At 37.8% G+C, this 72,089-nt stretch overlaps 3 protein-coding genes and 1 pseudogene across 3 annotated transcripts; 1 reads left to right on the top strand and 3 right to left on the bottom strand.

Moving 5' to 3' along the window:
* The first annotated feature begins 19,006 nt into the window (after positions 1 to 19,006).
* Positions 19,007 to 19,932, top strand: LOC144293276 (olfactory receptor 4C6-like; annotated as a pseudogene).
* A 7,138-nt stretch (positions 19,933 to 27,070) lies between these two features.
* LOC144293275 (olfactory receptor 4C11-like) lies at positions 27,071 to 28,057 on the bottom strand. Its single transcript, XM_077864362.1, has one exon. The coding sequence runs from the start codon at positions 28,055 to 28,057 to the stop codon at positions 27,143 to 27,145; it is 915 nt and encodes a 304-aa protein (XP_077720488.1). The 3' UTR covers positions 27,071 to 27,142.
* A 19,159-nt stretch (positions 28,058 to 47,216) lies between these two features.
* On the bottom strand, positions 47,217 to 48,131 carry LOC144293274 (olfactory receptor 4C11-like). Its single transcript, XM_077864361.1, has one exon. The coding sequence runs from the start codon at positions 48,129 to 48,131 to the stop codon at positions 47,217 to 47,219; it is 915 nt and encodes a 304-aa protein (XP_077720487.1).
* Positions 48,132 to 65,471: 17,340 nt separating this feature from the next.
* Positions 65,472 to 66,398, bottom strand: LOC144293273 (olfactory receptor 4P4-like). Its single transcript, XM_077864360.1, has one exon. The coding sequence runs from the start codon at positions 66,396 to 66,398 to the stop codon at positions 65,472 to 65,474; it is 927 nt and encodes a 308-aa protein (XP_077720486.1).
* Positions 66,399 to 72,089: the final 5,691 nt, after the last annotated feature.

Raw genomic sequence — 72,089 nt, 5'->3', positions numbered from 1 at the left:
GGGCACGATCCTGGAGACCCGGGATCGAATCCCACGTCGGGCTCCCGGTGCATGGAGCCTGCTTCTCCCTCTGCCTGTGTCTCTGCCTCTCTCTCCCTCTCTCTGTGTGACTATCATAAATAAATAAAAATTTATAAAAAAAATAATAATTAGAGTACTAAAGTCTTTCCCAAAATGTGAGCACACTCATGAGAGCCACAGCTGCAACTGATAGCAAATCATTTCAGGAACAGGCACAAATAGAATCACAAAGCAAATTAAATTACACAAGTTCTTTTTCCATTTTTTTAACCTAAATCCTCATTGATAAAGGAATTATATATTTTATTCTTGCTTCAAATTTATTAGCAAAATTATCTAATAGGGCTAGCACAGTCTGGTAATATTTAAATAATAAAACTCAATAATGAAATGTTTAAGTCTCTTAAAGAATGAAATTTATCTTTTAAAAATATTTTTACTTTTTTGCTTGGCTTGGATATTTGTAGAGAATGATGACCATTGAAAAGGGTCTTGATGAATTTTGATAGGGATTGCATTAAATGTGTAAATTGCCCTGGGTAACATTGACATTTTCACAATATTAATTCTGCCAATCCATGAGCATGGAATATTTTTCCATCTCTTTGTGTCTTCCTTAAATTCTTTCAGAAGTGTTCTATAGTTTTTAGGGTATAGATCTTTTACTTCTTTGGTTAGGTTTATTCCTAGGTATCTTATGCTTTTGGATGCAATTGTAAATGGGATTGACTCCTTAATTTCTCTTTCTTCAGTCTCATTGTTAGTGTATAGAAATGCCACTGCTTCTGGGCATTGATTTTGTATCCTGCCACACTACCAAATTGCTGTACGAGTTCTAGCAATCTTGGGGTGGAGGCTTTTGGGTTTTCTATGTAGAGTATCATGTCATCGGCGAAGAGGGAGAGTTTGACTTCTTCTTTGCCAATTCAAATGCCTTTAATGTCTTTTTGTTGTCTGATTGAAGAGGCTAGGACTTCCAGTACTATGTTGAGTTTTTTGTCTCTTATTTTTAATAAGCCTGGCTAATAGTTTATCTATTTTATGAATTCTTTCAAGGAACCAACTCCTGGTTTTGTTGATCTGTTCCACAGTTCTGGTCTCGATTTCGCTGAGTTCTACTCAAATCTTTATTAACTCTCTTCTTCTGCTGGGTGTAGGCTCTATTTGCTGTGTTTTCTCTAGCTTCTTTATGTGTAAGGTTAGCTTTTGTATTTGAGTTCTTTCCAGTTTTTGAATGGATGCTTGTATTGCGATGTATTTCCCCCTTAAGACTGCTTTTGCAGCATCCCAAAGATTTTGAACGGTTGTATCTTCATTCTCATTAGTTTCCATGAATCTTTTTAATTCTTCCTTAATTTCCTGGTTGACCCTGTCATCTTTTAGCAGGATGGTCCTTAACCTCCACGTGTTTGAGGTCCTTCCAAACTTCTTGTTGTGATTTAGTTCTAATTTCAAGGCATTTTGGTCTGAGAATATGCAGGGGATGATCCCAATCTTTTAGTATCGGTTCAGACCTGATTTGTGACCCAGTATGTGGTGTATTCTGGAGAAAGTTCCATGTGCACTTGAGAAGAATGTGTATTCAGTTGAGTTTGGATGTAAAGTTCTGTAGATATCTGTGAAATCCATCTGGTCCAGTGTATCATTTAAAGCTCTCGTTTCTTTGGAGATGTTGTGCTTAGAAGACCTATCGAGTATAGAAAGAGCTAGATTGAAGTCACCAAGTATAAGTGTATTATTATCTAAGTATTTCTTCACTTTGGTTATTAATTGATTGATATATTTGGCAGCTCCCACATTCGGGGCATATATATTGAGGATTGTTAAGTCCTCTTGTTGGATAGATCCTTTAAATATGAGGTAGTGTCCCTCTTCATCTCTCACTACAGTCTTCGGGGTAAATTTTAGTTTATCTGATATAAGGATGGCTACCCCTGCTTTCTTTTGAGGACCATTTGAATGGTAAATGGTTCTCCAACCTTTTATTTTCAGGTTGTAGGTGTCCTTCTGTCTAAAATGAGTCTCTTGTAGACAGTAAATAGACGGGTCCTGCTTTTTTATCCAGTCTGAAACCCTGTGCCTTTTGATGGGGTCATTAAGCCCGTTCACGTTCAGAGTTACTATTGAAAGATATGAGTTTAGTGTCACCATGATGTCTATTCATTCCTTGTTTTTGTGGATTGTTCCACTGGACTTCTTAAAGGGGAATTTTAGGAGTCCCCCTTAAAATTTCTTGCAGAGCTGGTTTGGAGGTCACATATTCTTTCAGTTCCTGCCTGTCTTGGAAGCTCTTTATCTCTCCTTCCATTCTGAATGAGAGCCTTGCTGGATAAAGTATTCTTGGTTGCATGTTCTTCTCATTTAAGACCCTGAATATATCCTGCCAGCCCTTTCTGGCCTGCCAGGTCTCTGTGGAGATGTCTGCTGTTACCCTAATACTCCTCCCCATAAAAGTCAGGGATTTCTTGTGTCTTGCTGCTTTAAGGATTTTCTCCTTATCTTTGGATTTTGCAAGCTTCACTATTAAATGTCGAGGTGTTGAACGGTTTTTTATTGATTGGGGGCGGGGGCGGGGAATTTCTCTATTTCCTGGATCTGAATGCCTGTTTCCCTTCCCAGATTAGGAAAGTTTTCAGCTATGATTTGTTCAAATACATATTCTGGACCTCTGTCCTTTTTGTGCCCTCGGGAACCCCAATTAAACTAGGTTTTTCTTCCTCAGGCTGTCGTTTATTTCCCTTTATCTATCTTCATGGTCTTTTAATCGTTTGTCTCTTTTTTCCTCAGTTTCCCCCTTTGCCATCAACTTGTCTTCTATGTCACTCACTTGTTCTTCCACCTCATTAACCCTGTCGTTAGGACTTCTAGTTTGGATTGCATCTCATTCAATTGATTTTTAATTTCTGCCAGATTAGATCTAAATTCTGCAGTCATGAAGTCTCTTGAGTCCTTTATGCTTTTTTCTAGAGCCACCAGTAGCTGTATAATAGTGCTTCTGAATTGGCTTTCTGACATTGAATTGTAATCCAGATTTTGTAACTCTGTGGGAGAGAGGACTGTTTCTGATTCTTTCTTTTGAGGTGAGGTTTTCCTTCTAGTCATTTTCCTCAGTGCAGAGTGGCCAAAAACAAGTTGTATTGGGAAAAGGAGAAAAAGAGAGGAGAGGAAAGAAGGAAAGAAAAGAGAAAAAGAAAAAAGAAAAAAAGGAGAAGAAAAAGAAAGAAAGGGGAAAAAAGGGTGGGGGAAACAAACAGAAATCAAAAAGCAAAAAAATAAAAATAAAAAATAAATAAATAAACACGGGGTAATATCTTCTGATTCTGTTTACTAAGTCCCTTGGTTTCCCCTGGAACTTGTCCTTCTAGCTGGTCTTCTGGGGGAGGGGCCTGTTGTGCTGATTTTCAGGTGTTAGCACTTGGGGGAGCTGCTCTGGCCCCTGCCTGGTGCAGGGCTCAGTGGGGGTTGTTTACTCCGTGAGGCCCCAGGAGGAACAACCCCAGTGGCGGGTCCAGCTCTGGAGCCATGGATCAGCCCCCGCAGTAACTCCGGAGCTCTCCATCTGCAGGGCCTGGAGGCTCCGGGGCGGGGCCGCTGATCTGCTCAGCTCGGGGCAGGAGCGTCCTTGCTGTCCTGGGCCCTCCCGGCCTCTGCCTGTCCCGGGGGAGGCCGGATCCTGGGCTGTGTCCCGGCGCCCTGTGCTCGGGGGCCTGCGCTGGTGGATTCGCGCTCCCGGGCCACAGCCCCCTCCGCGGAGCCGCCCCCGAGCCCCTCCGAGCTGCTCCCGCCCCGCAGCCCCCTCCGCGGAGCCGCCCCCGAGCCCCTCCGAGCTGCTCCGGGTCCCGCCGTGCGCGCTGCAGCCCTTAGGGAGCTCGGCGCACTCTCCTGGGGCGCAGGTGTCTGTTACTGTCCCAGGGAGCCCGAGGGCATCCCCGCCCTCCTGGGTCCTGCTCCAACTCCCTGCGAGCCCCTTTCCGCCCGGGAAGGTTGGTGCAGCTCCTGCGTCTCCGGGACGGGGCTCTCCTGTCCTGGGGACACTCGCCCCGGCCTCAGCCCGGCTCCTCGCGGGGCCCCTCCCCCTTGGAGGCCTTTTGTTTCTTTATTTCTTTTTTCCCCGACTTCCTACCTTGATAGAAGCACGAACTCTTCTCACTGTAGCATTCCACCTGTTCTCTCTTTAAATCTCAGGCCGAATTTGTAGATTTTAGGATGATTTGATGTTTATCTAGGTAATTTGGTGGGGACAGGTGATTTGGGGACTCTACTCTTCTGCCACTTTGTCCCTCCTCCGCTTCTATTTAAATTTTTAACTATTTTTATTTTCCATGCCATAAAGAATATTTTTCCAGATAGCTACACACACTTGTCTTAGAAATCTTTTTAATCTCTTATTTGTTCCCAGTATTTAAATATCACATTAACCTTATTCCAAAGCTTATGCCTATTATGTTCTATTTCAAAGATCATGTTCAGCTTCAGTAATTAGTCTATTGCAATGTTCTTACCACACATTTGTAATTATTTGTAGCTGGGTGCTATATTTTATTTGAGAGACTTTTCCCCCAATTTTTTGTTCAAATTACCCACCTGTGTTTTGCATATTTATTTTTCAAGAGGAACCAGTTTGTCTAGTTAAAAATATATATGATTAGTGGTTTTACTGGAAAGCTCTTTAATGTGTAGGTTAACTCGTGGAGAGTTGAGATCTTTAGGATGTTGTGCATCTTTAGGACATTAGGCAGAATTAGAGAAAGCAATCTCTGGCACACACACAGGACCTGAAATAGTTTGGGTTTCCCAACCATTAAATTAGAAAACTTCATAATTCATAGAGCACCAGATAAAGTATTCAAAAGTTCATTGCCTCGATAGGGAAGAAACATTCATCATGAACTAAACACTGTTCTAGTCTTATTTAACAAAGTTCAAAAACAGTCATAGAAATGCAAAATATCCAGCAACGAAGGTTAAAGTCATAATGTCTAAGATGCAATAAAAAATTACGAAGCACAAAGAGGCAGGAATACATCATCCATAATATGAGGGGAAAAACGATCCAACTCTCCCACACAGAAACACACAGACACACATACACACACACACACAAAATGACAATGATTATAGAATTAATAAATGAGTACATTAAAATTATTATTATCACTGCATTAAATATTTTCAAGAAAATAGAGAAAAGATTGCATATGGTAAGTAGAGACATGGAAAACACAAAAAAGACCTAAGTTAAAATTCCAGTGATTAAAATATAATAACTGATATGAGAATAACAGATTAACAGATCGGACACTGCAGCAAAAAAGGTTAGTAAACTTGAAGACATAACCATAGAAACTATTAAATAGAAACTATCAAAGTGAAAACAAACGAAAAAGGGACTGAAAAACAAATACACAGAGCATCCATGAGCTAAAAAAGAACTTCAAATAGCCTAATGTATGGATAATCGGAATCTTCAAACAGCAGGATGGGAGAAAGAACAGAAAACAGAAATGATGGCCAAATTAATCCAAATTTAATGAAAACTATAAATTCACAGATCCAAGTATCATACAAGGCACAAATCATGAAGTATACCACACTAAGATTTACATCATTAGAAATTGGTCAAAAACACTGATAAAGTGAAAATGCTAAAAAGTAGCCACAAGAAAAGACACTCTCTGTACAGCAGAATAAAGATAAAAATCACAGCAAACTTCTCACCAGAAACATGGTAAATCAGTGGAGCAGAAGAGAATAGAGCAACATCATTAAAATACTCAAACAAAAATTGTCCACCTAGAATCCAATCCTCACTAAAAACATCTTTAACAACAAAGCTGAAGTAAAGACTTTCAAGATGCACAAAATTCAAGAAATTCATCAGCACTTAGCCATCGCTACAAGGAGAATTAAGGAAATTCTAGTGGGCAGTTAAATCCGACCAACTGGGAATCCAGATTTGAAAAATGTGAAGACCAACAGAAGTGGTAAATGTACATGCAAATACAAATAATAAGATATCTGTATCAGCAAAAGCCCACACAACTAATTTTTTCACTCTAGAATGTGAGTTTTGTCACAAATAAGAAAATCTCCATTTTCTTGGAATGAAGTTTATACTTTCTCATCCAGGTACCACATGTTAAAAACCTAAATTTAATTAATTTGTTTATGTATTTATGATAGTCACAGAGAGAGAGAGAGAGAGGCAGAGACACAGGCAGAGGGAGAAGCAGGCTCCATGCACTGGGAGCCCAATATGGGATTTGATCCCGGGTCGCCAGGATCGCGCCCTGGGCCAAAGGCGGGCCCCAAACCGCTGCGCAACCCAGGGATCCCAAAAACCTAAATTTAAATGTCCTCTTGATATAGCCACAACTTGCTTTCTAAATCCTCTGAACGTTTAGAGGCTTCCCATAAAACGGCCCCAAATCAGGCTAAAAAGCTGAATGTGATACAATTATTAAACTCTTGTGGGGCTGTGAGAAATGTCAGAAATGTATCAAAAATGTTCTCAACTTCAAAAAAGAACCAGGAGATTTTAAAGATGGTTCTATATTGTAATAATTCTGCTTTGTCGGGTATCTATGAACTTAGATAACCTCCTGCCCTGAGATTGGAAAAAGTCATCCAAAGAGCAGAAGCATAATGAGCCAGCCCTTTAGTCCTGGAATTGTATGCTTTAGTGGGAAATGAAACAGTATAAGTGACTTTAATAGTATATCCCATAAAAACTGATTTGGACAACATTTATAAAAATAGATATGATGGGGATCCCTGGGTGGCGCAGCGGTTTGGCGCCTGCCTTTGGCCCAGGGCACGATCCTGGAGACCCGGGATCGAATCCCACGTCGGGCTCCCGGTGCATGGAGCCTGCTTCTCCCTCTGCCTGTGTCTCTGCCTCTCTCTCTCTCTCTGTGACTATCATAAAATAAATTTAAAAAAAAAATAGATATGATGAAGTGGAAGGCTCTTGCTGATTATAGGAAGTTAGCTACACATATCTGGGATAAAATCGGCAATTGATGACACTCTCCAGATTGCAGCTGGGTAGGAATACCAGAGTTTACATCTGGCTTGCTGCCAGCTTTGAGGTGTTTTAAAATCTGTCTGAAGAAGAGGCCAAATAGACCATTTACAGGACTAAATGATCTTAACTAGTTAGCTCTTAACTAAAGCACATCAGTGTTCATATCTTTCAGGGAAAAATAGACAAGATTCTAAACCTTGAGGAAAAAGGAAAGGCTAATTACTCAAAAAAATTGACATTTTTTTAAGGGGGAGAACTTGTCCCACCCGTGGACAGATAAGCTAAGCCAATGTTATGATAAGTCCCAGATAAAGAACTGCTTTCCAGGACAATTTCCTAAACAGATAAAGGAAAAAGCTACATACCACCCTGTTCAGATGAGGGCAACCTGGTTTGACGGTAATTTCTGTGGCTTCTACAACCCTTTGGTTAATTTGACTCTTACGCAAGAGTTCCACAAGGTGGCGCCCAAGTCAAGTAGTAGGTTTAAATTCGGGCTCCAAATTTCACCTAATCCTAAAGGATTTGCACTTTGTCCACTCAGTTTCCTATTTACCGTGGTTTCTTGATTGTCTTTCTACTTTGCAGGTCACCTTTCATTCTCCTGTTGATTCTGCTTTTTCTCTGACTTCTAAGGTTGTAGGTCCTAGGTCCTCTTTTCCTCTGTCAATACACACTGCTTCAATAAATGTACCCAATCCCATGGCTCTAAATGTTACCTAGCTGCTGACTATTCACACTTACATCTGCATCCCAGATCACGCTTCCTAATTCCACACCTGTATATCTAACTGCCTGTCCAAATCTCTACTTTGTTGTCTAATAAAATCTCAAATTCAAAAGGTAAAAAAAAATGAACTCCTGATTCCGCAGCACTCACTGTTCCCCACCCTCCCACCATCATCATGCTCCTCTCTCAGAGGCTTCCTCTTCTCAAGTGATGGCAAGTCCATTCCAGCAAATTCTCGTGTCAAGCTCTTTAAATCACTCTTCGCTTTTCTCTTCATACCTTACATCCAATCAGATACAGAATTCTGCTAGTTCAATGTTTTGTGTACTAAAATATAGTTCTATTTGGTGTGTAAGTTCTTATAGATAATTTTTGTTAATTAAACTTCAATTACACCTTCAGTCATTAGAAAGCAATTTGACTTGTAGGCCACCTGCGTGGCTCAGTCAGGTAAGCATCTGGGTATTTCAGCTCAGGTCATTATCTCAGGGTCATTGGATCCAGCCTCATATCCTAGGAGATGAGCATGGAGCTTCCTTGAGATTCTTTCTCTTTCCTTCTCCCTCTGCTTCTCCTCATCCCACACACTCTCTCTTTCTCTTTCTTTCTCTCTCTTTCCCTCCCAAAATTTGAAAAAAAATAGTACTTTGACTTACTAGTAGGAAAATTATGGCAAAGTTGTCATCACACTTCATCACCTGTAACTTTTAGCAATAATGTTCCTCCATGAAAATGCAAAATACACACCAGAGAAACGTGTAAAGATTCTCTGAATATGATAGTTTATGTTAAATTTTCAATATAGCTTTCTTTTCCCAAAAACTTGTGCATCCTTCAATCTTCCTCCCTCTTTGAATCGGCTGAAGATCTGTTAACTCTAGAGCTCAACATTCCCACTGCTGGGCTACTGCAGTTCTAAGGACTGCCTTGCTTATTCAATTTTTGAACAACTACACTTGCTTCCAAAAAGGCTAATTCCTGGAGAATATTACACACAATGCTTAACTACTAAAAATGACAAAAATTGCCATTTTTGCTGAAATTTAGAAGTAGTGGAAATTTGAATAATAATAAAAGACTCCTGGCTGCTTTTTGTCATCTGATAGCCAGGTCCTGCCTGGAAGGCTGAAATATACTCAAGGACAAGGGTCAGGAAAAATACTGAAAAAATACCATTTTATCCAGGACATAGTATTTAAGTAATATCAAAACTAGTCAATGGGAGTCTGATTGAAAGGCACCAAGAACTCAGCGAGGGAGGTGCTAAAATGGTTATGAATGAGACCCCAAAATTAAAAATTGGTAAGAGTAAATTGGCAAATAATTGGACCAAGGAGGTAATGTAAATCAGGTTGACTTCTCATGGTAGAGAATCTTGACAGGATAGACCTTCTTTTAAAGAACCAAGTCTTGCTTTCCACTTATGTAGTGGAGTTGCTCAAGGATGCCAATTGCCATTGACTAACTTCTTTTTTTTTTTTCATTTATTTTTTGTTGGTGTTCAATTTACCAACATACAGAATAACCCACACTGCCCGTCACCCATTCACCCCCAATCCCCGCCCTCCTCCCTTTCTACCACCCCTAGTTCGTTTCCCAGAGTTAGCAGTCTTTACGTTCTGTCTCCCTTTCTGATATTTCCCACACATTTCTTCTCCCTTCCCTTATATTCCCTTTCAATATTATTTATATTCCCCAAATGAATGAGACCATAAAATGTTTGTCCTTCTCCGACTGACTTACTTCACTCAGCATAATACCCTCCAGTTCCATCCACGTTGAAGCAAATGGAGGGTATTTGTCATTTCTAATAGCTGAGTAATATTCCATTGTATACATAAACCACATCTTTTTTATCCACTCATCTTTCCATGGACACCGAGGTTCCTTCCACAGCTTGGCTATTGTGGACATTGCTGCTATAAACATCAGGGTGCAGGCGTCCCTGCGTTTCATTGCATCTGTATTTTTGGGGTAAATCCCCAACAGTGCAATTGCTGGGTCGTAGGGCAGGTCTATTTTTAACTCTTTGAGGAACCTCCACACAGTTTTCCAGAGTGGCTGCACCAGTTCACATTCCCACCAACAGTGTATGAGGGTTCCCTTTTCTCCACATCCTCTCCAACATTTGTGGTTTCCTGCCTTGTTAATTTTCCCCATTCTCACTGGTGTGAGGTGGTATCTCATTGTGGTTTTGATTTGTATTTCCCTGATGGCAAGTGATGCAGAGCATTTTCTCATGTGCATGTTGGCCATGTCTATGTCTTCTTCTGTGAGATTTCTCTTCATGTCTTTTGCCCATTCCATGATTGGATTGTTTGTTTCTTTGGTGTTGAGTTTAAGAAGTTCTTTATAGATCTTGGAAACTAGCCCTTTATCTGATATGTCATTTGCAAATATCTTCTCCCATTCTGTAGGTTGTCTTTTAGTTTTGTTGACTGTATCCTTTACTGTGCAAAAGCTTCTTATCTTGATGAAGTCCCAATAGTTCATTTTTGCTTTTGTTTCTTTTGCCTTCGTGGATGTATCTTGCAAGAAGTTACTGTGGCTGAGTTCAAAAAGGGTGTTGCCTGTGTTCTCCTCTAGGATTTTGATGGACTCTTGTCTCACATTTAGATCTTTCATCCATTTTGAGTTTATCTTTGTGTATGGTGAAAGAGAGTGGTCAAGTTTCATTCTTCTGCATGTGGATGTCCAATTTTCCCAGCACCATTGATTGAAGAGACTGTCTTTCTTCCAATGGATAGTCTTTCCTCCTTTATCGAATATTAGTTGACCATAAAGTTCAGGGTCCACTTCTGGATTCTCTATTCTGTTCCATTGATCTATGTGTCTGTTTTTGTGCCAGTACCACACTGTCTTGATGACCACAGCTTTGTAGTACAACCTGAAATCTGGCGTTGTGATGCCCCCAGATATGGTTTTCTTTTTTAAAATTCCTCTGGCTATTCGGGGTCTTTTCTGATTCCACACAAAACTTAAAATAATTTGTTCTAACTCTCTGAAGAAAGTCCATGGTATTTTGAAAGGATTGCATTAAACATGTATATTGCCCTGGGTAACATTGACATTTTCACAATATTAATTCTGCCAATCCATGAGCATGGAATATTTTTCCATCTCTTTGTGTCTTCCTCAATTTCTTTCAGAAGTGTTCTAGTTTTTAGGGAACAGATCCTTTACCTCTTTGGTTAGGTTTATTCCTAGTTATCTTATGCTTTTGGGTGCAATTGTAAATGGGATTGACTCCTTAATTTCTCTTTCTTCAGTCTCATTGTTAGTGGATAAAAATGCCACTGATTTCTGGGCATTGATTTGTATCCTGCCACGCTACGAAATTGCTGTATGAGTTCTAGCAATCTTGGGGTGGAGACTTTTCGGTTTTCTATGTAGAGAATCATGTCATCGACGAAGAGGGAGAGTTTGACTTCTTCTTTGCCAATTTGAATGCCTTTAATGTCTTTTTGTTGTCTGATTGCTGAGGCTAGGACTTCCAGTACTATGTTGAATAGTAGTGAGAGTGGACATCCCTGTCTTGTTCCTGATCTTAGGGGAAAGGCTCCCAGTGCTTCCCCATTGAGAATGATATTTGCTGTGGGCTTTTCGTAGATGGCTTTTAAGATGTTGAGGAATGTTCCCTCTATCCCTACACTCTGAAGAGTTTTGATCAGAAATGGATGCTGTATTTTGTCAAATGCTTTCTCTGCATCCAATGAGAGGATCATATGGTTCTTGGTTTCTCTTGCTGAAATGATGAATCACATTGATTGTTTTACCAGTGTTGAACCAGCCTTGTGTCCCGGGGATAAATCCTACTTGGTCATGGTGAATAATTTTCTTAATGTGTTGTTGGATCCTATTGGCTAGTAACTTGTTGACAATTTTTGCATCCATGTTCATCAGGGATATTGGTCTGTAATTCTGCTTTTTGGTGGGGTCTTTGTCTGGTTTGGAATTAAGGTGATGCTGGCCTCATAGAACGAATTTGGAAGTACTCCATCTCTTTCTATCTTTCCAAACAGCTTTAGTCGAATAGGTATGATTTCTTCTTTAAAAGTTTGATAGAATTCCCCTGGGAAGCCATCTGGTCCTGGACTCTTGTGTCGTGGGAGGTTTTTGATGACTGCTTCAATTTCCTCCCTGGTTATTGGCCTGTTAAGGTTTTCTATTTCTTCCTGTTCCAGTTTTGGTAGTTTGTGGCTTTCCAGGAATGCGTCCATTTCTTCTAGATTGCCTAATTTATTGGCATATAGCTGTTCATAATATGCTTTTAAAATCGTTTGTATTTCCTTGGTGTTGGTAGTGATCTCTCCTTTCTCATTCATGATTTTATTAATTTGAGTCTTCTCTCTCTTCTTTTTAATAAGGCTGGCTAATGGTTTATCTATCTTATTAATTCTTTCAAAGAACCAACTCCTGGTTCTGTTGATCTGTTCCATAGTTCTTCTGGTCTCGATTTCGTTGAGTTCTGCTCGAATCTTTATTAACTCTCGTCTTCTCCTGGGTGTAGGATCTATCTGCTGTTTTTTCTCCTGCTCCTTTATGTGTAAGGTTAGCTTTTGTATTTGAGGTCTTTCCAGTTTTTGAATGGATGCTTGTATTGCGATGTATTTCCCGCTCAGGACTGCTTTTGGTGCATCCCAAAGATTGTGAACAGTTGTATCTTCATTCTCATTAGTTTCCATGAATCTTTTTAATTCTTCCTTAATTTCCTGGTTGACCCTTTCATCATTTAGCAGGATGGTCCTTAACCTCCACGTGTTTGAGGTCCTTCCAAACTTCTTGTTGTGATTTAGTTCTAATTTCAAGGCACTATGGTCTGAGAATATGCAGGGGATGATCCCAATCTTTTGGTATCGGTTCAGACCCGATTTGTGACCCAGTATGTGGTCTATTCTGGAGAAAGTTCCATGTGCACTTGAGAAGAATATGTATTCAGTTGAGTTTGGATGTAAAGTTCTGTAGATATCTGTGAAATCCATCTGGTCCAGTGTATCATTTAAAGCTCTCGTTTCTTTGGAGATGTTGTGCTTAGAAGACCTATCGAGTATAGAAAGAGCTAGATTGAAGTCACCAAGTATAAGTGTATTATTATCTAAGTATTTCTTCACTTTGGTTATTAATTGATTGATATATTTGGCAGCTCCCACATTCGGGGCATATATATTGAGGATTGTTAAGTCCTCTTGTTGGATAGATCCTTTAAATATGAGGTAGTGTCCCTCTTCATCTCTCACTACAGTCTTCGGGGTAAATTTTAGTTTATCTGATATAAGGATGGCTACCCCTGCTTTCTTTTGAGGACCATTTGAATGGTAAATGGTTCTCCAACCTTTTATTTTCAGGTTGTAGGTGTCCTTCTGTCTAAAATGAGTCTCTTGTAGACAGTAAATAGACGGGTCCTGCTTTTTTATCCAGTCTGAAACCCTGTGCCTTTTGATGGGGTCATTAAGCCCGTTCACATTCAGAGTTACTATTGAAAGATATGAGTTTAGTGTCACCATGATGTCTATTCATTCCTTGTTTTTGTGGATTGTTCCACTGGACTTCTTAAAGGGGAATTTTAGGAGTCCCCCTTAAAATTTCTTGCAGAGCTGGTTTGGAGGTCACATATTCTTTCAGTTCCTGCCTGTCTTGGAAGCTCTTTATCTCTCCTTCCATTCTGAATGAGAGCCTTGCTGGATAAAGTATTCTTGGTTGCATGTTCTTCTCATTTAGGACCCTGAATATATCCTGCCAGCCCTTTCTGGCCTGCCAGGTCTCTGTGGAGAGGTCTGCTGTTACCCTAATACTCCTCCCCATAAAAGTCAGGGATTTCTTGTGTCTTGCTGCTTTAAGGATCTTCTCTTTATTTTTGGAATTTGCAAGCTTCACTATTAAATGTCGAGGTGTTGAACGGTTTTTATTGATTTTAGGGGGGGATCTCTCTATTTCCTGGATCTGAATGCCTGTTTCCCTTCCCAGATTAGGAAAGTTTTCAGCTAGAATTTGTTCAAATACATATTCAGGTCCTCTGTCCCTTTCGTCGCCCTCGGGAACACCAATTAAACTTAGGTTTTTCTTCCTCAGGCTGTCATTTATTTCCCTTAATCTATCTTCATGGTCTTTTAATCGTTTGTCTCTTTTTTCCTCAGTTTCCCCCTTTGCCATCAACTTGTCTTCTATATCACTCACTCGTTCTTCCACCTCGTTAACCCTCGTGGTTAGGACTTCTAGTTTGGATTGGATCTCATTCAATTGATTTTTAATTTCTGCCAGATTAGCTCTAAATTCTGCAGTCATGAAGTCTCTTGAGTCCTTTATGCTTTTTTTCTAGAGCCACCAGTAGCTGTATAATAGTGCTTCTGAATTGGCTTTCTGACATTGAATTGTAATCCAGATTTTGTAACTCTGTGGGAGAGAGGACTGTTTCTGATTCTTTCTTTTGAGGTGAGGTTTTCCTTCTAGTCATTTTGCTCAGTGCAGAGTGGCCAAAAGCAAGTTGTATTGGGAAAATGAGAAAAAGAGAGGAGAGAAAGAAGGAAAGAAAAGAGAAAGAGGACAAAAAAAGGAAGAAAAAAAGAAAAAGAAAGAAGAAAAAGAAAGAATGGGAAAAAAAGGGTGGGGGAAGCAAAGAAATCAAAAAGCAAAACAAAAGAAAACAAAACAAGAAACAAAAAACAAAAAACCCACGGGGGAGTATCTTCTGATTCTGTATACTTTAAGTCCCTTGACTTCTCCTGGAACTTGTCCGTCCAGCTGGTCTTCTGGGGGAGGGGCCTGTTGTGCTGATTTTCAGGTGTTAGCACTTGCGGGGAGCTGCTGTGCCCCCTGCTTGGTGCAGGGCTCAGTGCGGGTTGTTTACCCCGTGAGGCCACAGGAGGAACAACCCCAGTGGCGGGTCCAGCTCTGGAGCCATGGATCAGCCCCCGCAGTAACTCCGGAGCTCTCCGTCTGCAGGGCCTGGAGGCTCCGGGGCGGGGCCGCTGATCTGCTCAGCTCGGGGTAGTAGTGTCCTTGCTGTCCTGGGCCCTCCCGGCCTCTGCCTGTCCAGGGGGAGGCCAGATCCTGGGTTGTGTCCCGGCGCCCTGTGCCCCGGTCTGGGCTGTTGGATTCGCGCTCCCGCCCCTCAGCCCCCTCCGCGGAGCCTCTTCCTCTGCCCGAGCCCCCCGAGCTGCTCCGGGTCCCGCCGTGCGCGCTGCAGCCCTTAGGGAGCTCGGCGCACTCTCCCGGGGCACAGGTGTCTGTTAGTGTCCCCGGGAGCCCGAGGGCATCCCCGCCCTCCTGGGTCCTGCTCCAAGTCCCTGCGAGCCCCTCTCCGCCCGGGAAGGTTGGTGCAGCTCCTGCGTCTCCGGGACGGGGCTCTCCTGTCCTGGGGACACTAGCCCCGGCCTCAGCCTGGCTCCTGGTGGGGCCCCTCCCCCTTGGAGGCCTTTTGTTTCTTTATTTCTTTTTTCCCGTCTTCCTCCCTTGATAGAAGCGTGAACTCTTCTCACTGTAGCATTCCAGGTGTTCTCTCTTTAATTCTCAGGCCGAATTCATAGATTTTCAGGATAATTTGAAGGTTTTCTAGGTAATTTGGTTGGGACTGGTGATTTGGGGACCCTACTCTTCAGCCATCTTGCCCCTCCCCCCATTGACTAACTTCTTGAGATTTAAAAAGTGATTATGCCAAAGCTAGAGAAAAATGCCTGTTGAGAAGCATATAGCTTTGTTGGATGATAACACCTGTGGCCGCTCTGGAACTCTGATACAGATCACCATGCAGGAACAAATGATTAGATAGTTCCTACTGATCTAGACTTCTGCTGTGGAACAGCATGTTGGTCTGGCCCATGTGAGGTTCTTGTCTCCCAGGGGACACCCTATTATTATAGTGGATGGGTGCAAATTCACTAGGTCAGGGATTAGCACCTCCATCAGTGGAGGACCAGACTCAGGGGATGAAACTAGCATGATATAGTCTGTGGCATATCCCCTGTGCTCAAATAGGCACTTTGCGCTCCTATAGCCCAGTCCATCGCCAAAAGGAGAACATTAATTTCATAATGTAACTTCCAAGAAGGTGAATGAGAGCCTTTTCTATTCGATCTAAGAATACAATCAATTAGCATTTAAAAAGACACCTGAATAATTTGGTAAACAGTGGAGTTGGATATCTTACAGCAATCATCCTTAATTGGAGGGAATGTAAATCCCTTGGTAAACCAGAAGGGCTATTCCCTCCTCAGGATCATGAATACTTAAGTCTTTTCTGTTTTAAATCTCTCTCTGAGAGCAATAAAAAATCCTAGTTCTCCAAATTTGATCAAGATGTAATAATTGGATGACTTTTTCCTTGTTTATGTTCCTTGTGGTTCTTGACCCCACAGTCAGAAAAAACAAGTTAGAAAAATTTCACCTGGCTCTTGGACTCTCTGAAGTTACTTCACATGACCAAATCTTAAGTCTGGTAAGATCTTGGGTGAAATGAACTTAGAGTCTGTATTTACATGACTTTCCTTTTTTTAGTTTCCTTTTCGTTCTAAGTTCAATTTGCTAACATATAACACCCAGTGCTCATCTCATCAAGTCAAAGCAAATGATAGGTATTCGTACAACTTTCCATTCTTGACCAAATGTAAAAACTCCATTCTACAAATCACCTCTATGATTTGGTTAATCACTCTATTATTTGGTTTAAGTATTTCATATGTAGATTTTAATTATTGCATAGAATTATGCCTTAGAAATTATTTTTGAAATATAACATTAATTAAACTAATTACATTGAATAAGTCACCACATATCTATTACTTTTGAAGTATGTCGATAATTTATGCTTGATACCTGTTTGCTTATCTACTCATGAGTAAGGAAACCTGAGTTCTAACTTGAGTTAGATTATTTTGCTTGATGTAATTTTGTGTGCTTTTGAGGACATTTTTCAAAACTAAATGAATGTTATACGCAACTGATGAATTATTAAAAAGTACCTCTGAAACAAATTTATAAAAAAGAAAACTAAATGATGTCTACTTAGAAATGAGAATTGGTAAATAAAATGTGTAGATTTCTAAAAAGTGCCCAAAGGCAACAAGGGATGGATAATGTATCTACAAAGATTTACTAGGAAATTCCTTGATGAACTCTTTACCAATTTAACTTCTCACTTTCCTTCCTTCTTTCCTTCCTTCCTTCTCTATCATCTATCTCCCTTTCTCCTTCCCTCTGCCTGCTTTCTCTCTGTCCCTTCTCTTATCCTGTGGGTATGCATCTGTGTTTCTCTTGTACTAATTGTGCTACTGCAGAAATTGAGGCTTTACAGACGCTGAGATCATTAAGCCAGCAAGTGACATGGCTGTGACTTAGTGGTAGGTTTGCTGCATCTGGATCCAGTGACATCCCCCTGCAAAGAGAAAGGCAGCTGCAGAAAGAAATGCTAGAAATCTGACAGGAAGCAGAGGGGATGACAGTGGAATAAAGTGAGAAAAACAGAGAAATAAAGTTAAATCAGTAAGGGGCTTGCTGGTGACAGGATTGAATGTTAGGTCAAAAATTCAATTCCGCATTATATCAATAGGGAGCCACGCAAGCTCCAAGCCATAAGATAGATGGAGCATTAAATATTACTTAGAAAAATGAGTTTCAGCTTTTTTACATGAAATGAATCACTTCTCTAAAAATCCCTACCCAGAGGCCTAAACAATCAATGCAATTGAGAGATGGATGCTTTGTTTGAAGAGGACTGAGTTGTTACTTCTCTAATGAGCCATCCTTGTACTGCAAATGAGGACCCTGAGACCCAGAGGTGCCAGCTATATGCCCCAGTAGCACACCACATTAGTGACACAGCCTGAATAAAGCCCACTTCTCATTTCCTGACTCTGGAGTCAGGGTTCCTTGTAATTCACAATGGTCCTTACAAGCAAGATCTCAGTTCTTGGGTCATGAGGGAGAGGCTGAGGTTAAATGGTGGGAATAAAGGACATTTGCATGGTCTGCCCTGGAAGATCTGCATTTTATGTATGGGGTGGGATGGGAGTGAGGCTGCTGAATCATAACAATGAATTCTCAGCCTTCCCAAGGTGGTATAGTCCACTATCAATTGAAGCTGCGCTCCAGAAAATTCCTAAGATAGGGCAGTCACCCTCTGCTTAAAAGTTCCAAGTACTAACACAAAGCATGTTTTCACAGTAGCATTTCTTCTGGGTTGCAATAGTAACTCTCTGGAAACATCACATCATCAGCTAACTTCTGCAGTGGTAGAACAGAGGAGTTCACAGTTTGAGCTGTGTGATCAAAAGGCCAGTCCACAGCACACTAGTTATATATTCTTTTGGGAGGGGTATGCTTGATATTTTTTAAACTTTATCATATCTAAATTCAATTAATTAACATATAATGTATTATTGGTTTCAGAGGTAGAGATCTGTGACTTATCAGTCTTATAAAATACCTAGTGCTCATTACATCATGTGCCCTCCTTAATGTTCATCACTCAGTTACCTCATCCCCCCACTCCCTCCCTTACGGTGACTCTCAGGTTTTCTATGCTTAAGAGTCACTTATTGTTTGTTTTCCTCTCTGATTTCATCTTGTTTTATTTTTTTCCTCTCTTCCCCTGTGATCTTCTGTTTTGTTACTTAAAATCCACATGAGTGAGATCATATAATTGTCTTTCTCTGATTGACTTATTTCACTTAGAATAACATCCTCTAGTTCAATCCACATCATTACAAAATGGAAAGTTTTCATTTTTTATTGCTGAGTAGTATTCTATTGTATATAGATACCAAATCTTCTTCATCCATTCATCTGGGGTCTTTCTATAATTTGGATATTGTGGACATTGTTGCTATAAACATTAGTTAGTTTCCTAAACTTTAACATATCTGTAAAAAAAAAAGAAAAAAAAAAGTCACTCATAGGATTATTCCAGTACTCAGAGTAGGGTAGGTGCTCAAAAAAGTTAGCTAATAATATTAATAAAGGAAGGAAAACTACATTTCACTTGGAAGAACAATTAAAATAAGAGGAGAAATGTCCTGGTAGAAGCTAGCATTAATGAAGTGTCTACCTTTTAAACTCTTTATTTAATATATTATTAAAATCCAAATGCTTTAATGGTGAAGAGATGAATAAAAATGAATAACACAGTCTGTGAGATCCTGGAAAGACATGAGGCCAAATAATCATTACTTAAATATCACTTGTTGCTTTTTTAGGTTTTCCAGATCTCCACTGGAGCCCGTATCAGCACCTAATATATGGAGAATCCAAAAAATGTGACTGAATTCATACATTTGGGCATCACAGAGAACCCAGAGCTGCGGAAAATGCTCTCTGCTGTGTTTCTAATCATGTATGTGTTCACGGTTTTGGGAAACCTAGTAATTGTGGTAACTGTGATCACAAGTCAAAGTCTGAGATCACCTATGTATTTTTTCCTTACTTTCTTATCCTTTTTGGATGTTACCTACTCTTCTGTCATTGCCCCCAAGATGATTGTGGACTCCCTCTCCAAGAGCACTGTCACCTCCTTAAAAGGTTGCATGGCGCAGCTCCTTGCAGAGCATTTCTTTGGTGGTGTGGGGATCATCCTCTCATCGTGATGGCCTATGACCGCTACGTGGCCATCTGTAAGCCCCTGCAGTACTCGACCATCATGAGCCCTCAGATGTGCTGCCTGCTGCTGGGAGGGGCCTGGGTGGGGGGATTTATCCATGCAGCAATACAGCTTCTCTTCATGTATCAAATACCCTTCTGTGGCCCCAATGTCATTGATCATTTTATATGCGATTTGTTTCCCTTGTTGAAACTGGCCTGCATGGACACCCATACCCTGGGTCTCCTAGTCATCCTCAACAGTGGGGTGATGTGTATGACCATCTTCCTTATTCTCATTGCCTCCTACGTGGTCATCCTCTGCTCTCTGAAGTCTCGCAGCTCTGAAGGGTGGCGCAAAGCCATCTCCACCTGTGGCTCCCACCTCACCGTGGTTGTCTTGTTCTTTGTGCCATGCATTTTCCTGTACGTGCGGCCTGTGGCCACCTACCCCATTGACAAGGCAATGGCTGTATCTGATTCCATCATCACACCCATGTTAAATCCTTTGATCTACACCCTGAGGAATTCAGAGGTGATAAATGCCATGAGGAAACTGGGGAAACAAAGGAGTTTTGTTGGCAAGTGATGGTCATGCTAAGACATCGTGTTTCCCATTAAGGGAGATTCTTTCTGAAAGGTGAGAGAAATAAGCTATTCATCACCACTACAGCATAGAGAGTTTTGAAAAACATAAACCTGGTTGGGGCCCCTCGGTGGCTCAGTCAGTTAAATACCTGCCTTTTGCTCAGGTCATGATCCCAGGGTCCTTGCTCAGTGATTCTCCCTCTCCTTTTCCCTCTGGAGAGAAGGGTTCGTGCTTGTTCTCATTCTCTCTCTCAAATATATAAGTAGAATCTTTTAAAAGTGTATATCTGTTTGGGGCACCTAAGTGACACAGTCTGTTAAGCATCTGACTCTTGATTTAGGTTCAGATCACAATCTCAGTGTCCTGGGATTAAGACCCTCATCAGGCTTCAGGCTCAGGGGAGAGACTGCTTGAGAGTCTCTCACCTTCTGCTTCTGCCCCTCCTCCTTTCACCCTTGCATATTCTCTCTCTCTCTCTTTCAAATAAATAAATAAGTCTTTAAAAATATGTAAACCTGCTTTGTGATTTAGGATTTAAGGATTATGGACTTGTTAAAGGATCATAATACTTTACTGCTTTATACCCTTCCTTAGCTTCCCATTGCCTTTGGAAACATCTGGACTTTGTGGTAAAATTCCCTGATTGATCGATCTTTCTACTGCCTCTAAGTCTCCCACCCCATCTGGCGCACCTCACTTACTCCCTTACTGTACATCAGCAGGTGTTGGCTATTTTCATCTGCCCCCAGAGCTCTTTGCGACTTTCTCACCTTGGTGCTTTTGCTTCTCTCTTTCTGAAAGCAAGTCTCATCTTGTTCAAATGGTTGCTTCCTCATAACCTATAGTCTTGGAAAAGAAATTAACTGGCCTTACCTCAGAGAGCTTCCCCCATGATTCTTTTAAAGACTTTTTCAGTCTTTACAAAATTTCCTATGTCAAGATCTTCTTTATTTTCTTTATAAAAATAATTACAAGTATGATTACTTTTGCATAATCATTTAAGTTTTGCTCCTTGCCTTCTCTCTAATATACCAGACATCCTGACAGATAGACTTTTGTCTTATTTATGCTTGGCATCTGTTAGGTTTCCATAAAGATCTGTTGAATGATTATAGAATGCAAGAGACTTTTCTCCCTAAAAAACTAGCCTAATTTGGATGGTGAGATGAAAAAAGGAAACGATCAAAAAATATCAAAAATAAACAAGCAGGAAAGATGCTATATTTTGTCCAATGTTTTTTTGTTTTTGTTGTTTTGCATCAATTGATTGGATCATGTGGTTCTTGTCTTTTCTTTTATCAATGTGATGTATCACACTGACTGATTTGCAGATGTCGAACCACCCTTACAGCCCAGGAATAAATCCCACTTGGTCTTGGAGAATAATCCTTTTAATGTACTGTTGGAACCTATGGCTAGTATTTTTGTGAGTGTTTTGACATTTCTGCTCCAAAGGCATGAATGAAGCAAAAGCAAGAATGAACTATTGTTACTTCATCAACATAACAAGCTTTTGCATAACAAAGAAAATAGTCAAAAAAAGTAAAAGGCAATCTGCAGAATGGGAGAAGATATTTGTAAATGACAAATAAAGGGCTAGTATCCAAGATGTATAAAGAACTTTCAAAAGCAACACCCAAAAAACAATCATGATAAGAAATGGTCAGAAGACATGAACAGACATTTCTCCAAAGAAGGCATACAAATGGCCAACAGATATATGAAAAAATGTTCAATGTCACTTGGCATCAAAACCACAATGAGATACCATCTCCTATCAATCAGAACGACTAAAATTAATGTCAGGAAACAACAAATGTTGGCAAGAATACAGAGAAAGGAGAATTCTCTCAAAGGGTTGGTGGGAATGAGAGCTCCTGCAGCCACTCTGGAAAGCAGTACGGATGTTCCTCCAGAAGTTAAAAATAGAGCTATCTGGTGACCTAGCAACTACACTAATATTTATCCCAAAGGAAAAATGTAGTGATCCAAAGGAGTGCCTGTAACCCAATGTTTATAGTTATAATGTCCACAATAGCCAAACTGTGGAAAGAGTCAGACGTCCACCCACAGATGAATGAATAAAGAAGATCTGATTTTATATATATATAAATCTATATATGGTTATATATATTAAAGGATATATATATGTATGGTTATATATATATTTATATATATAATGGAATATTACTCAGGTATCAAAAAAATGAAATATCATTTACATTGATGTGGATAGAACTGGAGGATATTATACTGAATGAAATAAGTTAATCAGAGAAAGACAATTATCATATGGTTTCACTCATATGAGGAATATGGAACTAGCACAGAAGATCACAGAGGAAGGAAGAGAAAACAGAATGGGAAGAAATCAGAGAGGAAGGCAAACCACGAGAGACTCTTACCTACGAGAAAGAAACTGAAGGTTACTGGAGAGGAAGTAGATGGGAAGATGGGGTAATTGGATGACAGGAATTAAGAAGGGCATGTGATATGATGAGCACTAGATTTTATAGGTAACTGATGGATTACTGAATTCTACATCTGAAAATAATGCACAGTTTCTGGGCTAATTAAATTTAAATAAAACAAACAAACAGAAGAGACAGAGTGAAAATGAGAATGGAATCAGTAGAAATAGAGGGCTCTGGTTATTTTATGGAGGGTACCTCATAATATGCAGACAGAGAAGGATTCTATCAGCAGTTAACATTTCAGCTTATTTTAAATTCTTTTGAGATTTTTGGAGGAAAAGTGCTAAAACATATCAATCAATATGTTTAATGATGATGAGCACCAATAAATAACAAAAATGATCAGGTTTGGAAACAGCCATGTGAGGATTAGTGAGGTGAAAATTCTAGAAAAAGAGACTAATGTAGAACTACTGTGATGTTTTTCAAGGAACCATGAAAGACCAGGAGCATAATGGTCCAGATTGAGAGTGGCAAGAAGCAAGAAATACACACCTGTGTACCTCAGATTATGTAGTGCCGAGACCACTAAATCTCCCTGAAGCTGCAAAGAACATAAATGTTGTTATTATCTTTTAAAAATGACCCAGACTCAAAAATCACTCTCACTTTTGTGCTATAGAGGAGTTGGAGAATAAGTGTGAAAAGCACTTGATAAGGGGCAAAGAACTAATGTTATATTAGCTTTAGGTTTATGATTCTTACTCTCTTTTTAAAAATATTTTATTTAAAAAAAATAAAAAATAAAATAAAAAGATTTTATTTATTCATGAGAGAAACAAAGAGAGAGGCAGAGCCATAGCCAGATGGAGAGGCAGGCTCCCCATGGGGAGTCTGATATGGACTCAAACCTGGGATCCAAGCATCATGACCCAAGTCAAAGGCAGATGCTCAACCACTGAGCCACCCAGGTACCCCTGATTCTATTAATGAGAGCTTTTTATGACTGTGGCATCCTATAATTGAGGGTCAACTACCAGTTTGTTCACATCTCTTCATAGATGATTAAATTAGTCTCAGGAAACAGCATGCCTCCATTGATCTTAAATACATTTTAGCAGATAAGGCCTGGAAATATTTTACATATTCTGCTCTCCAACACAATCCATAGTTTGCTGATTACTGCTACCAGAATTTTCTAATAATCTTATTATATTGTTTTAAAAAAGACTAATTCCAGGAGGCCAACATGGGATTTGATAACATTTTTTCTGAATTATAATTAAAGCACAGGAAGCTAAAAGTAAATGAGTTTAACGTGAAAAAGGGTATGTTCCAGAAACTTAAAGAAAATGTCACAGTTAATTCTAAGAGAGATCCATTAAATTCAGGAATAAGGCCACCTTTTAAAACTGCCATTATTACATAATTTATTGAGTTTTAATGCCCAATTCTCAATCTCATATACTTATTTGAATCAGGAAGATAATAAAAATTGAATAAAGCCAAACTATGCAAAAACATTTAAGAAAAAATTTAAGACCTTTGCTCCCTGTAGAAAAGGAGCAAATCTTGACCCCTTTAAAAGTCTGGCAGGACTAAACTCTGGTGTGTCGTTGCCTAAAGAGGGGCACATATCCAAATTTTTCCCAAATTCAGCTTTTCAAGAGAAATCAGGTATTCATATTTAATATGTATTTTAATGATTTGAATATACTGATGACCAATTACACTTATAAAATCTTTTATGCTAAATAATAATCTTTGGATTAAACAAATTTACAATTTTTCAGGTAAATTCGGTCTAGCAGGCTTTCATTTTGGAGATTTTGTATCAACCAATGAAATAAGAGGAAAAGGAAATACAGCAGTCAGAACCAAACATGAAACAACACAGTCATTATTGGCTGGTGTATTCATCTAGTTTGCCAAACCAAGACAATCAACTGAGAGATTACAGTGTTTATTAAAAGAGCTCAGTCAAAAATCAGCATAATAATACTTCTAAATGTAACTATAATGGACAATTATAAAATGAAATAAATCTCCTTCACATAACAATAAAATTAAGAGATGCAACAGAAATGTGAACAGTCTTCATGAAGAACACTAAACCTCATCACAAAAGACATGTTAAAACTGAGTCAGGTGAATTATACAATTTGAGATGGAAGTAACTCACAAGTTAAAGTTGTTAATATTTCCCAATTAATTGACATACTGAGTGAATTCCTAAACAAAATCTCTGGAGAAGATTTGCATGGAAATGGAGAGAATTATTCTAAACTCCACATGGTTGAATATATAGAAGAAAAGACTCAAAGATTTTGGAGAGGATGAGGAGAAGAACCAAGTGCAAATATGTCATAAAGCTATAGTAATTTTTCAAATCGAGTATGCCCACAGAATAAACAAATATATTAAGAGGACAGAGTATCATGCAAAGAAATTCAACCGTATATATATTTGGTAATTTAATATAGGATTAGGTTGAAAGTATTAACATGAAAATAAATTATATTAAGAGAAATGACAATCAATTTGGGGAAAAAAGTTAAAACGTATATCAAAAACTCAATAAAAAGCATTCTCAACAGGAGTTGATGTGTATGGGAGACATTAAAAACAGGGGGAAAGGATGCAGAATAAGATAAAAATACATTTTAAATCGAGTTACAGCAGGAATGGGGACATGGGAGCTGGGATGCAGGGAAAGTGTACTCGTTTCTTTTATTCATAACTCATAATTATTTTTAATAATATAAAAACAAACCAGATTCAAAGAAAATGTAGTGTTTTAAATATCTGGACGTAATGCAGTCACTGAACTCTCCCTTTGCTGAAAGTACCTAGATGCTGCACAAAACACTGGAAACATCGTATTCAGTTTTGGATGACTGGCAACATACTCCTGGGACCCCTTACAAAAAGGAGACAGATCAGGTGAGTGCTAGGACAGACTCAGGCTGACCAAGAGACCTCCAACCCCTTGTAGAGGTGAGGAGAATGGCAAAAGGCTCCCCTCACCCTTGACATCACAAAATGGTTTTCTAAGAGCTCTCTTGGATCTTGAATGAATTAATTTTCTCTTTTTTCCCCCTGAACACTCAAGGATTGATTTTCAGACTTCCTTTCCTTTCTCCTCTTCCAATACTTGGAGTGATTCCTTGTCCCCTTTCCTCATGACTACTTCCTCATGTCAATCCCCACCCAATTCACTTTGAAGTATTCCCCATTGGCAGATACGGTTTAATTATACCAATTTGTTCAAGAAAATGTATCTTTTCTGTGAGTGCAAACAAATATTTCTCTAATGTCCTCATTTGTTACCTGATAAATGTCCTCTTTGGGACTTAAATAACTAGTCCAGCACCACCTCCTATATAAGAATACTAAGCATCTTTGGTGAGACATGATAATATTGGCAGAAACTTCTCACATACTTATGAAATTCATTGTATTCTTTTCTCATTAGCTTACATCAATTAAAGTAATACTTCCTGGTGCCAATTTGATGGGATTTATAAATTCAGGTACTGAAAGAACATCACATGACAGTGCTTGATTATAGATTACGATGCGGTGGTGGTGGTGGCAGGTGTGTATTATACATATCAGTTGGGTAATCTTCAAAGGTGAAAATATGTATTTTAAAACATTCTCATATAAAAACAAAAGACCATAATTAAAAAGCACTAAAAGAGTCTTTCCAATCCTGGGTTCACCCAAAGAATCTGGATTTTAATTTTTTGGACGCTAAGGACACACCACCTGTCAACGAAAAAAGTATTTTTTCTTAATACCTGAAAAAACATGGCAGTCAAGGAAGTTAACCTAGACTAATTCAATGATATAAAGATCCTAGGAAACTTAATTTTTTCCCTGTGTGCTCATATACCTGGAATTAATTCTCAAAATATAAGAAAAGTTCCCACTTTTCTTTCCTGTTTCTTACTCTTCAACATGTGTTGTTCTTTAGACTCCTTCTCCAATTTAGCCTCCCTTCTGTTTATTTCCTTCTTCATATTTCTGATGCCAACCCCTCTCACTCCCTCTTCCCTCTCCCTCGTGAAGAGCAATGGGAAGGACCTTGCCTATGGCAGCTGACTGGCTGATACCACCCATCACAGTCAAGTATTAGACTTTCCTTCTTACACCACTCACAGAACTTTGAGAAGTTCTCCAGACACAGTACAGGTTTTCAGTGAGATATCAAGCTTTTCTTGGAAGTTGAAGATCCCTCCGTGTGGATTCCCCAGTGAGGCAACGTCAGGCACAGATTCCAGAGCAGAATTCTCTTAGAAAGCCATCTCCAAATCCCAGGTCGTCAAGACGGTCACCTACACTCTCTAAGTTCCAGTTCCATACGGGTTAGCTCTTATGACCACATTCATAAAAACTACAATACAATTTAAGGAAAGAATTGGTGTGTGTTCACACACACAATCATTCTGTCACTAATTAGTACATTTTTTTTTTCTGAAGACAAATTGGTCCAGGAAACTAAATTATCATGTGAATATGACCAGATGCCAATACCACTCAACTAAGGGCCAGGATAATTTGCTCAAAATGGTTTTGGACTATATAAGTAACCTTCTTCTGAGCAATCCGTTCAGAATAAAGAGTCTATATATTTATTAATATGAAAATAAATATAAAAAATAGTATGGTTAAAATTACTTAATTGGTTTTTCATCCCAAAAGGAATATTTTATCTTTTCTGTTCATGAAGCAAAACCAAGGTGTTAAGGAAGTATACATTAGGATCCCTGAATATCACGTATCAACATAAATCACACTTTGTTACACCATAACTTTTTCATGGCATTTTTCACTTCTGCATTCCTCAGTGTATAGATCAGAGGGTTGAGCAAGGGTGCCCCAATGGTATAAAACACAGCCACCACCTTGTCTACTGGAAATGTGGTTGCCGGACGTGTATATATGAATATACATGGGCCAAAAAATAGGACAACCACAATAAAATGGGAGGTGCAGGTTGAAAGGGCTTTTCGCCTTCCTTCTGCACTGTAGTTTCTCAGAGAGTACAAGATGATAACATAGGAGATAAGCAGGATTATGAAACTCACCGTGCATATGGCTCCACTGTTAGAAACAACTAGCAAATTTATTACATAAGTGTCCATGCAAGCAAGTTTCAACAAGGGCTGCAAGTCACAGAAATAGTGATCAATCACATTGGGACCACAGAAAGGCAATCTCAAAGCCAGGACAATTTGTGCCGAAGAGTGGATACAGGATCCCACCCAACCCAGAATCACCAGCACACTGCAGACATGCCTGTTCATGATGGTTGTGTATCGCAAGGGCTTACAAATGGCTACATAGCGATCAAAAGCCATGACGATCAGCACGAAGATTTCCATGCATCCAAAGAAGTGGGCTGAAAAGACCTGAGTCATGCACTCATTGTAGGAAATGGTCTTCCTCTGAGAAATGGCATCCACAATCAATCTGGGGATAATGGTTGTAGAGAGGCAAGCATCAGTAAAGGACAGGTAAAATAGGAAGAAGTACATGGGACTCCCAAGGGTCCTGCTTCTTTTAATAGTCACTACAATGAGAAAATTTCCCAACAGTGTGGCAAGATAAAGCATCAAGAAGACGCCAAATATTGCTTTCTGTTTTCTTGGATCCTGTGTCAAGCCAAACAGAATGAATTCATTCACAGTGCTATTCATCACCATTTTGTTGGTTGCAGGTAAGGTGACCTTGATAAGACCCTAATCTGCAAAGGGAAGAAGAAGTCACATTATGAAGAGATCAGTAGGTCGAACTCTGTATTCCTTATCTGCTCCATGTTACTCCAACTTCCTTTAATTTCCTATGAATCTTTGTGAATCTGCAGAAGCCAAGCCTCTCCAAGATTGATTGATTGATTGATTGATTCAGAAACTAACCCAATTGGATCAAACGTTTACATTTGGAGAATAAAAAGTCAATATCCTTCAAAATTTTTGAATTCTACAAAGATTGAAAATGGCGGAAATTGTACTTTCCCTGGGCAATGAATTAGCTGCCTTAAAATTTAGCCTTAATCTGAAAAATTGAAATCTGTCTAAACTAGAGATTTCATATGGGAAATTCTGAAGTCATAGTTGAAAAACATGGAAAAGCAAGTTTTCCTTCCAGCCAAAGGCCATGAAAATCAGGATGTGAAATTGGATATATTTCTGTGGTCAGATATAAAATTTGGAGACATACAAATTTAGCCCAATTGGAATTTGAGCCTATCTATAATAAAGTGCCCACCTCCTAAGAAGTGAGAGTTGCACTGAAAACATTCATCTTTGTATCTGCTGCACTGAGAAACAGTGGAAAGCATACAAGTACATTCGTTGTGGCCCCAACAAAACAAATCAGTGGTGGCTTCAGATCTGTCACTTCCTCTCTCACAGAAGGACCAGAATTGCTCACTCTCAGTTGTCTCTCTGAGAGTGGATGAAGGGGGGTGCGTAGCAAAATTACACACCTCTCCTTGGCTTTAATAGGATCATTTTGTCATTGTTCCTTATGCTTTTGTTGTTATTGTTAAGATTTAATTTTTTTAGAATAGTGTTAGATTCAAATCAAAACTGAGAGAAAGGCACAAAGAGTCCCCATATAGCTCTGCCACCACAAAATATCACCCCTTATCATTATCAACACTTCTGCCTGAATGGCACACTTGTCACAACTGATGAGCCAACCATAACCCACCATCAGCAACCAGAGGCCAGAGTTAACCCTAGGGTCCACTCTTCATGTGGTACATTCTATGGATTTGAAGATGTGTTAAGGACATGCATTCGTAATTATAATATCATACGGGGCTTTTTTCACTACCCTAAAAGCAGAATAATTTAGATTCCCAGAATATAGAAAATAATAATTCTTTTCACATAGTGTATAACATCCATTAAATTCTGAATAAAGCCTCTTACATCATTTTGTTGGGAAAAGCAGCAGATTGAATGAGATACCCATAACAGTTTGCATTGTGAGAATTATTAGTTCATACATACCACAAAATCAAGCTGGTATTTCACAAACATCAGTATCACAAATGGCCAATCCCAGTATTCATTAAGTGGACACTCCATGTTTCTAAACAGAAAGAAAGGACACAATTTCAGATATTCCCTTTTCTCCTCATCCTCTGCCCTCTACTTCTTTTTATTGCTTTGCTATATCTTGAAAAGGACATTATAAAAATATGGTGAATCATGAAAATGACAAAATGGTTACTATGGCTTTCTAATGCAACGGCTGAAATACTCACCATGACTTTGCAAGCCATCATACACAGTTCCATAACCTTGCTGACCACTTTCCTCTCCTGCCTCTGGGCATGTGTGCTCCAACCACACCTGATATTACTATCCTTCATAAATATACCCACACACCATATCATTCACTAAGTTTTCAGCATTTCTTAGTGACAATGACCTTCCTCTGATACAACCTACATTCTGCATTGTTAACTGTGCACACAGTACTCAGTTCAGATGCCATCCTCTCAAAAAACCTTCTTGCTAATGACTTTCCAATGGTAAAAACTGTGTGTGTGTGCATGTGTGTGTGTGTGTCTGTGTGCAGTGAGTCAATCCTTAATTATAGCCTTCTTCATTTTGGTTTTAATTTCTTTGTTCATTTGATTTTATGTTCCATAAAGCAAGTTCATTTTGTTCTATTTTGGGTAATTCAGGATAGGCTGGCAGGCAATTTACTGGAGAGCAGTCAAAAAAAAAACCGGTATCAGAACGCTAGCCCTTGTGCTCCATGGAAACCTCTCCTACTTGGACACTCCACTCACTACTGCCATGAGAAGCATCAGACCCCAGCCACTCGAGTGGAACCAGCATAAAGCCAGAAACCATACATAGGTAAGGAGCAAAGCCATGGACACATCCAGTACATGTCCTAACTAGCAAATGGATGGAAAATCCTGATGAGTCAGAAAAAAAAAGAAAAGAGAGATCAGCATTTATATTTATACTTAAATGTAAAGACACAGTGCAAGGCTGAGCAAAGAATTTTGCTAGGGACAAAGGAGCGCTTCACCCTAGGATTTCACTAGAGTTTTCTTCTCATTTCTCCACTCTGTAGATCATCTCTCAATCCAACACCAGAAAGAAAATGTAATTCTTGGGTATTAGTGGGTTTGGGCAGCCAACATTACAGTCATTAATATCAGAACAAGGAGTATCATAGTGCCATAGAATCATGATAACATCACTTTCTATGAATACTGATTACGGTGGTCAGTATACAGCCTTTCCTTTTCCTGACCTTAAGCTTTGCAAGTAAGAAATCCACCTGTGTAGGATACTATACCTCTACATCCTTCAATGTACCCCTCATTCAATAAGAATTAGTCCTGGGGGATCCCTGGGTGGCGCAGCGGTTTGGCGCCTGCCTTTGGCCCAGGGCGCGATCCTGGAGACCCGGGATCGAATCCCACATCGGGCTCCCGGTGCATGGAGCCTGCTTCTCCCTCTGCCTGTGTCTCTGCGCCCCTCTCTCTCTCTCTCTCTGTGACTATCATAAATAAATAAAAAAAAAATTAAAAAAAAAAAAAGAGAAGAATTAGTCCTGAGACAGTGCTGCATCGAGGACAGTGAAAGGCAGAAACTCTGACACATCAGAATCTTCTCATTACTGAGAGAAATAAGCTTCCTGGCACGTCATGCTTCTCAAAGATTGAAAGAATTACATAATGGCAACTATCAGAAACTTCAGTACTGAATGGGAATCAAGAGAATGAATGTAGTTTACTAAAAAAAAAAAAAAGTAATTTATGTGGGTTTTTAAACTTACCATATTTCTTGTACAGAAGGAGATGAGATCCAATAGAGAGCCCATAGTTTTTTCTCTTGCAAATCTGATTTATCTTGAAGATGAATCATGTGCAGTGTGTTTGCAACATGTAATCTGTACTTCGAATACTTCTACTCAGCTTTCCACTGCAGGATCTATGTGGAGAGAAGATACACCACAGGTAGCCAATCTTTCCTAGAGGCTTGGGTTAGAGTCTTCAATGAGGTCTGTAATATCAGCAGAAAATTTCTTATTTCTACTGTTAGAACTTTCTAGAATATAAAGGAATTATTCCCACAATCCTATGATAGAAAAATCTCTAAAGGCAGCTCTATGCCCAAAAACAATTCCTTTGCAGAGCGTATGGATTAAACATTTCTTCCTCCTCCAATAGATATATAGAGATTTCACAGAAGTTCACAAATACCCAGCCTTTGGAGGAATAAGGGCTGTGCCCTTCCCACCCAACCCCAGAGGATATGATCTACAAACTACTGCTCAGTCACTCCTGGATCAATGCAAACCACGGTGCCAAGTAATCCCAGACAGGCTATCACCTGACAGATCCTGTCCACAGAGTCCTTCTCTCTTCCTAGACTCCCAAAGGGACCAATCACATTTCAGTTACCAACTGCTCCACTGGTGTCCCTGGTCTAAGGAGAAAGTATGCCTTTCAAGTCACAATGAAGCAGAGACTAATAAAAGTTCCCAAAGACTTTTCTCTTTAAGTGAAATCTTTTCTAACAGCACATGAACCTCTGAGCCCAGCTACATTTTCCAACACATGTGATATGATTGAGTTTTATTTTCATAATAAATGTCTCTATGACTTTGAGCAAGTTTTTTAACTTCTCCCATTTTCCTATCTGTAATGATAGGAAAATGATACTGTAGATATATAATAATTATTTTCAATCTTAATAATACTGGTAAAATATAATTACAGTGACAACCACTAATTAGGATTTCTATAATTTCTATAATGCTTTGAAGTTATTCAGTCAAATGTAAAGAAAAGATAGAAAATTGGAAATGAAAATGCTTTTACTGATTTTTTTTTGTTTTTAAAGCAACTTAAGGAGGAATGCCTTCCTGCTTCAGTGGTTGAGCATCTCCTCTGGCTCAGGACGTGATCCCAGGGTGCCAGATTGTCTCCCACATCTGGCTCCCTGTAAGGACCTGCTTCTCCTTCTTCCTGTATCTCTGCCTCTTTCACTATGTGTCTCTAATGAATAAATAAATTATTAAAAAATAGAGCCGTGTAAGTTATAATTTACCTACAAAACATGCACATATTTTTGATTGAACAATTCTATACATTATCGGTGCTCAACACGACAGGTGTTCTCTCAATTACATTCACCCTTTTATCCTAACTGCCCACCTTCCCTCTGGTAACCACCATTTTATTCTCCATATTTTAAGAATCTGAGTTTTTTTGTTTGTGACCTTTTTTCTTTGCTCATTTGTCTTCTTTCTGAAATCTACATAGATAGTAGTGAATTCATATGGTATTTGTCTTAGTCTGTCTGAATTTCACTTATGTTTAGACTGACTCAATCCATTCATGTTGTTGCAAAAATATATTTGGATAAATAATAGTGGAATTACTGGATCATATGGCAATTCTATTTTTCTATTTTCTATTTTTGAGGAACCTCCATCCTTATTTCTACAGTGGCCGCACCAGTTTATATTCCCACCAGAGGGTATGAGGGTACAGTTTATTCCCATCCTTGCCAACACTCTTTATTTCTTTTTTTTTTTTTTTTTTATTTTAGACTTTCTGACTGGTGTGAAGTGACATCCCACTGTGATTTTGATTTTGATTTCCCTGATGATGAGTGACGTTGAACATCTTTTCATGTGTTGACTTGTTATTTCTCTGTCTTCTTAGAAAAATGACTATTCAGGTTCTCTGTCCATTTTTTAAGTAAGATTTTTAGTCTTTGTGGTGGTGAGTTATGTATATTCTTTACATCTTTTAGATATTATCACCTTAACATTTTCATCTGTCTCCATGAATATTTTGATTTCCCGTTTGATTATTTGTTTGACCTATTTAATGTTTAGGAGTAGAATTCTTTGCTTCGTGTATGTGTGTTCTTTCTAGATTTTAACTTGTGAGTATTTCAACTTTATACGACTGTGACCAAAAAGTTGTATAATATGATTTCACTTTTTTAATTTGTTAAGTCTTGTTTGTTATGAGCCTAAATGAGATCTATTCAAGATAATGTCCCCTGTGAACTTGAAAAGAATGTCTTCTGCTGCATTGGGATATAATGTTCTGAATATCTTAGTCCCATTTAGTCAAATAAGTCATTCAAAGCCACTCTTTCTAGTTTATTTATTTATTTTTTGTCTGGATGATCTGTCTATTGGTGGAACTGAGGTATAAGAATTCCCTACTGTTATTGCATTACCCAAATTTCTTCTTTTGTGCCTGTTAGTAGTTGTGTAATTCATTTAGGTGAAAACATCTGTGGTCCCAGTAATTACAACGGTTATATCCTTTTGTTGAACTCACTTCAGAACTAAGACACGCAGAGGTGGAAAGAGAAGGGATGGAAAAACATTTACCATGCAAATAGAAGCAAAAGGAAAGCTAAGGCAGAAATACTAATATCAGACAAAATAGGTGAGTCATGTCTCGTCTCTTCTCTGATCAAAGTTCTCCAATGGTGCTCCACTTCATTTCATCAAAAGGGAAGACATGTAATGCAACCTACAAGGCTCTATGTGATCTAGACCCAACAATCCCTCTTTGATCTCACCTAGTACTCTAGGATCCCATCTCATTAGCCTCATACCCTCCAAGACATTACTGTAGTGTATATCCACATGGCTGACTCCTTCACCATCTTCAAGTATTTATTCCAGTGTGATGTCTGCCACGAAGACTTCTCTGACCACCTATTTAAAGCTGCAGAATGGGGAGAGACTTAACATGGCAGAGGAGTAGGGGAACTTCATCTTCTCTCGTCTTTGGAAATCAGCTGGATACCTAACAAATCATACCGAACAACTGCAAAATCAACTGGCGATCTGAGAAAAAGTTGCTACAATTCTACAAATAGAAAAACAACCACTTTTTGCAATGGAGGGTGTAGAGAGAAATGAATCTGAGGCCATCTATCAGAGGATAAACCATGGGCATTGAAGCCTCCATTATTCAAGTACCAGAAAATGGTGTAAGCAGTGGAGTGCAAAATTGGGACTTTTACAAGTTTGCCTAAAGGGTGGTCAGGAGGTGAAGAAAGACAGAATCCTGGGTTTGACAGCATGGTCTCAGGATTCCTGGCATCACAAAAAGAATGGGGGTACCTTAGTGCAGCAGAGTGTTCCCAGGCATTGGGGCACAGTACCTCATTGAAATAGCTCAAGACCAACATTCAACTCAGTCTTGCCATAAACAGGGAACGTCAGCAAGGAGGGGTGACTGCTCTCTGCGGTGGGGCCCAGAAAGTGACAGAAACACTGAGAGGCCCCAGAAGGTTTATTATTGCTGTGTGCCACAGAAGTCTTTAAAACTTGGATTCTTGAAACGAGATCATGTGCACTGGGTCACATTCAGTTTAGCACTGAATGTGAATTAGCTGAATTTAATCAGTGAATCAGTGAATTTAGCACTGAATGTCAATTAAAACCAGGGGGATAAGAGTGATTGACTGCTTTTACCTGAGCACTCACTGAAGATAAGGGACATGAACTTTCAGCGTGAGGGCTGAAGATGGAGGTGCAGCTCTGATTTTCCTTCTCAACCCCTATAATGGTACAGAAAGCCTTAAGGCAACAAAAGTCACATAGAGAAATCTGGAGCTGTATATTTAGCCTGGCTCCCTGCAAAGGGCAGTGCAATACAATCCGAGACAAAGACCTCTGAGAGTCACTGCACCAGGCACCTTGCCCAGAAGATCCACAAGGACATCTGCTAAGACCAACATTACCAATGACAGAGAACTGCCAAACTCCAGCACTAGGGGAAAATAGTATACAATTTTAAGGGTTTTTCTGAAGTTTCTTCACTCTTTCACAGTAATCTTTTCGTTTGCTTTTCAAACAATTTCTTATTTTATCAACTCTTTTTAAAGTCTTCTTTTTTTTTTTCTTTTTAAGTCTTTTTAATTTTCATTTTATGGTTCTATTTTATCCCGTCATTGAATTTAATTAATTGTTTTGATTTTATGTAAGTTTGCCTTTCTTTACAATTTGGGGATCTAGTTTCTTCAAAGGAGCAGACCAAAATACACCCAGGATCTAGTGTTGCGCTCCGTCTGTTCAGCATTTGGTTATATTCTCTCTCTTTCTTTCATTATTTTTCTGTTGCTTCTGATTTGTTTCGTGTATGTTTCTCTGGAATCACTGTTGCCAGTTTAGTATTTTTTTCTCTTTCATCTATTCTTCTCTGGTCAGAATGATAATACAGAAGAACTCTATTCAAAAAAGAGTACAGAAAGCAGTATTCACTGCCAAGGACCTAATCAGTAGGGATGGAAGCAACATCTTGGAACTAGATTCAGAATAAAAATTAAAAAGATACTACCTGGGCTGAAAAAAAGCGTAGAAGACACTAGAGAGTCTCCTTCTAGCAAAATAAAAGAACTAAGACTAAGGAGGTCAAAACTAAAAAGGTAATTCGTGAGATGCAATTAAAAATGGAGGCTCTAAGAGCTAGGAAAAATGAGACAGAAGAGAGGATCAATGATATAGAAAATAAATTGCAAAGAATAAGAAAACTAAAGTAAGAAAAAAAAGAGAGATAAACAACTATGGGATCACAAAGGAAAAAGTTGAGAGATAAGTGATAACATAAGATGAAACAATATTAGCATAATTGGGGTCCCAAAAGAAGAGGAAAAAGTAAGAGAGAAAGTGGGAAAGAAGGTATATATGAGCATATTATAGCTGAAAATTCCTCTAATCTGAGGAAGGAGACAGGCATTCACATTCAGAAGGAACAAAGGATCCCACTCAAAATCAATACAAAATCAGGCTAACACCTCAACATATAACAGTGAAGCTTGCAAATTTCAGAGACAAAGAGAAAATTCCGAAAGCAGCTCAGGACATGAGGTCCTGAACCTATGAGAGTAGAAAAATAAGACTCCCAGCAGTCTTATCCACAGATACCTGGAAGACCCAAAAGGACTGGCATGATATATTCAGGGTGCTAAATGAAAACAGTATGTAGCCAAGAATACTATATCCAGCAAGGCTGTCATTCAGAATAGAAGGAGAGATAAAGAGCTCGTGGAAAAAGAGAAACTAAAAGAAGTTGTGATCACTAAACCATCCTACTAAGAAATATTAAAGACGATCCTGGAAGTGAAAAGAGAGCCCAAAAGTAACATAAACCAGAAATGAACAGAGATAATATACAGAAATAGTGACTTTACAGGTCAAACAATGACAATGGATTCATATTGCTCAATATTCGCTCTAAATATAAATGGGCTAAATACTAGAATCAAAAGCCATAGGTTCAATTTGGATAAAAAAAAGCATGACACTTTGATATGTCGTCTACAATAGGCATATTTTAGACCGAAAGACACTTCCAGATCACAAGGAGGAAGAGAACCATCTATCATGCTAGTGGACATAAAAAAAAAAAAAAAAAAAAGGGTTTAGGTGGCAATCTTTATATCAGACACATTAGATTCTAAACTGAAGACTGTCGTAAGAGAGGAAGAAGGACAATATATCATAATTAGGTGGTCTATCAAACAAGAACAACTAACAACCGCAAATATTTAGCCTCTAATAGAGGAGCAGCCAAATATATAAAGCAAATAACAACAGAATTAAGAAACACTTTGACAATAATACAGTAATAGTAGGGATCTTTAACACAACATTCACAAAAATGCACAGATCATCAAAGCAGAATTTCACTAAGGAAACAAGGGCTTTGATTGACACACTGGACCAGACAGACATTACAAATATATTCAGAGCATGCCTTCCTAAAGCAAAAGACACATATTCTTCTTGAGTGAACACGGATCATTTTCCATAATCGATCACAGCTCAATCAAAAATCAGGTCTCAACTGAATTCAAAAGATTGGGATTATTCCCTGCAATTTTTCTGACTATAATGATTGGAATTTTGAACTCAATCACAAGAGGCAATTTAGGAGGGACAAAATTCATTCGGGTTAAAGTGTCCTACTAAAGAATGAATGGGTCAAAGAAGAAACTAAAGAAAAATCTTTAAAAATTCATGAAATGAAATAAAAGGAAAACACAACAGTTCAGATGAAGCAAAGGCAGTCTTAAGAGAGAAGTATACAGTGATACAAGCTGTTCTCAACACAGGAAAAGTCTCAACTGCACAACTTAACGTTACACCTAAAGGAGCTAAATGTAGCAAGAGAAGAGAAATAATAAAGATTATAGCAGAAATTGATGAAATACAAACTAAAAGAACAGTAGACTAGAACAACAAAACTAGGAGCTGGTTACTTTGAAAGAATTAATAAGATCAATAAACCACTAGACTGACCTATCAAAAACAAAAGATCAAGGACCTGAATAAATAAAACCATAAATGAAAGAGGTGAGATCACTACCAACACCAAGGAAGTACAAACAATTTCATAGATTGCTATGTGCAATTATATGCCAATCAATTAGGCAATCTAGAAGAAATGGAAGCATTCCTAGAAACACATGACCTACCAAAACTGAAGCAAGAAGAAATGGAAAGCCTGAACAGAATCAAAACCAGCAAAGAAATTGAAGCAATAATCAAAGATCACCTAACAAACTATGACTCAAGACCAGATGACTTCCTAGGGGAATTCTACCAAACATTTAGAGAAGAATTAATACCTATTTTTGGAAGCTATATCAAAAAATATAAATGGAAGGAATACTTCCAAACTTATTCTATAAGGCCAGCATTACCTTGATCCCAAAACAGAACAAAGACTTCACCAAAAGGAAAAATACAGAACAATATCCCCAATAAACAAGGATGCAAAAATTCTCAGGAGAGAACCAATAGGATCCAAAAGTACATTAAAAGAATTAATCACCATGACCAAGTAGGATTTCTTCCTGGGCTTCAAGGGTGGTTCAACATCTACAAATCAATCAGAGTGATACATCACATTAATAAAAGAAAGGATGACAACCATACGATCCTCTCAGTTGATGCAGAAAAAGCATTAGACAAAATACAGCATCCTTTCTTGATTAAAATTCTCCAGAGTGTAGGGATACAGGGAACTTATCCCAGTATCATAAAAGCTGTATACAAAAACAAACAAACAAAAAAGAAAAACAAAAAAAAACAAAAAACAAAAAAACCACAGAGAATACCATTCTCAATGGTCAGGAACACAGCAGGGATACCGACTCACCACTGTTGTTCAAATTAGTACGAGACATTTTAACCTCAGCAAGGAGACAAAAAAAAAAAAAAAAAGAATAAAAGGCATCCAAATCAAAAAAGAAGTCATCTAACTCTCAGTCTTTAGAGATGACATGATACTATATGTGGAAAATCCAAAAGACTCCACTCAAATATTGCTAGATCTCATATAAGTATTCAGCAATGTGGCAGCATATGAAATCAATGCCCGGAAATAAGCTGCATTTCTATACAGTAACAGTAAGATGAAGAAAGTGACATTAAGGGATTAATCCCATTGACCATTGTACCAAAAAATCAAAAATACCTAAGACAAAACCTAACTAATGTGGTAAAAAAGATCTCTACTCTGAAAACATAGAATACTTATGAAAGAAATTTAAGAAATTAAAGATGACAGAATTTATTGGAAAAAAATTCCATTCTCATGATTGGAAGAACAAATATTGTGAAAATGTCTATGCTACCCAGAGCAATCTACACATTCAATGCAATCTCTATCAAATTAAAATCGATAGTTTTCACTGAGCTGGAACTAATAATCCTAGATTTGTATGGAACCAGAAAAGACCCCAGGTAGCCTGAGGAAAGTTGCAAAATAAAACCAAAACATCAAAATTCCAGACTTCAAGCTATATTACAACGCTGTAAGCATCAGAGTATATACTCCTGGCACAGAAGCAAACACATAGATCAATAGAATAGAGGATCCAGAAATGAATCCTTATCATTATGGTCCACTAATATTCAAATCTTCAACAAACCAGGGAGGAATATCCAATGGAAAATAGTCTCTTCAACAAATGATTGGACAGCCACATTGCAGAAGAATGGAACTGGATCATTTTCTTACACCAACACAAAAAGTGACCCAAAAGTTGTTGATAGACCTGTGAGCCAAGAATCCATCAAAGTCCTAGTGGAGGGCACAAGCTGAAACATCTTTCACCTCAGCCACAGCAACTTCTTGCTAGACACAGCTCTACAGGCAAGGGAAAGAAAAGCAAAAATGAACTATCTGGACTTCATCAAGGTATAAAGCTTTCACACAGCAAAGGATATAGTCAACAAAAGGAAAAGGCAACCTACAGAATAGGGAAGACATTTACAAATGATGTATCAGGCTAGTATTCAAGATCTCTAAAGAGCTTACTTAACTTAATACCCCAAAAACATTGCTGTCAGGAAATAGAAGAGTTGAACAGACGTTTCTCGAAGTAGACATACAAATGGCCAACGTGAAACATGAAAAATGCTCCACATGCCTTGACATCAAGGAAATACAACTCAAAACCACAATGAGATACCATCTCACACCAGTCAAAATGGCTAAAATTGATCAAAGGACCACCTGCAGCCCAATGTTCACAGCAGGAATGTGCAAGATAGACAGACTGTAGAAAGAGCCAGATGTCCATCCACAGATGAATGGATAAAGATGTGGTGGATAATACAATGGACTATTATGCAGCCATCAGAAGGATTAAGCCTTACCATTTACATCAATATGGATGGAATCAGAGGATATGATTCTGAGAAAAATAAGTCAATTAGAGAAAAAATTATCATATGATTTCACTCATGTGTAGAATTTAAGAAACAAAACAGAGGATCATGGAAAAGGGGAGGGAAATTGAAATAGGATGAAATCAGAGAGGGAGACAAATTATGAGAGACTCTTAATATGTGAAAGAATCTGAGGGTTACTGGAGAAGAAAGAGATTGGTGGGGTAATGGGGTAACCGGATGACAGGCTTTAAGAAAGACACATGAGGTGATAAGTACTGGGTATTATAGCAACTGATGAACTACTTGGCTTCCCATTGCCTTTGGAAACATCTGGACTTTGTGGTAAAATTCCCTGATTAATCGATCTTTCTACTGCCTCTAAGTCTCCCACCCCATCTGGCGCACCTCACTTACTCCCTTACTGTGCATCAGCAGGTGTTGGCTATTTTCATCTGCCCCCAGAGCTCTTTGCGACTTTCTCACCTCGGTGCTTTTGCTTCTCTCTTTCTGAAAGCAAGTCCCATCTTCTTCAATTGGTTGCTTCCTCATAACCTATAGTCTTGGAAAAGAAATTAACTGGCCTTACCTCAGAGAGCTTCCCCCATGATTCTTTTAAAGACTTTTTCACTCTACAAAATTTCCTATGTCAAGATCTTCTTTATTTTCTTTATAAAAATAATTAAAAGTATGATTACTTTTGCATTGCATCATTTAAGTTTTAATGCATTGATTGCATTGCATCATTTAAGTTTTGCTCCTTGCCTTCTCTCTAATATACCAGACATCCTGACAGATAGACTTTTGTCTTATTTATGCTTGGCATCTTTTAGGTTTCCATAAAGAACGGTTGAATGATTATAGAATGCAAGAGACTTTTCTCCCTAAAAAACTAGCCTAGGGATCCCTGGGTGGCGCAGCGGTTTAGCGCCTGCTACCTTTGGCCCAGGGCAGGATCCTGGAGACCCGGGATCGAATCCCACATCGGGCTCCCGGTGCATGGAGCCTGCTTCTCCCTCTGCCTGTGTCTCTGCCTCTCTCTCTCTCTCTGTGTCTCTCATGAATAAATAAAAAATTTAAAAAAAAAAAAAAAAACTAGCCTAATTTGGATGGTGAGACGAAAAAAGGAGACGATCAAAAAATATCAAAAATAAACAAGCAGGAAAGATGCTATATTTTGTCCAATGTTTTTTTGTTTTTGTTGTTTTGCATCAATTGAGAGGATCATGTGGTTCTTGTCTTTTCTTTTATCAATGTGATGTATCACACTGACTGATTTGCAGATGTCGAACCACCCTTGCAGCCCAGGAATAAATCCCACTTGGTCTTGGAGAATAATCCTTTTAATGTACTGTTGGAACCTATGGCTAGTATTTTTGTGAGCATTTTGACATTCATGCTCCAAAGGCATGAATGAAGCAAAAGCAAAAATGAACCATTGTTACTTCATCAACATAACAAGCTTTTGCACAACAAAGAAACTAGTCAAAAAAAACTAAAAGGCAATCTGCAGAATGGGAGAAGATATTTGTAAATGACAAATAAAGGGTTAGTATCCAAGATGTATAAAGAACTTCAAAAGCAACACCCAAAAACAAACAATCATGATAAGAAATGGTCAGAAGACATGAACAGACATTTCTCCAAAGAAGGCATACAAATGGCCAACAGATATATGAAAAAATGTTCAAAGTCACTTGGCATCAGGGAAATACAAATCAAAACCACAATGAGTTACCATCTCCTATCAATCAGAACAATTAAAATTAATGTCAGGAAACAACAAATGTTGGCAAGGATACAGAGAAAGGAGAATTCTCTCAAAGGGTTGGTGGGAATGAAAGCTCCAGCAGCCACTCTGGAAAGCAGTACGGATATTCCTCCAGAAGTTAAAAATAGAGCTATCTGGTGACCTAGCAACTACACTAATATTTATCCCAAAGGAAAAATGTAGTGATCCAAAGGAGTGCCTGTAACCCAATGTTTATAGTTATAATGTCCACAATAGCCAAACTGTGGAAAGAGCCAGACGTCCACCCACAGATGAATGAATAAAGAAGATCTGATTTTATATATATATAAATCTATATATGGTTATATATATTAAAGGATATATATATGTATGGTTATATATATATTTATATATATAATGGAATATTACTCAGGTATCAAAAAAATGAAATATCATTTACATTGATGTGGATAGAACTGGAGGATATTATACTGAATGAAATAAGTTAATCAGAGAAAGACAATTATCATATGGTTTCACTCATATGAGGAATATAGAACTAGCACAGAAGATCACAGAGGAAGGAAGAGAAAACAGAATGGGAAGAAATCAGAGAGGAAGGCAAACCACGAGAGACTCTTACCTACGAGAAAGAAACTGAAGGTTACTGGAGAGGAAGTAGATGGGAAGATGGGGTAATTGGATGACAGGAATTAAGAAGGGCATGTGATATGATGAGCACTAGATTTTATAGGTAACTGATGGATTACTGAATTCTACATCTGAAAATAATGCACAGTTTCTGGGCTAATTAAATTTAAATAAAACAAACAAACAGAAGAGACAGAGTGAAAATGAGAATGGAATCAGTAGAAATAGAGGGCTCTGGTTATTTTATGGAGGGTACCTCATAATATGCAGACAGAGAAGGATTCTATCAGCAGTTAACATTTCAGCTTATTTTAAATTCTTTTGAGATTTTTGGAGGAAAAGTGCTAAAACATATCAATCAATATGTTTAATGATGATGAGCACCAATAAATAACAAAAATGATCAGGTTTGGAAACAGCCATGTGAGGATTAGTGAGGTGAAAATTCTAGAAAAAGAGACTAATGTAGAACTACTGTGATGTTTTTCAAGGAACCATGAAAGACCAGGAGCATAATGGTCCAGATTGAGAGTGGCAAGAAGCAAGAAATACACACCTGTATACCTCAGATTATGTAGTGCCGAGACCACTAAATCTCCCTGAAGCTGCGAAGAACATAAATGTTGTTATTATATTTTAAAAATGACCCAGACTCAAAAATCACTCTCACTTTTGTGCTATAGAGGAGTTAGGGAATAGGTGTGAGAAGCACTTGATAAGGGGCAAAGAACTAATGTTATATTAGCTTTAGGTATGATTCTTACTCTCTTTTTAAAAATATTTTATTTAAAAAATAAAAAATAAATAAAAAGATTTTATTTATTCATGAGAGAAACAAAGAGAGAGGCAGAGCCATAGCCAGATGGAGAGGCAGGCTCCCTATGGGGAGTCTGATATGGACTCAAACCCGGGATCCGAGCATCATGACCCAAGTCAAAGGCAGATGCTCAACCACTGAGCCACCCAGGTACCCCTGATTCTATTAATGAGAGCTTTTTATGACTGTGGCATCCTATAATTGAGGGTCAACTACCAGTTTGTTCACATCTCTTCATAGATGATTAAATTAGTCTCAGGAAACAGCATGCCTCCATTGATCTTAAATACATTTTAGCAGATAAGGCCTGGAAATATTTTACATATTCTGCTCTCCAACACAATCCATAGTTTGCTGATTACTGCTACCAGAATTTTCTAATAATCTTATTATATTGTTTTAAAAAAGACTAATTTCAGGAGGCCAACATGGGATTTGATAACATTTTTTCTGAATTATAATTAAAGCACAGGAAGCTAAAAGTAAATGAGTTTAACGTGAAAAAGGGTATGTTCCAGAAACTTAAAGAAAATGTCACAGTTAATTCTAAGAGAGATCCATTAAATTCAGGAATAAGGCCACCTTTTAAAACTGCCATTATTACATAATTTATTGAGTTTTAATGCCCAGTTCTCAATCTCATATACTTATTTGAATCAGAAAGATAATAAAAATTGAATAAAGCCAAACTATGCAAAAACATTTAAGAAAAAATTTAAGACCTTTGCTCCCTGTAGAAAAGGAGCAAATCTTGACCCCTTTAAAAGTCTGGCAGGACTAAACTCTGGTGTGTCGTTGCCTAAAGAGGGGCACATATCCAAATTTTTCCCAAATTCAGCTTTTCAAGAGAAATCAGGTATTCATATTTAATATGTATTTTAATGATTTGAATATACTGATGCCCGATTACACTTATAAAATCTTTTATGCTAAACAATAATCTTTGGATTAAACAAATTTACAATTTTTCAGGTAAATTCGGTCTAGCAGGCTGTCACTTTGGAAAGTTTGTATCAACCAATGAAATAAGAGGAAAAGGAAATATAGCAGTCAGAACCAAACATGAAACAACACAGTCATTATTGGCTGGTGTATTCATCTAGTTTGCCAAACCAAGACAATCAACTGAGAGATTACAGTGTTTATTAAAAGAGCTTACTCAAAAATCAGCATAATAATACTTCTAAATGTAAGTGTAATGGACAATTATAAAACGAAATAAATCTCCTTCACAATAACAATAAAATTAAGAGATGCAACAGAAATGTGAACAATCTTCATGAAGAACACTAAACCTCATCACAAAAGACATGTTAAAACTGAGTCAGGTGAATTATACAATTTGAGATGGAAGTAACTCACAATCTAAAGTTGTTAATATTTCCCAATTAATTGACATACTGAGTGAATTCCTAAACAAAATCTCTGGAGGAAATTTGCATGGAAATGGAGGGAATTATTCTAAACTCCACATGGTTGAATATATAGAAGAAAATACTCAGATTTTGGAGAGGATGAGGAAAAGAACCAAGTGCAAATATGTCATAAAGCTATAGTAATTTTTCAAATCAAGTATGCTCACAGAATAAACAAATATATTAAGAGGACAGAGTATCATGCAAAGAAATTCAACCGTATATATATTTGGTAATTTAATATAGGATTAGGTTGGAAGTATTAACATGAAAATAAATTATATTAAGAAATGACTATCAATTTGGGGAAAAAAGTTAAAACGTATATCAAAAACTCAATAAAAAGCATTCCCAACAAGAGTCGATGTGTATGGGAGACATTAAAAACATAGGGGGAAAGGATGCAGAATAAGATAAAAATACATTTTAAATCGAGTTACAGCAGGAATGGGGACATGGGAGATGAGTTGCAGGCAAAGTGCACTCGTTTCTTTTATTCATAACTCATAATTATTTTTAATAATATAAAAACAAACCAGATTCAAAGAAAATGTAGTGTTTTAAATTTCTGGATGTAATGCAGTCACTGAACTTCCCCTTTGCTGAAAGTAGCTAGATGCTGCACAAAACACTGGAAACCTCGTATTCAGTTTTGGATAACTGGCAACATACTCCTGGGACCCCTTACAAAAAGGAGACAGATCAGGTGAGTGCTAGGACAGACTCAGGCTGACCAAGAGACCTCCAACCCCTTGCAGAGGTGAGGAGAACTGCAAATGGCTCCCCTCACCCTTGACATCACAAAATGGTTTTCTAAGAGCTCTCTTGGATCTTGAATGAATTAATTTTCTCTTTTTTCCCCCTGAACACTCAAGGATTGATTTTCAGACTCCCTTTCCTTTCTCCTCTTCCAATACTTGGAGTGATTCCTTGTCCCCTTTCCTCATGACTACTTCCTCATGTCAATCCCCACCCAATTCACTTTGAAATATTCCCCATTGGCAGATACGGTTTAATTATACCAATTTGTTCAAGAAAATGTATCTTTTCTGTGAGTGCAAACAAATATTTCTCTAATGTCCTCATTTGTTACCTGATAAATGTCCTCTTTGGGACTTAAATAACTAGTCCAGCACCACCTCCTATATAAGAATACTAAGCATCTTTGGTGAGACATGATAATATTGGCAGAAACTTCTCACATACTTATGAAATTCATTGTATTCTTTTCTCATTAGCTTATATCAATTAAAGTAATACTTCCTGGTGCCAATTTGATGGGAATTATAAACTTAGGTACTGAAAGAGTATCACATGACAGTGCTTGATTATAGATTATGATGTGGTGGTGGTGGTGGCAGGTGTGTATTATACATATCAGTTGGGTGATCTTCAAAGGTGAAAATATGTATTTTAAAACATTCTCATATAAAAACAAAAGACCATAATTGAAAAGCACTAAAAGGGTCTTTCCAATCCTGGGTTCACTCAAAGAATCTGGATTTTAATTTTTTGGACGCTAAGGACACACCACCTGTCAATGAAAAAAGTACTTTTTCCTAACACCTGAAAAAACATGGCAGTCAAGGAAGTTAGCCTAGACTAATTCAATGATATAAAGATCCTAGGAAACTTTATTTTTTCCCTGTGTGCTCATATACCTGGAATTAATTCTCAAAATATAAGAAAAGTTCCCACTTTTCTTTTCCTGTTTCTTGCTCTTCAACATGCGTTGTTCTTTAGCCTCCTTCTCCAATTTAGCCTCCCTTCTGTTTATTTCCTTCTTCATATTTCTGATGCCAACCCCCCTCCCTCCCTCTTCCCTCTTCCTCGTGAAGAGTAATGGGAAGGACCTTGCCTATGGCAGCTGACTAGCTGATACCACCCATCACAGTCAAGTATTAGACTTTCCTTCTTTCACCACTCACGGAACTTTGAGAAGTTCTCCAGACACAGTACAGGTTTTCAATGAGATATCAAGCTTTTCTTGGAAGTTGAAGATCCCTCCGTGTGGATTCCCCAGTGAGGCAACGTCAGGCACAGATTCCAGAGCAGCCATCTCCAAATCCCAGGTCGTCAAGACAGTCACCTACACTCTCTAAGTTCCAGGGTCCATATGGGTTAGCTCTTATGACCACATTCATAAAAATAGACTACAATTTAAAGAAAGAATTGGTGTGTGTTCACACACACAATCATTCTGTCACTAATCAGTACATTTTTTTTTCTGAAAACAAATTGGTCCAGGAAACTAAATTATCATGTGAATATGACCAGATGTCAATACCACTCAACTAAGGGCCAGGATGAGTTGCTCAAAATGGTTTTGGCCTATATAAGTAACCTTATTCTAAGCAATCCGTTCAGAATAAGGAGTCTATATATTTATTAATATGAAAATAAATATTAAAATAGTATGATTAAAATTACTTAATTGGTTTTTCATCCCAAAAGGAACATTTTATCTTTTCTGTTCATGAAGCAAAACCAAGGTGTTAAGGAAGTATACATTAGGATCCCTGAATATCACGTATCAACATAAATCACACTTTGTTACACCATAACTTTTTCATGGCATTTTTCACTTCTGCATTCCTCAGTGTATAGATCAGAGGGTTGAGCAAGGGTGCCCCAGTGGTATAAAACACAGCCACCACCTTGTCTACTGGAAATGTGGTTGCCGGACGTGTATATATGAATATACATGGGCCAAAAAATAGGACAACCACAATAAAATGGGAGGTGCAGGTTGAAAGGGCTTTTCGCCTTCCTTCTGCACTGTAGTTTCTCAGAGAGTACAAGATGATAACATAGGAGATAAGCAGGATTATGAAACTCACTGTGCATATGGCTCCACTGTTAGAAACAACTAGCAAATTTATTACATAAGTGTCCATGCAAGCAAGTTTCAACAAGGGCTGCAAATCACAGAAATAGTGATCAATCACATTGGGACCACAGAAAGGCAATCTCAAAGCCAGGAAAATTTGTGCTGAAGAGTGGATACAGGATCCCACCCAACCCAGAATCACCAGCACACTGCAGACATGCCTGTTCATGATGGTTGTGTATCGCAAGGGCTTACAAATGGCTACATAGCGATCAAAAGCCATGACGATCAGCACGAAGATTTCCATGCATCCAAAGAAGTGGCCTGTAAAGACCTGAGCCATGCACTCCTTGTAGGAAATGGTCTTCCTCTGAGAAATGGCATCCACAATCAATCTGGGGGCAATGGTTGTAGAGAGGCAAGCATCAGCAAAGGACAGGTAAAATAGGAAGAAGTACATGGGACTCCCAAGGGTCCTGCTTCTTTTAATAGTCACTACAATGAGAAAGTTTCCCAACAGTGTGGCAAGATAAAGCATCAAGAAGACGCCAAATATTGCTTTCTGTTTTCTTGGATCCTGTGTCAAGCCAAACAGAATGAATTCATTCACAGTGCTATTCATCACCATTTTGTTGGTTGCAGGTTAGGTGACCTTGATAAGACCCTAATCTGCAAAGGGAAGAAGAAGTCACATTATGGAGAGATCAGTAGGCTGAACTCTGTATTCCTTATCTGCTCCATGTTGCTCCAACTTCCTTTAATTTCCTATGAATCTTTGTGAATCTGCAGAAGTCCAAGCCTCTCCAAGATTGATTGATTGATTGATTGATTGATTCAAAAACTAACCCAATTGGATCAAAGCCTTTGCATTTGGAGAATAAAAAGTCAATATCCTTCAAAATTTTTGAAATCTACAAAGATTGAAAATGGCAGAAATTGTACTTTCCTTTGGTAAATGAATTAGCTGCCTTAAAATTTAGCCATAATCTGAAAAATTGAAATCTGTCTACACTAGAGATTTCATGTGGGAAAGTCATAGTGGAAAAACATGGAAAAGCAAGTTTTCCTTCCAGCCAAAGGCCATGATAACCAGGATATGAAATTGGAATATATTTCTGTGGTCAAATTTAAATTTTGGAGACATACAAATTTAGCCCAATTGGAATTTGAGCCTATCTATAATAAAGTGTCCACCTCCTAAGAAGTGAGAATTGCACTGAAAACATTCATCTTTGTATCTGTTGCACTGAGAAACAGTGGAAAGCATACAAGTACATTCGTTGTGGCCCCAACAAAACAAATCAGTGGTGGCTTCAGATCTGTCACTTCCTCTCTCACAGAAGGACCAGAATTGCTCACTCTCAGTTGTCTCTCTGAGAGTGGATGAAGGGGGGTGTGTAGCAAAATTACACACCTCTCCTCGGCTTTAATAGGATCATTTTGTCATTGTTCCTTATGCTTTTGTTGTTATTGTTAAGATTTATATTTTTTTGTAATAGTGTTAGATCCATATCAAAACTGAGAGAAAGGCACAAAGAGTCCCCATATAGCTCTGCCCCCACAAAATATCACCCCTTATCATTATCAACACTTTGTCAACACTTCTGCCCGAATGGCACACTTGTCACACCTGATGAGCCAACCATAACCCATCATCAGCAACCAGAGGCCAGAGTTAACCCTAGGGTCCACTCTTCATGTGGTACATTCTATGGATTTGAAGATGTGTTAAGGACATGCATTCATCATTATAATATCATATGGGGCTTTTTCACTACCCTAAAAGCAGAATCATTTAGATTCCTAGAGTATAGAAAATAATAATTCTTTTCACATAGTGTATAACATCCGTTAAATTCTGGATAAAACCTCTTACATCATTTTGTTGGGAAAAATAGCAGATTGAATGAGATACCCATATGAATTTGCACTGTGAGAATTATTAGTTCATACATACCACAAAATCAAGCTGGTATTTCACAAACATCAGTATTACAAATGGCCAATCCCAGTATTCATTAAGTGGACACTCCATGTTTCTAAACAGAAAGAAAGGACACAGTTTCAGATATTCTCTCTTCTCCTCATCCTCTGCCCTCTACTTCTTTTTATTGTTTTGCTATATCTTGAAAAGGACATTATAAAAATATGGTGAATCATGAAAATGACAAAATGGTTACTATGGCTTTCTAATGCAACGGCTGAAATACTCACCATGACTTTGAAAGCCCTCAAACACAGTTCCATAACCTTGCTGACCACTTTCCTCTCCTGCCTCTGGGCATGTGTGCTCCAACCACACCTGATATTACTATCCTTCATAAATATACCCACACTCCATATCATTCACTAAGTTTTCAGCATTTCTTAGTGACAATGACCTTCCTCTGATACAACCTACATTCTGCATTGTTAACTGTGCACACAGTACTCAGTTCAGATGCAATCTTCTCAGAAAACCTTCTTGCTAATGACTTCCCAATAGTAAAAACTGTGTGTGTGTGCATGTGTGCATGTGTGTCTGTGTGCAGTGAGTCAATCCTTAATTATAGCCTTCTTCATTTTGGTTTTAATTTCTTTGTTCATTTGATTTTATGTTCCATAAAGCAAGTTCATTTTGTTCTATTTTGGGTAATTCAGGATAGGCTGGCAGGCAATTTACTGGAGAGCAGTCAAAAAGAAACCAGTATCAGAACGCTAGCCCTGTGCTCCATGGCAACCTCTCCTACTTGGACACTCCACTCACTACTGCCATGAGAAGCATCAGACCCCAGCCACTCGAGTGGAACCAGCATAAAGCCAGAAACCATACATAGGTAAGGAACAAAGCCATGGACACATCCAGTACATGTCCTAACTAGCAAATGGATGGAAAATCCTGATGAGTCAGAAAAAAAAAGAGAGATCAGCATTTATATATATACTTAAATGTAAAGACACAGTGCAAGGCTGAGCAAAGAATTTTGCTAGGGACAAAGGAGCGCTTCACCCTAGGATTTCACTAGAGTTTTCTTCTCATTCCTCCACTCTGTAGATCATCTCTCAATCCAACACCAGAAAGAAAATGTAATTCCTAGGTGTCAGTGGGTTTGGGCAGCCAACATTACAGTCATTAATATCAGAACAAGGAGTATCATAGTGCCATAGAATCGTGGTAACAACACTTTCTATGAATACTGATTGCGGAGGTCAGTATACAGCCTTTCCTTTTCCTGACCTTAAGCTTTGCAAGTAAGTAATCCACCTGTGTAGGATACTATACCTCTACACCCTTCAATGTACCCCTCATTCAATAAGAATTAGTCCTGAGACAGTGCTGCATCAAGGACAGTGAAAGGCAAAAACCCTGACATATCAGAATCTTCTCATTACTGAGAGAAATAAGCTTCCTGGCACGTCATGCTTCTCAAAGATTGAAAGAATTACATAATGGCAACTATCAGAAACTTCAGTATTGAATGGGAATCAAGAGAATGAATGTAGTTTACTAAAAAAAAAAAGTAATTTACGTGGGTTTTTAAACTTACCATATTTCTTGCTCAGAAGGAGATGAGATCCAATAGAGAGCCCATAGTTTTTTCTCTTGCAAATCTGATTTATCTTGAAGATGAATCATGTGCAGTGTGTTTGCAACATGTAATCTGTACTTCGAATACATCTACTCAGCTTTCCATTGCAGGATCTATGTGGAGAGAAGATACACCACAGGTAGCCAATCTTTCCTAGAGGCTTAGGTTAGAGTCTTCAATGAGGTCTGTAATATCAGCAGAACATTTCTTATTTCTACTGTTAGAACTTTCTGGAATATAAAGGAATTATTCCCACAATCCTATGATAGAAAAATCTCTAAAGGCAGCTCTATGCCCAAAAACAATTCCTTGGCAGAGCGTATGGATTAAACATTTCTTCCTCCTCCAATAGATATATAGAGATTTCACAGGTGTTCACAAATACCTAGCCTTTGGAGGAATAAGGGCTGTGCCCTTCCCACCCAATCCCAGAGGATTTGCTCTACAAACTACTTAGCTCAGTCCCTCCTGGATCAATGCAAACCACGGGGCCAAGTAATCCCAGACAGGCTATCATCTGACAGATCCTGTCCACAGAATCCATCTCTCCTCCTAGACTCCCAAAGGGACCCATCCCATTTCAGTTACCAACTGCTCCACTGGTGTCCCTGGTCTAAGGAGAAAGTATGCCTTTCAAGTCACAATGAAGTAGAGACTAATAAAAGTTCCCAAAGACTTTTCTCTTTAAGTGAAATCTTTTCTAACAGCACATGAACCTCTGAGCCCAGGTACATTTTCCAACACATGTGATATGATTGAGTTTTATTTTCATAATAAACGTCTCTAACTTTGAGCAAGTTTCTTAACTTCTCCCATTTTCCTATCTGTAATGATAGGAAAATGATACTGTAGATATATAATAATTATTTTCAATCTTAATAATACTGGTAAAATATAATTACAGTGACAACCACTAATTAGGATTTCTATAATTTCTATAATGCTTTGAAGTTATTCAGTCAAATGTAAAGAAAAGATAGAAAATTGGAAATGAAAATGCTTTTACTGATTTTTTTTTTTGTTTTTAAAGCAACTTAAGGAGGAATGCCTTCCTGCTTCAGTGGTTGAGCATCTCCTCTGGCTCAGGACGTGATCCCAGGGTGCCAGATTGTCTCCCACATCTGGCTCCCTGTAAGGACCTGCTTCTCCTTCTTCCTGTATCTCTGCCTCTTTCACTATGTGTCTCTAATGAATAAATAAATTATTAAAAAATAGAGCCGTGTAAGTTATAATTTACCTACAAAACATGCACATATTTTTGATTGAACAATTCTATACATTATCGGTGCTCAACACGACAGGTGTTCTCTCAATTACATTCACCCTTTTATCCTAACTGCCCACCTTCCCTCTGGTAACCACCATTTTATTCTCCATATTTTAAGAATCTGAGTTTTTTTGTTTGTGACCTTTTTTCTTTGCTCATTTGTCTTCTTTCTGAAATCTACATAGATAGTAGTGAATTCATATGGTATTTGTCTTAGTCTGTCTGAATTTCACTTATGTTTAGACTGACTCAATCCATTCATGTTGTTGCAAAAATATATTTGGATAAATAATAGTGGAATTACTGGATCATATGGCAATTCTATTTTTCTATTTTCTATTTTTGAGGAACCTCCATCCTTATTTCTACAGTGGCCGCACCAGTTTATATTCCCACCAGAGGGTATGAGGGTACAGTTTATTCCCATCCTTGCCAACACTCTTTATTTCTTGTTTTTTTTTTTTTTATTTTAGACTTTCTGACTGGTGTGAAGTGACATCCCACTGTGATTTTGATTTTGATTTCCCTGATGATGAGTGACGTTGAACATCTTTTCATGTGTTGACTTGTTATTTCTCTGTCTTCTTAGAAAAATGTCTATTCAGGTCCTCTGTCCATTTTTTAAGTAAGATTTTTAGTCTTTGTGGTGGTGAGTTATGTACATTCTTTACATCTTTTAGATATTATCACCTTAACATTTTCATCAGTCTCCATGAATATTTTGATTTCCCGTTTGATTATTTGTTTGACCTATTTAATGTTTAGGAGTAGGATTCTTTGCTTCATGTATTTGTGTTCTTTCTAGATTTCAACTTGTGAGTACTTCAACTTTTATACGACTGTGACCAAAAAAGGTGTATAATATGATTTCACTTTTTTAATTTGTTAAGTCTTGTTTGTTATGTAGCCTAAATGAGATCTATTCAAGATAATGTCCCCTGTGAACTTGAAAAGAATGTCTTCTGCTGCATTGGGATATAATGTTCTGAATATCTTAGTCCCATTTAGTCAAATAAGTCATTCAAAGCCACTCTTTCTAGTTTATTTCTTTTTTTGTCTGGATGATCTGTCTATTGGTGGAGCTGAGGTATAAGAATTCCCTACTGTTATTGCATTACTGCAAATGTCTTCTTTTGTGCCTGTTAGTAGTTGTGTAATTCATTTAGGTGAAAACATCTGTGGTCCCAGTAATTACAACAGTTATATCCTTTTGTTGAACTCACTTCAGAACTAAGACACGCAGAGGTGGAAAAAGAAGGGATGAAAAACATTTACCATGCAAATAGAAGCAAAAGGAAAGCTAAGGCAGAAATACTAATATCAGACAAAATAGGTGAGTCATGTCTCGTCTTTTCTCTGATCAAAGTTCTCCAATGGTGCTCCACTTCATTTCATCAAAAGGGAAGACATGTAATGCAACCTACAAGGCTCTATGTGATCTAGACCCAACAATCCCTCTTTGATCTCACCTAGTACTCTAGGATCCCATCTCATTAGCCTCATACCCTCCAAGATTTACTGTAGTGTATATCCACATGGCTGACTCCTTCACCGTCTTCAAGTATATATTCCAGCGTGATGTCTGCCACGAAGACTTCTCTGACCACCTATTTAAAGCTGCAGAATGGGGAGAGACTTAACATGGCAGAGGAGTAGGGGAACTTCATCTTCTCTCGTCTTTGGAAATCAGCTGGATACCTAACAAATCATACCGAACAACTGCAAAATCAACTGGCGATCTGAGAAAAAGTTGCTACAATTCTATAAATAGAAAAACAACCACTTTTTGCAATGGAGGGTGTATAGAGAAATGAATATGAGGCCATCTATTAGAGGATAAACCATGGGCATTGAAGCCTCCATTATTCAAGTACCAGAAAATGGTGTAAGCAGTGGAGTGCAAAATTGGGACTTTTACAAGTTTGCCTGAAGGTGTTGAAGAAAGACAGAATCCTGGGTTTGACAGCATGGTCTCAGGATTCCTGGCATCACAAAAAGAATGGGGGTACCTTAGTGCAGCAGAGTGTTCCCAGGCATTGGGGCACAGTACCTCATTGAAACAGCTCAAGACCAACATTCAACTCAGTCTTGCCATAAACAGGGAACATCAGCAAGGAAGGGTAACCGCTCTCTGTGGAGGGGCCCAGAAAGTGACAGAAACACTGAGAGGCCCCCACTTCTCCAGGAGGTGTATTATTGCTGTGTGCCAAGAAGTCTTTAAAACTTGGATTCTTGAAACAAGATCATGTGCACTGGGTCACAGGCTGGTTTAGCACTGAATGTCAATTAAAACCAGGGGGATAAGAGTGATTGACTGCTTTTACCTGAGCACTCACTGAAGAATAAGGGACATGAACTTTCAGCGTGAGGGCTGAAGATGGAGGTGCAGCTCTGATTTTCCTTCTCGACCCCTATAATGGTACAGAAAGCCTTAAGGCAACAAAAGTCACATAGAGAAATCTGGAGCTGTATATTTAGCCTGGCTCCCTGCAAAGGGCAGTGCAATACAATCCAAGACAAAGACCCCTGAGAGTCACTGCACCAGGCACCTCGCCCAGAACATCCGCAAGGACATCTGCTAAGACCAAGGCTACCAATGATAGAGAACTGCCAAACTCCAGCACTAGGGGAAAATAGTATACAGAATTTAAGGGTTTTTCTGAAGTTTCTTCACTCTTTCACAGTAATCTTTTTGTTTGCTTTTCAAATAATTTCTTATTTTATCAACTCTTTTTAAAGTCTTTTTAATTTTCATTTTATGGTTCTATTTTATCCCGTCATTGAATTTAATTAATTGTTTTGATTTTATGTAAGTTTGCCTTTCTTTACAATTTGGGGATCTAGTTTCTTCAAAGGAGCAGACCAAAATACACCCAGGATCTAGTGTTGCGCTCCAGCATTTGGTTATATTCTCTCTCTTTCTTTCATTATTTTTCTGTTGCTTCTGATTTGTTTCGTGTATGTTTCTCTGGAATCACTGTTGCCAGTTTAGTATTTTTTTTCTTTCATCTATTCTTCTCTGGTCAGAATGATAATACAAAAGAACTCTATTCAAAAAAGAGTACAGAAAGCAGTATTCACTTCCAAGGACCTAATCAGTAGGGATGGAAGCAACATCTTGGAACTAGATTCAGAATAAAAATTAAAAAGATACTACCTGGGCTGAAAAAAAGCATAGAAGACACTAGAGAGTCTCTTTCTAGCAAAATAAAAGAACTAAGACCTAAGGAGGTCAAAACTAAAAAGGCTATTCATGAGATGCAATTAAAAATGGAGGCTCTAAGAGCTAGGAAAAATGAGACAGAAGAGAGGATCAATGATATACAAAAGAAATTGCGAAGAATAAGAAAACTAAAGTAAGAAAAAAAAGAGAGATAAACAACTATGGGATCACAAGGGAAAAAATTGAGAGATAAGTGATAACATAAGATGAAACAATATTAGCATAATTGGGGTCCCAAAAGAAGAGGAAAAAGTAAGAGAGAAAGTGGGAAAGAAGGTATATATGAGCATATTATAGCTGAAAATTCCTCTAATCTGAGGAAGGAGACAGGCATTCAGATTCAGAAGGAACAAAGGATCCCACTCAAAATCAATACAAAATCAGGCTAACACCTCAACATATAACAGTGAAGCTTGCAAATTTCAGAGACAAAGAGAAAATTCCGAAAGCAGCTCAGGACAAGAGGTCCTGAACCTATGAGAGTAGAAAAATAAGACTCCCAGCAGTCTTATCCACAGATACCTGGAAGACCCAAAAGGACGGGCATGATATATTCAGGGTGCTAAATGAAAACAGTATGTAGCCAAGAATACTATATCCAGCAAGGCTGTCATTCAGAATAGAAGGAGAGATAAAGAGCTCGAGGAAAACGAGAAACTAAAGAAGTTGTGATCACTAAACCAGCCTACTAAGAAATATTAAAGACGATCCTGGAAGTGAAAAGAGAGCCCAAAAGTAACATAAACCAGAAATGAACAGAGATAATATACAGAAATAGTGACTTTACAGGTCAAACAATGACAATGGATTCATATTGCTCAATATTCGCTCTAAATATAAATGGGCTAAATACTAGAATCAAAAGCCATAGGTTCAATTTGGATAAAAAAAAGCATGACTCTTTGATATGTCGTCTACAATAGGCATATTTTAGACCGAAAGACACTTCCAGATCACGAGGAGGAAGAGAACCATCTATCATGCTAGTGGACATAAAAAAAAAAAAGGGTTTAGGTGGCAATCTTTATATCAGACACATTAGATTCTAAACTGAAGACTGTCGTAAGAGAGGAAGAAGGACAATATATCATAATTAGGTGGTCTATCAAACAAGAACAACTAACAACCGCAAATATTTAGCCTCTAATAGAGGAGCAGCCAAATATATAAAGCAAATAACAACAGAATTAAGAAACACTTTGACAATAATACAGTAATAGTAGGGATCTTTAACACAACATTCACAAAAATGCACAGATCATCAAAGCAGAATTTCACTAAGGAAACAAGGGCTTTGATTGACACACTGGACCAGACAGACATTACAAATATATTCAGAGCATGCCTTCCTAAAGCAAAAGACACATATTCTTCTTGAGTGAACACGGATCATTTTCCATAATCGATCACAGCTCAATCAAAAATCAGGTCTCAACTGAATTCAAAAGATTGGGATTATTCCCTGCAATTTTTCTGACTATAATGATTGGAATTTTGAACTCAATCACAAGAGGCAATTTAGGAAGGACAAAATTCATTCGGGTTAAAGCATCCTACAAAAGAATGAATGGGTCAAACAAGAAACTACAGAAAAATCTTTAAAAATTCATGAAATGAAATAAAAGGAAAACACAACAGTTCAGATGAAGCAAAGGCAGTCTTAAGAGAGAAGTATACAGTGATACAAGCTGTTCTCAACACAGGAAAAGTCTCAACTGCACAACTTAACGTTACACCTAAAGGAGCTAAATGTAGCAAGAGAAGAGAAATAATAAAGATTATAGCAGAAATTGATGAAATACAAACTAAAAGAACAGTAGACTAGAACAACAAAACTAGGAGCTGGTTACTTTGAAAGAATTAATAAGATCAATAAACCACTAGACTGACCTATCAAAAACAAAAGATCAAGGACCTGAATAAATAAAACCATAAATGAAAGAGGTGAGATCACTACCAACACCAAGGAAGTACAAACAATTTCATAGATTGTTATGTGCAATTATATGCCAATCAATTAGGCAATCTAGAAGAAATGGAAGCATTCCTAGAAACACATGACCTACCAAAACTGAAGCAAGAAGAAATGGAAAGCCTGAACAGAATCAAAACCAGCAAAGAAATTGAAGCAATAATCAAAGATCACCTAACAAACTAAGACTCAAGACCAGATGACTTCCTAGGGAAATTCTACCAAACATTTAGGGAAGAATTAATACCTATTTTTGGAAGCTATATCAAAAAATATAAATGGAAGGAATACTTCCAAACTTATTCTATAAGGCCAGCATTACCTTGATCCCAAAACCAGACAAAGACTCCACCAAAAGGAAAAATACAGAACAATATCCCCAATAAACAAGGATGCAAAAATTCTCAGGAGAGAACCAATAGGATCCAAAAGTACATTAAAAGAATTAATCACCATGACCAAGTAGGATTTCTTCCTGGGCTTCAAGGGTGGTTCAACATCTACAAATCAATCAGAGTGATACATCACATTAATAAAAGAAAGGATGACAACCATACGATCCTCTCAGTGACGCAGAAAAAGCATTAGACAAAATACAGCATCCTTTCTTGATTAAAATTCTCCAGAGTGTAGGGATACAGGGAACTTATCCCAGTATCATAAAAGCTGTATACAAAAAAAAAAAAAAAAACCCCACAGAGAATACCATTCTCAATGGTCAGGAACACAGCAGGGATACCGACTCACCACTGTTGTTCAAATTAGTACGAGACATTTTAACCTCAGCAAGGAGACAAAAAAAAAAAAAAAAAGAATAAAAGGCATCCAAATCAAAAAAGAAGTCATCTAACTCTCACTCTTTAGAGATGACATGATACTATATGTGGAAAATCCAAAAGACTCCACTCAAATATTGCTAGATCTCATATAAGTATTCAGCAACATGGCAGCATATGAAATCAATGCTCGGAAATAAGTTGCATTTCTATACAGTAACAGTAAGATGAAGAAAGTGACATTAAGGGATTAATCCCATTGACCATTGTACCAAAAAATCAAAAATACCTAAGACAAAACCTAATTAATGTGGTAAAAAAGATCTCTACTCTGAAAACAATAGAATACTTATGAAAGAAATTTAAGAAATTAAAGATGACAGAATTTATTGGAAAAAAATTCCATTCTCATGATTGGAAGAACAAATATTGTGAAAATGTCTATGCTACCCGAGCAATCTACACATTCAATGCAATCTCTATCAAATTAAAATCGATAGTTTTCACTGAGCTGGAACTAATAATCCTAGATTTGTATGGAACCAGAAAAGACCCCAGGTAGCCTGAGGAAAGTTGCAAAATAAAACCAAAACATCAAAATTCCAGACTTCAAGCTATATTACAACGCTGTAAGCATCAGAGTATATACTCCTGGCACAGAAGCAAACACATAGATCAATAGAATAGAGGATCCAGAAATGAATCCTTATCATTATGGTCCACTAATATTCAAATCTTCAACAAACCAGGGAGGAATATCCAATGGAAAATAGTCTCTTCAACAAATGATTGGACAGCCACATTGCAGAAGAATGGAACTGGATCATTTTCTTACACCAACACAAAAAGTGACCCAAAAGTTGTTGATAGACCTGTGAGCCAAGAATCCATCAAAGTCCTAGTGGAGGGCACAAGCTGAAACATCTTTCACCTCAGCCACAGCAACTTCATGCTAGACACAGCTCTACAGGCAAGGGAAAGAAAAGCGAAAATGAACTATCTGGACTTCATCAAGGTATAAAGCTTTCACACAGCAAAGGATATAGTCAACAAAAGGAAAAGGCAACCTACAGAATAGGGAAGACATTTACAAATGATGTGTCAGGCTAGTATTCAAGATCTCTAATGATCTATCCTATCATTTAGAACTGTGATGGAAACATATTGAGCACTCAATATGAATATGTTACTTGCACAATAGGATACAGGAAGAATAAGAGAGATCTGAGCTATAGGGTTCTGATCTAAGCCAAAACACAGTAGAAACTAAACCTAGCAAGGCTTCAAAAGGAAGGGAGCTATGTGCACATGAAAAAGAGATAAAATACACTTAAAAAACAAAAGATCTGTCCTAATCCTCTGCTCTGGAGAGAAAGCTTTCCATTCTCTAGGACTCATTTTCTTTACCCAAATAGTAAAGAAACTGGAGGGGAAAATTGCCTCAAAGATCCGCATTGTAATTCTAATATCCCATTCATATGCTCCTGCTACCTGACTAATCTTGACTTGTCTGTAGCCACTGGTCTCCAATTGACATACAGTTACTAAAAGGAAAAACTGAAGAAACTGAATGAAAATAAATACACATGTGATGAGTAAGTGACTTGATTCAAACTATAGGGCAAATAAAATACTGAAAGGCCTGACTGGGAAACAGTATTTTCTCCAGTGTTTGAACCAAGCAGTTTTACTGAACACAGTGAGCCATTTATCACACATCTCTTCTTCAATTCCTGCAATCTGAGCTTTATTTTTCTATAACAATGAACACATCACTGATATTCTTCTTATTACTTCCTTGTCTTTTGCAAAGATCTGATTATTCTGTTACTGCCTGTACCTGGGTAAGTGTTTATGGTAGAGTCTGTATGTGTGTGTGTGCACATTACATTAAGATCTGTATGTTCTCATTCATTTGGGGAATATAAATAATAGTGAAAGGGAATATGAGGGAAGAGAGAAGAAGTGTGTGGGAAATACCAGAAAGGGAGACAGAACATAAAGACTCCTAACTCTGGGAAACAAACTAGGGGTGGTGGAAGGGGAGGGGGGTGGGAGGTGGGGGTGAATGGGTGACAGGCACTGAGGGGGGCACTTGACGGGATGAGCACTGGGTGTTATTCTGTAAATTCGCAAATTGAACACCAATAAAAAATAAATTTATTATAAAAAAAGATCTGTACATAGTCTTTAAAAAGATTATCTCTGAAAAAAATAAAATTAAAAGTGAAATAAATAAATAAAAAGATTATCTCTGATGTTGATGCATTCACATAGATAAAGATAAGAAAGACCAAAAGCAGTACCATATCTGGAATAGACGTTACAATTAAGAAACTTTGGCCCTGGAAACACTCAAAATCATGTTTATCGTCCCAGCTTGGAATCTCAGTGGACTTCCACTTGCTCAGTTTTTAATAATGACTAGATCAGTGCTTCTCCAGTTTGTTTGATCATGGTAGTCATTTGGAGAAACTTTTGAAGAGACAAAGTGTCTGTGTTATGAGTTTCCAATTTATTAGGCCATAGTTAAGGGACATTCAAAAATCCATATTTTAATAAGCTCATCTTGTAATTGTTATAAAGGCAGTGGCACATCTGAGCACTTCAATTTGGAAATACTGGGAGTAGATGATACTTGATGTTCTTAGAGCACAGGGGAACTCTGAGTCAATGAAATCCAAAGAGCCGCAACTTTAAATATATACCCCTGTCTATTCTACTAACTGATGCAAAGGAACTAAATTTGAACTAAATTTAGAAAAGAGTGCAATAAATGAATATTATCCATTTGTAACTTTCCTCCACAACACTCTTTTAGTCATGCCTTTGAACTTAAGTCTTGACTAGCAAGGGATATTCATTCTTTTTTGTTTTTTAAAGGTTTTATTTATTTATTCATGAGAGACACAGAGAGAGAGAGGCAGAGACACAGGCAGAGGGAGAAGCAGGCAGAGGGAGAAGCAGGCTCCATGCAGGAAGCCCAATGTGGGACTCAATCCTGACACTCCAGGATCATGCCATGGGCTGAAGGCAGGCACTAAACTGCTGAGCCACCCAGGGATCCCCAAGGGATATTCATTTTATTGAACATCTGACATCCCTTAGAAGATAAAAACTTACAGATTTATTACTATCAGAGACTAAGAAGAAGGACATAGTAAATGGTATTTAGATTTCTTTTTTTTAATAAATTAATTTTTTATTGGTGTTCAATTTACCAACATACAGAATAACACCTAGTGCTCATCCCGTCAAGTGCCCCCCTCAGTGTCCGTCACCCATTCATCCCCACCCCCCGCCCTCCTCCCCTTCCACCACCCCTAGTTCATTTCCCAGTGTTAGGAGTCTTTATGTTCTGTCTCCCTTTCTGATATTTCCCACACATTTCTTCTCCCTTCCTTTATATTCCCTTTCACTATTATTTATATTCCCCAAATGAATGAGAACATACACTGTTTGTCCTTCTCCAACTGACTTACTTCACTCAGCATAATACCCTCCAGTTCTATCCACGTTGAAGCAAATGGTGGGTATTTGTCGTTTCTAGTGGCTGAGTAATATTCCATTGGTATTTAGATTTCTATCAATGACTTTCTACATTTACTCTCGTTCACAAAAGGTCCTCAGAGTCAATCCCAATCAGAGGTGCTCAGATGATCTATTCTTGGTTCCTTGGAAAAAGATCATTTCTTACATTAGACTCTCCCCAGTTTCAGTAAGGGTGATTCTGGTTTATACCATTTTATTTCATAGACATGTGATCACAGCCTTGCCTGCCAACCACTGGAGTTTTATATTTTTTGTAGTTTTTCAACCTTGCTGTTATAAGATGACAGATTGACTTTGTTTAAAGCCTTCATTGATTGAAATAAATGGCAACCCTTCTGATTTTCCAGATAGATAAATTAGTCTGTTTCACAGTAGAAAATAAAAATGTATCTCCTTTTATCTTCCAACTAGTGCTTATACTTCTGTCCTTAGGAATAGCAGAATATTTTTAAACATGGTTTCTTGCACTGCTCAGTTTAATATGTAAAATATTTTCATCTTCCTCCATATGTAATCCCTTTTTTCATTTTAACATATCCTGAAAATTAAAACATTTGTCATATGTCAGAGGCTCTAGAATTTATCATTTTTATAATAACTATGTGGAAGTACCTCACTTTGACAGTGTTTCAATATATTCATATCTTTCATAGTGACCAGTTTTGTTCTGAGGTATAATGCAAACTTCATTACTTTATTCAAATCTTCAAAATATGTCTTATTTTACATTCTAGTATTTAAAAATCCACCAAAGAAGTGCACCACAATATAAAGAGAGACAGACAAAGCCGAACTTCCATAAGTCAAGGGTAATGTCAAACATCACATGCACAGAATATAAATTTTCATTTTAACAAAGATTAAGATAACATTTCTCTTTTATGCCTGATAAAAATAGAGCTGCATTAGGTATACCTGAACCTACCCTAGATCAGCTACACCCCACCTTTTGCAAAGACACATGAGCAAAAACTAAATGCTTGTTGTATAAGCTACAAATATTCCAAAGGCTTGTTTACACAATATTATTGAGCTGTCTGATCCAAGAATAGCATGGTCAAACTGTAGAAGTGGGGATTCGAAGGCCTACTCTTTAGCTAATAACACCTCCAGTATGTTTAGTGTAAGATAACTTGAAAGGAGTAGTATAAAAGGCCAAGCAAGAGAGAATGGATATGAGGGGCAGCACATAACCTTGATTATATACATAAGGGACAAATTCTAAATACCTAAATATACATCCAACTTCCCTTTCACTATTTCAACCATGGATAACACACAGGAAAAGAATGACATATTTATTATTCTTGGGTAGGTTCCTTTCCACCCCTCACTTGTTGATAAATTATGAGAAGAATGTTAACAAAAGATAAATAACAGCCAGGTTCAAATGGACTTCTGAAAGGCCTGTCTTCTTTGGGGAAAAACCAAACAGCCAATTTGTCCCAGTGAGCAAATTTAATTCATTATCAGAGAGTGTAGCCTGTATATGCATCAATAACAGGCTTATTAAAAATAAGCACCAGAATTAGGCAAAAGCCCATACAGCTATAGACATTTTTTTTTTTCCAGGACATAACTGCCACCAGATCAACATCAAAACACGAATCCTGACTTAATCTGCTATTGTCTTTCTTACCTCCTTTTCAATATACTTCATTATTTTTCTGCCTCCCATTATGTTCTAAGTTCCTTAATTTGCAGACAGTACCCATGTCAAGGTCTTTTGGGGAAAGAAAAACTATTGCTGAAATCATCATCAACTATGGCTAATTCCTGTAAATGTACTCCTCACCTTAAAACCCAGATTCCAAAAAAAACAAACAAACAAACAAAAAAAAAAAAAAACCCAGATTCCTTCAGACCCATAAATAAAGAGAACAAGCCCATGGTTGCCAGAGGGAAGGTAGGTGGAGTGGAGTCAGACAAAATGGGTGAGGGAAGTGGAAGAACAGGCCTCTGGGTATGGAATGAATAAGTCGCAAGAGTAAAAGGCATAGCATAGTGAATGTAGTCTATTGGTATTAGGGTAGCAGTGCAAGGGGACAGGTGGTAGCTACACTTGTGGTGAGCACACCAAAACATAGAGATTGGTAGAATCATTATGCTGTACACCTGAAACTAAAGCAACATTGGGTATCAACTGTAATCCAAAACAAAACAAAACAAAACAAAACAGATTTCTGGTGCACAAAGGACAGGAATACTTGAAGTAAATACAATTCAATTTCTTTACGGGGACTGTACTGAAGAGGATGGAGCACCAGAAAATAACAAGTCTGGGCCTCTCATAATTGCAAACTTGGTGAACCCATTCTCTGGGTCTTGGTTCCTCTTCTCATGCTCGTGGATGGCCCTAGATGATGTCAGAGGCTCCTTCCAATTCACAAAATTTGAGAATTCTTGTATAAACTGGAAACACCTCAATGCACCGAAGTTGTTCTTGGCCTATACTCCAGTTTTCAGTGAGTTGCATCTGCTTCTCAAACTAACTTTCTCTGTTTCTCACTAGTATAAGGGACTGCCTGAGTCTAAGTGAGACAGATTTGCATCGCACAAATGGTAGAAGGAAAATGTCAAAATATGCCATTTGCATTAAGAGCAGTGAGGATCTACAGAATGTACCCCAGGGACATCCATGTCTTCAGCTATGTAGCTTCCCTTTTTAAAAAAATATTTTATTTATTTATTGGGAGGAGGAGGTAAGAGTAGAGGGACAAGCCAGCTCCCCACTGAAATTTGAGTGCAGAGCTCAATTCGAGCATCTTGAAATCATGACCTGAGCTAAAGTCAGATACTTAACCAACTGAGCCACCTAGGCAACACTCAGCTGTGTGGCTGTTTAAGCTCAGGGTCTTTTACAGAATGGAGATTTTCCACATTGCACATTTACAAAAAACATCAATTTGCACATTCATGAAGGATTTTAAAATGAGGTTATTTTAAAATGAGGTCATGGAGTTACATTCAAAGGATTGAAAAAGTGGTGTTCATTATCTAATTTGAAACTTCTAATTCCTGGAATACACCATCATTAGGGTACTAAGAATTAATTACAATAACGACAGTGTGAATAGTGTAATTACCTGAATTCCATTATTTTACAAGCATTATCTGTTTATGTAAAGGGTTAAAATATACAATAACACTTGCAAATTTGGGGGCATTGCTTGCTTCTTCTATTGCAATGGACACCAGTAAAAAATGGAGGGCTTAAAACCTCTCTGTCTTTGTAAGAGGTGTCTCAGTCGAAAATCTGTTTCCTAAAGCAAGGCATAACTGTCAGACCATGCAGTCTTTATAGTGTGTCCTGATAATAGTGCTATATGTCCACTATGTCTGGGATCATGATGGACAAAATGTTCCAAAATGCCAGACATAAGTTCCAGAATGTTAAAGCTGGCAGGGACATGGAGGTCATGTGATTCATCCCCTTTACATAGGTTCAGAAAAATAAAGTAACAGAAAGAAGGTGGTTAAGGGCCCTCTCTCTTCAAGTCTTGCAACTTTTGATGACAACACACCACTTCTCTGTACCTGCCATATTTGCTGACATTAGGATGCTGTGGATAGAAGGTGATACAGAGGATGGTTTGAACACCAGGGACTTCATTTGCCTTCAAACCGTGCATCCCGGCACCACATTTTCCTCATGGCGTTCTTCATGTCTGTGTTTCTCAATGTGTAGATGAGAGGGTTGAACATGGGAGCAATCATGGTATAAAATAGGGCAAACACTTTGTCATTACTGACGGAATCCGCCATGGGGACATATGTGAAGATGAGAGGCAAGAAGAACATGAACACAACAGTGATGTGTGAGCCACAGGTAGAGAGGGCTTTGCGGCAGCCCTGGGATGAGTAGGTCCTCAGGGTAGACAGGATGATGATGTAAGAAATTACCAAGGCAACAAAGGTCAAAATGGACAGCACTCCTGTGGTAGTAATGATCACAATAACCAACAAGCTAGTATCCATGCAGGCCAGCTTCAGCAAGGGGAAAACATCACAGAAATAGTGGTCTATCTGATTGGGGCCACAGAAGGGAAGTTCAATAATGATCAATACTTGCATGATTGAATGGGTAAATGCTCCGAGAATTGAGGCCATTACAAGGACATAGCACACCTGTCTGCTCATAATGACCATATAGTGAAGGGGTCTGCAGATGGCTGCATATCGGTCATAGGCCATGGCCACCAAGATGAAGATCTCAGTGGCACCAAAAAAATGGGCATAAAACATCTGGGCCATGCAGCCATTGTAGGAGATGGTCTTCTGCTGGGCCAGTAGGTCTATGATTAGTTTGGGGGCCACTGTGGAAGTGAAGCAGACATCCATGAAAGATAGGTAGCTCAGGAAAAAGTACATGGGCTGTTCACGGAGGCGGCTGCCCCTGATTGTGAGAAGAATGAGCAAGTTTCCTAAGAGAATTGCAATGTAGCAAAGTACGAACAGCACAAAACAGGCAGCCTTCGCATCTTCATCACTAAAAAGTCCCAAGAGAATGAATTCTGTGATATTTTCATGTCCCATTGCTTCTGTGGGTCTGATTATGTAGAGGGGAAAGTTAACATACTGGTAACACCCAACTTTTTAAAATTATTGATTTATTTTAAAAGTCACTCATTTATTTGATAAATAAATGTAGATTGTTTATTATGATGCAAACACCAAAATTAATGTTAAGGGTGCAGCAGTATACAAAATACATACAATCTATCAACAAGTAGATATAGTTCATTAGAGTAGCCATATGCTAATAATAAAAGCACAAATAATTAATTGAAAATATAATAAATCCCAAAGTCTCATGCTTACTATGAAAAACAGGACAAATAATAAGAAGATGAAATGTTCTTTTTTAGGTTAATTTTGAGATGTGATTTCAGTAGTATACCTTAAGAGTAATTTTTGAATCTCTGTTATGTATAAACAGTATTGAGGTTATCTCTTCTTCAAGGGCAGTCTTATCATTCTCAGTCCTTCCCAGGAACTAAATCTGTGCTGAACCTCTGAACCTTGAAAGTTCAGTAGCATCATTAATCATTAGTGAGTTCATCATTTTAAATATTAGATCTCTAAATGACAATTTAATAAAGTGCCTTTAACAACTTTCTGCGAACATTGAGCAAAGATCAGATCATTGGGGAAGAGATGCTCCACTGTATGAGGTTCCAGTATATTTGTGGCTTCCTGGAATTGACCTCATTTCCTAGTTCACCTTTCAGTCTAACTCAGGAGTTTTCATCCCTTAGTCCCACTTTCTGTCACTTTCCAGTAAGACAGCACCCCTGCAGGGTCAAATTGCATTCAGATCCTTTTTTCACTAGATCTGTTTTAAAACCTTGTATTTCTTTTAATTTAACCACTTTCTTTCCTTAACAGTCTCATGGTCCCCAGTCCTGAAATATTTTAATTAAAAATAACATATTGCTTTGGTGCAAAATATTAAACTATATCTCTTACTTCCTTTTGGCAAAAAAATGTATCACAAAACTGCCAAATTCAATGCCCAGCTCTATAAAACATAAACAATACAGACTGATTAACAGGTGTCAGCCAGTTTGTGAAGGGTTATACAACAATTGAACAATACTTTTTACTTTTAGAAAAATGTACATTTGGCATACAAATACATTTTTAATCGGATTTGATGGAGTTTGTGGACTTTCAGTTTGAATTCCATCCATGAACCAAAAATTAACAACCTGTGGTCTAATTTCTTGAAAAAAATCTCTGAAAAATATCACGTAAATAAAAACAGTTGCAATGATTCTGGGCTATGGTGTTATTTGTTTAAAATAAACAGTCCAATGTCACTTTATCTGTGAGTTATCTCTTCTGTCCTTTTTTAAAAAGATTTTATTTATTGATCCATGAGAGACACAGAGGGAGAGGCAGAGACATAGGCAGAGGGAGAAGCAGGCTCCATGCAGGAAACCTGATGTGGGACTTGATCCCGGGACTCCAGGAACACGCCCTAAGTCAAAGGCAGACGCTCAACCACTAAGCCACCCAGGCGTCCCTATTCTGTCCTTAAAAACAGAATTCCCTCATTGAATATAGAATTGTATTACAAGATTAAAAAGATTATAACGAATTAAAAGATTATACCATGTTTATGGCTAGGGAGGATCAATATAAGAAAGATGTCAATTCTTCCCAATTAATACATTCAATAGTTAAAACAAAAATTCTGACATTTTTCATCAAAATCTGATTCTAAAATTTAGAAAGAATAGCCAGAGTAGCTAATCTAACTTTTTCAAAGGAAGATCAAAGAGGATAGACATATCTTTCAGAATTGAAATATACTATAAAGCTATAGCAATTAAAAAGTTGTAGGTAGAGGCATCTGGATGGTTCAGTCGGTTAAGTGTCCAACTCTTGTGATCTTAAGGTCATGAGATCAAGCCCCAAGTTGGGCTCCACACTCAACACAGGGTCTGCTTGAGATTCTCTCTCCCTCTGTGTCTGCCCCTCTTGGCTGTGTTCTCTCTCTGTATCAAGAATAAATAAATAAATCTTTTTTAAAAAGATGTAGGTAAAGACAGATTGCTGGACTTGAAGACAGTCAATAAATAAATATATAAAATTATAAAAATTAATTAATTAATTAATTCATATATATTGGAATTTGTTCCATATTTTTAAAGACTTTATTTATTTATTCATGAAAGGCAGAGAGAGAGAGAGAGAGAGAGAAGCAGAGACACAGGCAGAGGGAGAAGCAGGTTCCATCCAGGGAGCCTGATGCAGGACTCGATCCTGGGTCTCCAGGATCATGCCCTGGGTGGAAGGCAGGCGCTCAACCACTGAGCCACCCAGGGATCCCAATTTGTTCCATATTTACATTGAAATTTCAAATTGATTTAAAGTCCAGGAAATCAAATTGATTTGAATTTTAATAACTGAGGACTTTAAATGTCTCTCTGAAAAAAAAATCACTCATAAGGCACAAAAAATTATAATCCAGATGGTCAAAAAATACAAATGTATCCAAAAAAAGTAAGAACAAAATTGAGAATATTTAGAATGGGTTTATATCTTATGTAGGAACATTTTTAAAGCAAAGAACATAAAACAAATTCATAAAAATATAAAATCTATTTTAAAATCTTCCATATGACAAGACTTCATATAAACCAAATATTTTTAAAAGCAGCAAATGGGAGTAAATATTTATAAATCCTGTGAATCGATCACATAAAGATAAGTAGCCCAATTTTCTAAAAAAGCAACATTTTGGGAAGGCAATACATAGAAAGAAAATCACAACTGCCCAGAAAAATATAAAAATATTCAACCGCACTAGAATTAGGGAGATGCAGATGAAACAGGAATGAGATATTATATTCTCACTCATCGACTTCATAAAACTAAAATTTTAAAAGGTATTCATTAAAATTTTTTATGAGTGACCCAGCAAAACTACCCAAGAAACTATACAAAAGGATATTCTTCACAGACTCATTCAAATTTGGAAAATAGAATTGATCTAAAACCTGAAAATAGAACGGAAATAAGGGCTAGTATGTTCTCATTATGGAAAACTAGGCAATAGTTTGATGATACCTAGGAGACATCTAACATGATACCAATCACTAAGACATACTTTCGTGTGGAAAACATAATGAAGTACACAAAAATAATCACAGTATAATAATGTGCATGCTAAAAAAAAAAAAGAAGAACACAGTCACAGAATGCCATTTAGTTTCTGTGAGAACCTCTGTACTTATAAATTAATAGAAAAAATGTGGAAGGAAAGATTTAATTCTCAGAAATAAAGGTGATGGCCAAAAGGGATTTTAGTGTTATACAATGTTTTAATTTCTTTATTAAAGAGATTATATTTCATTATTACTTCTGTACTTAAAGTTAATTTCAAATTCATCGTTTTATAATATGGTTTAAGAAGAACACAACACATAAGGAATGAAATAAAGCAGAATGAAGAGTAATTCAGTAAACTCAAATAACTTGTTTATCACTAATTACTACATTGTTTCCTCAAAGACTTTAGCATGTTTAGACATAGATGCTCTTCCTCAAGCATCATATGTCATCAATTGTCATTTAAAAATGTAAATATATTGGGCAGCCTGGGTGGCTCAGTGGTTTAATGATGCCTTCAATCCAGGGCATGATCCTGGAGACCCAGGATCGAGTCCCATGTCAGGCTTCCCTGCATGGAGCCTGCTTCTTCCTCTGCCTGTGTCTCTGCCTCTCTCTCTTTCTCTCTCTCTCTCTCTCTCATAAATAAAAAAAAATCTTTAAAAAATAAAAAATAAAAATAAAAATGTAAATATAACTATACTGACACATATGTAACCAATTTCCACACTCTTTCATGAGGAGATATTTGATATAAGGAAACAGGAAACACATTTATATCTGCATCTACCTTTGCACTAATATCTGTATCTCTTTTACACCTATATCTGGATTTGGTCTTTATATCAGCACTAGCACATTTAGTTATACTTTTGCAATCCTAATAGGATTTAAAGAGATTTCAAGGTGATTTATCAAATCTCTAGCTCTTATTATTGAGGACACAAGCTCATAATTTGCTCTTTTCATGGTTCCTTGTTTTGCTGAACTAACTTTATTTTTTTTAAGATTTATTTATTTATTTATTTATTTATTTATTTATTTATTTTAGACATAGAGAGAGAGAGAGAGAGAGAGAGAGGCAGAGACACAGGCAAAGGGAGAAGCAGGCTCCATGCCGGGACCCCGACGTGGGACCCGATCCCGGTGCTCCAGGATCTCACCCTGGGCCAAAGGCAGGCACTAAACCGCAGAGCCACCCAGGGATCCCCTGCTGAACTAACTTTAGCTCTTATTTTACTTTTAACAGAAGGAAACAGCAAATCTGCAACAGAGATTAATAAATAATCAAGAGGTGCTACGCAAAACGTTAACAGCCTCTGATAGGTATGGACTTAGAAATGTCACCATACTTAAAACTTCTGATTACCTAAAATTTTCATCTCTGCTGGAACATGTTTATGACGAAAATCTACACCAGAAAGCATCCTAAAAGGGATAGTCAGGACATTGATGTTTGCTCTGCCTTACTACAACTTCTAAAAATGCATTTAAAGGGGAGGAAAATACCCAACCCCTGATGTTCAGGATCATCTTGGTGTCTTTAGTCTCACAGAAAATATTTCATAGGGCACAAGACTGAATGGCTAATCTTCAGTTCCTAAAATAAAATTGGCAATTTTATTTTCAAAGGAGACAGGTCATCCTGGTGGAAGAGAGTGCTGGAATTTTGCTGAATGCATTCCAATATATGGTCCACTAAATTTAAATAATCTTAAGCAAGTTACAAAGCCTCTGAGCATTGTTTTTTTCATCTGCAAAATAGTGATAATAATAAGACCAACCACATAGGATTATTGTGAAAATCAGATTAAAATATTCCTATAAAACATTTAGGTACAGGGATCCCTGGGTGGCTTAGGGGTTTAGCACCTGCCTTCAGCCCAGGGCGTGATCCTGGAGACCCGGAATTGAGTCTCACATTGGGCTTGCTGCGTGGAACCTGCTTCTTCCTCTGCCTGTGTCTCTGCCCCTCTGTGTGTGACTCTCATGAATAAATAAAATCTTAAAAAAAATTAGGTGCAGATATGTGCATTTAATACATCATGAAAATTAGCTAAGTATTATCTCATTATAAACTCATTATAATTTAAAAATGTCTAATATTCTATAAATGCTTCACCATTCATAGGACAAGGGGGCTCTGGAATAGTGAGTTTAACATGCCACTGAATATAAATTTCTACAGAAGTCTTAAAGTATTTTGACAATTCACCACTATCGAAAATACCAGACTAATGACCAAGACTTGGAGTAGGTAATAGGATTTCCCCTTTCATAGATGGGAGAACTAAAACCAAAGTAAAAATTTATTCATGAAGACCTCCAATACCCTGCAAAATATAGTCTTTCTCTTACTGTTTAGAATAAGTGAATCAAACACTTCAAGCAAACAATTATTTCATGCCACTATTTTACTTAGGTCATTTTGTAGTTTTCTGCAGGTTTTTGAAATTTTAATATATATCTAGTCTATCTTTGTTAAATGAATAGTCATCAATTACATAATTCAAACTTCTCTAACTGTGAACATTGAAATTTTCTTCCATACTATCCCTCTTCATTTCAAATATCAGGGATTATTGTTCAGTAGAACAGACCTATGGC

Source organism: Canis aureus, chromosome 21 (assembly GCF_053574225.1).
Source record: "Canis aureus isolate CA01 chromosome 21, VMU_Caureus_v.1.0, whole genome shotgun sequence".
Lineage (NCBI taxonomy): Eukaryota > Metazoa > Chordata > Mammalia > Carnivora > Canidae > Canis > Canis aureus.
Note: the sequence above shows the minus strand (reverse complement) of the source record. Positions and strands in the feature narration are given on the sequence as shown.

Excerpts from the sequence above, each read along its gene's own strand:
- LOC144293275 (XM_077864362.1), bottom strand. The coding sequence starts at position 28,057 with ATGGTGATGAATAGCACTGTGAATGAATTCATTCTGTTTGGCTTGACA.
- LOC144293274 (XM_077864361.1), bottom strand. The coding sequence starts at position 48,131 with ATGGTGATGAATAGCACTGTGAATGAATTCATTCTGTTTGGCTTGACA.
- LOC144293273 (XM_077864360.1), bottom strand. The coding sequence starts at position 66,398 with ATGGGACATGAAAATATCACAGAATTCATTCTCTTGGGACTTTTTAGT.